General features: G+C 36.1%; 4 protein-coding genes across 9 annotated transcripts; 3 read left to right on the top strand and 1 right to left on the bottom strand.

Moving 5' to 3' along the window:
- Window positions 1–7,166: 7,166 nt before the first annotated feature.
- LOC137966608 (uncharacterized) lies at window positions 7,167–12,523 on the top strand. The gene is made up of 10 exons (XM_068813287.1): window positions 7,167–7,286; window positions 7,380–7,551; window positions 7,679–7,777; window positions 7,953–8,054; window positions 8,281–8,363; window positions 8,444–8,560; window positions 9,514–9,616; window positions 10,961–11,519; window positions 11,744–11,895; window positions 12,023–12,523. The coding sequence occupies exons 1-10, from the start codon at window positions 7,168–7,170 to the stop codon at window positions 12,086–12,088; spliced, it is 1,572 nt and encodes a 523-aa protein (XP_068669388.1). The 5' UTR covers window position 7,167; the 3' UTR covers window positions 12,089–12,523.
- A 20,225-nt stretch (window positions 12,524–32,748) lies between these two features.
- LOC137965772 (uncharacterized) lies at window positions 32,749–39,673 on the top strand. 5 transcript variants are annotated; one of them, XR_011116156.1, is made up of 4 exons: window positions 32,749–32,884; window positions 32,983–37,570; window positions 37,670–37,751; window positions 39,462–39,673. XR_011116156.1 is itself a non-coding variant. In XM_068812114.1 (3 exons), the coding sequence occupies exons 2-3, from the start codon at window positions 32,998–33,000 to the stop codon at window positions 37,693–37,695; spliced, it is 4,599 nt and encodes a 1,532-aa protein (XP_068668215.1). In that variant the 5' UTR covers window positions 32,749–32,864; window positions 32,983–32,997; the 3' UTR covers window positions 37,696–38,040. The 5 variants fall into 5 exon arrangements, 2 of the variants coding, with proteins under 2 accessions (XP_068668215.1, XP_068668214.1); XR_011116157.1 differs by having other exon boundaries at window positions 39,452–39,673; XR_011116155.1 differs by lacking the exon at window positions 39,462–39,673 and adding an exon at window positions 38,718–39,440.
- A 955-nt stretch (window positions 39,674–40,628) lies between these two features.
- Window positions 40,629–43,745, top strand: LOC137965804 (uncharacterized). 2 transcript variants are annotated; one of them, XM_068812154.1, is made up of 8 exons: window positions 40,629–40,771; window positions 40,866–41,265; window positions 41,365–41,482; window positions 41,695–41,807; window positions 42,311–42,396; window positions 43,096–43,205; window positions 43,282–43,311; window positions 43,415–43,745. In XM_068812154.1, the coding sequence occupies exons 1-8, from the start codon at window positions 40,675–40,677 to the stop codon at window positions 43,469–43,471; spliced, it is 1,011 nt and encodes a 336-aa protein (XP_068668255.1). In that variant the 5' UTR covers window positions 40,629–40,674; the 3' UTR covers window positions 43,472–43,745. The 2 variants fall into 2 exon arrangements, with proteins under 2 accessions (XP_068668255.1, XP_068668256.1); XM_068812155.1 differs by lacking the exons at window positions 43,096–43,205; window positions 43,282–43,311; window positions 43,415–43,745 and adding an exon at window positions 42,543–42,641.
- On the bottom strand, window positions 43,696–46,411 carry LOC137965803 (protein NRT1/ PTR FAMILY 2.7-like). The gene is made up of 4 exons (XM_068812153.1): window positions 46,287–46,411; window positions 45,925–46,142; window positions 45,260–45,801; window positions 43,696–44,786 (listed from the first exon to the last, which is right to left on the bottom strand). Exons 1-4 carry the CDS (start codon window positions 46,399–46,401, stop codon window positions 43,949–43,951), a joined length of 1,713 nt encoding a protein of 570 aa, XP_068668254.1. The 5' UTR covers window positions 46,402–46,411; the 3' UTR covers window positions 43,696–43,948.
- Between the last annotated feature and the right edge of the window lie 6,182 nt (window positions 46,412–52,593).

Raw genomic sequence — 52,593 nt, 5'->3', positions numbered from 1 at the left:
AACGGACGGACACAGAGGCGGCCGGCGAGCAGCGGCGACGGCGGTATAGACGCCGGAGAACAGCTACGACGGCGGTAGAGGCGGCGACAACAACCGATGGGAGGGGTCGGCGGTGACGAGGGGGGAGGAAAAAATTTTCCCCCCCTCGCTCTCGCTCCTGCTCCCGCTCCCGCTCCCCCGCTCGCTCGCGATCCCGTACCGATTCATGCCGATCCGACTCATTTCGAGCCGGCTTGCGAGCCAACGAACCGAACCTAGCTTCGGTCGAGCTCGGCTCGTTAATGTAAACGAGCCAATTTCGGTGTTCGAGCTCGGCTCGAGCTCGAAAAATGACGAATCGAACCGAGCCGATACCGAGTCGAACCGAGCCGGTTCGCGAACCGGCTCGGCTCGAAGCCACCCCTACGTTGGACAAGCCTGCTCACTACAGGTATTGAAGAGAAGGATCATATTTGAATCCGGAAGAAATTGCCAGAGAATTTTGTTTTAGTTTCTGCTAATTTCTAGCATTACAGGGAATGAGTAGTTTTCATTGAATGGATTTTAATAAGAGTAGATCCCATCTCATCTCGGTCCGATTCATCTAGTTTAGTTGGTTAAGAGTGAGAAAAAAAAATATATATATATATATATATATATTAGCACATCATCTAGTTTAGTTAATTATTTCTTTTTTTCTTTTTTATCATTTTCTCCCTCTTTCTTTCATTTCCTAGTCTTTTTTCTTCTTTTCTGTTATCCTCCCTTGTCTTTGTGCAAGAAGAGAATTAAATTGGAAAAGTTGGAAAACGATATTTCTCCCTTTGTTAATCTGTTCCTTTTCTTTCTTCTTTCTTCCCAGTCTTCTCTTCCATATTTACATATTTATTCACATCTCATGTGCATAAACCCTTATGTAATTAAATCATTAATTAAGTATTTTAAGTAAAATGAAAGAAAAAATAATTTTCATACTTTCATTAACTATCATACATTTATTTGATTCTTTCAAATAATCCTTCAAAAAAATGCACCAATTTTTTAAATAATCTTTCTTTTAAGTAAAATTTTGTAAATGTAATCATAAGTGTAAAATATTTAACAAAAACCTATCGAAAGCTATAGAAAAGAAAATTTTCTATCTTATTCTTCTCAGTTCTTCTTGACTATAAGAAATGGTTAAGAGACGGTAAAAACAATAAGGAGAAGCACTAAAAGGTTAAAAAGTTACCTCTTATTTTAATTCTTTTATTATTTATAAAAAGAATATTTTTATAACAAAAATAGACCAAAAATAAAGTTTTATCATAATTACCACTATATTATCATAATTTTCATAGTCCTCATTTAATTAATAACGTTTAAATTTAATGGAAATGTTAATTCATCAATGTAATTATGATAAACTTAATAAATAAAAAACCTATTATAATTAGTTTAATTAACTAATTCTTGTATGAACAAACTAAATAATCCATTTAATGTAATACATAAATATTTGATAGTAGCTAAGACAAGTTATTAATTAGAAATTAATATATTAATTAATTAAATGATTACTAATTAGGTAAAAATAACTAATTACATGAAGAATTGTGCTTATTTATAGGCTAACTAAAATATTTAATGCAATAAATAATCAATTATTTAATCAAATAGGTAGTAGGTACTTAATTAACTAATTAATTAAACATATTTAAATTAAAAATTAAAAAATAATTAATTGATTCAATTAATTTGCTTTGTAGGACTAATTATTTTTTCCTTTTATTTATTTTTTACTATTTTAATACATTTTCTCTTTATTTCCATTTTTTCCTATTTTTTTTATCTTTCTGTATTCTTTTTTTTTATTCTTTCCATTTTCCTTATTTTTATTTTGACTTTTTAATTAATTAATTTTCCTTTTATTTTTCCCTATGTTTTTTAATTTTATTTTCTTATTTTTTTCCATTTCTCCTTTCATTTTCCATTTTCTTTTCCAAATGTTTTTTTCTCTGTTTTCTTTTTTCATTTCCCATTTTTACTCTTCTTCTCTTTTATCTATTTTTTTTATTTTCCTTTTTTCCCTCCCTCTTCTTCCTTTTTTTCTCTTTTTTCCCATCCTTTTCTTCTTTTTCTCTACTCAATTTTCCTGGCCTCGTCGATCTTAACCCCCCTCCCCCCCCCTCAATTGTTCTTCCACTTTCTTCCTTATTTCCTTCTCTCCTCTTCCTCTTTCCCACCTCTCCTCTTTGCTCCTTGCTGCACGGTTGACTACTATTTCTGATTGCTACCCTACTTCCAGAGAACTCTTGCCTTGGAATTAAAATATCCAATATGAAAAGCCAAATGATTTCTACAACTGACTGCTACGTGTGGCCAGAGGAGGTGCGTTTAACCACTATTTCTGATTGCTACTCGACTCCTAGGGAGCTCTTGCTTTTGAATTAAAATATCCACTATGAAATGAAAAGCCAAACAACATCTACAGTTTTGAGCCTTAACAATTCATTTACAAAACCTACCCAAAACACTTTGGGACTTATGACAAATAAGTCTAGGTACAAGTACCTAGACCCAAAAGGGATTTACAAAATTATAGTAAGTCAACCAACTCTAATCGACTTAAAAGCAATCAATTCTTGCTTTACAATACCTCTTAATAGATATACAATTGACAGTAATAATAAAGGTACACTAGAGATTTCTAAATGAAACTATCAATTTGATTAGCAACATTAGATATAAAATAAAGATCAATTGATGCTAATCAAAGTAGAAGTTTTGATTTGAAATCTAAAAGCTCAATAGACAAAGTAATCAAAACTTTAGATAATTTTGAGAAAATACTCAAGAGATGTAAAAATAAAGTTCAAAAACACTTAGCTCAAAACTTCAACAAACTCGAAATTCAAATTTCAAGCATAGGCCTCATGGAAACGACTTGAATATGATAAAGAAGTTTTAGAATTTGTGTGGATAAAGTTTTTGTAAAGTCTAGAAATGACTTGGGTATTTATAGGACAAAATCCAAGTTCAAAAAACTAGTTGTTGCAAAAAAATCAGGCTAATTCCTAGTTCGCGTAAAAATTTATTGAAAAATAATCTAAAAATTATTTAAAAATACTAATTAAATTCTTCTAGTGTTCTTTTGTCTTCTAAAAGGTCACTTAAATGAATTGAGAACTATACCCAAAAAGTTATGGCTTTTGAAATATCTTGAATTTCCATTTCTATAGGTTGGGGTTGAATCTTGCATTGAGGATGACTCTTTTATGCTTCAATGGCTCTTTTGAGGGTTGAATCTTTTGTTTGGCTTAAAATTGATATATTTTTTCCTACATGAGTCGAATTGTTATGGTCCTTGACCATAGACCTCGTCACTCGACGAAGTGAAGGATCATCAAGGGGAGCAGGGGACGAACCGGGGCGAACAGACTTGCCTGGTCGACCTATATTGCCGAGAATGGATAGAATGAAGGAATTCGTGGAGAGAAGAAGTCAGGCTCGTCGAAGGGAGACTTGAACCTTGGGTTCGTCAAGGAGAACGTTGATCCTAGGTTCATTAGAAGAGAACATTGATCCTGATTTTGGGTAAATTTCAATTTCCCTTCTTCCCTTCCGTCAGCCCGTGTGCATGAAGGCCCGCGCGCATAAAGGCCCTCGCCTATAGCGCCAAAACACAATAAGCCTAAACTAGGTTTATATCCATTCACAAATAAATAGCCAAAAAATCCAAAAAAATGGAAAAAATATAGAAAAATAGAATTTATCTCTATGATACAAGCAGATGCATAAATCACTTGTAATTGTTAGACTTGATGTCTAATAATAATAAAATAAACATCATAGAAATAGATATTAAATCCTCCTAATTCTCCTTATCACGAGAGTCATATATCATAGAATTGAAATAAGAAGAATACAGAGAGCGTACCTTTCATCTTGAAAAACATAAATAAAACTTGAAGTGCATAAGATAACATTTGATAATTCATTTACAAGCGATAAACTTGCTCCCGTTCAACCAGACTGGGTGTGCAAATAGCATTAGCATCACTTGTAAGACCATGGAGGAATTTATAGATTTCCAAAAGGTGTGGCACTAATGACTATTCATAAGGATACATCATCTTAGGAGAGATACATCCCCTCAAGAGAGATCCATCACCTTATTCCCAAGGGATGTGTCCACTAAGTCAATGCACCCAATTAATCTACCTCTACAGGGGGATGTGTTCGCCATTATTCCTTGTACTGAACATCCAATGACAAAGCATCTAGAAATGGGCCCCACGCCTAAAAAATCATGGTAATTTTATTTCTTAAATAATATATTCGAAACCATAATTCCAACAAGAATTTCTTACCAAATTGAGTTCCATGAATTTGGAACCTCGGTAAATTCAAGAACATTGAGTTCTTCTTCCTCTCGATAAAAGAACCCACAGAAATCAAGTTTCAGGAGGATTATTATGGCAAATAACTCAACAAGACTCAATGTATGCAACACATTGAAGCATTAAAAGATTGAAACCGAATGTTGTTGTTCTTCTCCTTAAAATAGACGAGTATTTCATCAACTCAGGACAAAAATTCATCAAGGATATAACTTAATCTAGGTAGTGTATCAGTCTCTATTTCAGTAGCCACAATCTTACAAACTTAATGACTTAACTCTTGGTCCATGGACAAGAAGAAATCCAACATTCAGTAATTATGCAAACAACTTGTGTACAAATTTAACTTAAGCATAAAAACACTCTGGTATTTTTAACCGTGCATTTTTAACTCCATGCACGTTCTCAAGGCTTCAACCAGTAATTAAAAGAACCATAAAAAGCAAGAGAGAAAGTACTAATATTCTTTGAGAGAAACCTGATATACTTTGGTTTCTTGTTCGTGCATCCTTTGATCAACCAAACAAAAAAGAACAAATCTTAGAATCCTGAAATCACTACTTTGAAACCATGTTGATTTTCAGGATTTCATGGTTGTAACACTAATGATGTACAAGGTTATGTGAGAAAGAAGGGAAGAGAGAAAAAGAGAGAATGCAAGGATGGCAAGAGAAGGGAGAGAGGCGACGTTGGAAAAAGTTGGAGTAAGGATTAGGATGGAGAATCAATACCTAATCCTCCCCCTTAACTATTATTTAGAGATGTTAAAGAGTTATAATTACACTCATGCCCTTCACCCTAATAGGTGAAGATAAAAACCCAAAACATCATAGAATATTTACATCAATGTGGACCCACTCTTTAATTTATTACACATTAAAAGTTTTGTTTAGTTATCAATTTTGGAGTGTGATTATGTGATTGGAATATGAAGTCGAAGTAGCAAAAGAAAGATATCAGATGTTCAACTTTTTTTTTTTTTTTTTTTGTTTAAAGTTTGCTACTTGGGTGGATTGCTCTAGTTTTGGTTGTCCAGAGGGCGGACACAGTTACTGCATATGCTACTTGGCATATAGACCTTACCTTTGAGTTTGAGGACAAACTCTTTTTCCCAAGGGGGTGTAATATTATGCATGTAATAACATTATTATTTTAATTATTTTTATTTAATTTACTTTATTTTATTTCAGTTAAAAAATTAATAGGCCATAGGGGTATTTTTGGAATATTTTATTTATAGGGGTATTTTTGTAATATTTTATCTTAAACCTTGTAAGGGTGAACCCTATTTAAGGGGTAAGAATAATGAGAAAGACAAACATTGATTTAGCATAAACAAGGGTGTGTGCTCTCCTCAAAGAACCTAGGGTTTTCAGGCTTCCCTTCAGCTTGATTTTTCGTCTTTCTTTTCTTCCTCCGTACGAATCCGTGTGTCAGATCTGAGACCGTAACACCCTTTCTCCCTCTTCTTTCAACTTGATAGGTTTTCTCTTTTTTATTTTTTTCTGGAAGTTTATACTTTTTAGGTTTACTATTTCATTCAAAATGATGCTCAAATTCTGGTATCTGCATTCTTATAGTTTATCCTTAATAAAATTCAAATTAAATAATATGTTATATTTAATCATTTATTCAAAATATTTATGGAAATTATATAGATCTTAATTTAAATTAGTGTCTTTATTTAAATAAGTGAAATGTATTTTCTTGTCAAACTAATATACTTGAATTATTTCATAATTATCTTTATTTAAATTAATGTCTCAATTTTAAATAAGTGAAATATATTTTTCCCTCAATATTTTTAAACTAATATATTTACATTATTCCTTTTAAAATTTTAAATAATTAATTTTTTTCATAAAATTCTATATTATTATATTATTCTTAAAATAATAATGCATTTATTATTATTAAAAAATAATACTTATTAAATTAGTATAACTTAAAAATTAAAATATTACTAAATATAATATCAATATAATAATATAATCAAGTATTTTTAATAATTAGACTAATATGTTATAATTATAATTATTAGATTAAATTAAGTTAAATGAGTATGTTAATTTAAATAAAAATGAAATATATTGTTAACTTAACTTTAAACGATATAATTAAATGATTATAGTTATCATAAACAATATGCATCGTCTATTATTAAAAATAATTATTATATATTTATTATAAAACAATATGCATTGTTCATGATTAAAAATAATAATTATAGTTATTATGTTAATAATTTCATATTAATAATATTTTATAGTAATAATTTTAAATAAAAATATATTAGTTTTAATAATTTTAAAAATTAGAACTTAATTATTTTTCATTATATTTAATATTAAAATAACAATTTTTTTATTTTTGAAATCATAGAGGATTGAATTTCATTTTTCTTATTTTTGCTTCCCTTTGTAGCACTTTTTTAAATCTTTGAGAACTAACTTAGAATTTATTTTAAATTATTATACTTACTATTAAAATATTAATTTTTTATTTTAAAACTGTGGTGCATTCAATTTCATTTTTCCTATTTTACTTCAATTTTTGAAATTTTATTTTCGATAGTCTTGAGTTAGAATTAAAATTTAATTCATGCCAAACCGGTGATGGGCCCACTGCAACCAGCCTGCTGGCCTCGTCGAAACCTGGCCGCTTCGAGCACTGCCCTTCGCCAAATTTGAACTCCCGCCACACTTCCTCTTAGATTTGTTCAAATGAAGCCACATGCCCTATAAATTGCTATTCTTCTCGGTCATCGTCCACTTGCCTTCGGCTGCTACCGGAAGTGAGTATGAGGATGGCCGGCGACGACGGCTTCACCAGGACCATCTGTTCAATCTGCTTCGAAGACCTCAAGCCCATCCATGAGGACTTCCAGGTCATCACCATTTGCGGTCACGTCTTTCACGAGCTCTGGTTGTTTACCCGCTCTCGAGTCCTGATCGTTCAGTTCTTTCTCTTTAATCATTTCGCGTCTCATCAAATATGTGTCTTGCTCTCCGTTCTCAGCCTCCAGCAGTGGTTCGATTACTGCCCATCCGGGAAGAAGAAGAGCAGCTGCCCGGTGTGCAAGCAGACTTGCTCAAACAAAAACGTCATTCGGCTTTATTTTCAGTCCATGAACGAGGCATCACAGTCCCTTAGTTCTCAGAGACCCTCCGATTCCAATGTTGACGCCGAGGCAAGTCCAACGCCTTTCCTCTTTGGCATTTTGTTATGTGGTATGCCGTTGCTTACTTTTATTCTATGCGAGTCTGAACTACTTTTTGCTGATGGCTCTTTTCTTTTCTTTCCCACTGTTACTTTAGGAACTTCGAGAAGAGGTGAAGAAATTGGAGGGGAAAATATCTGGAATGAACACTGTTTTTGAGCGGCAACAACTGCACTTGAAGGAACTGAATGAGGAGGTATGCGCTGTTGGTTCAACTGTTCAATATCTATCTATTATGTCTTTATGGCGATTTCTTTTCGTGGGAGTTTTTCACGTTTCATTCTTCTTGTTGAACGGGCAAAAGAGCTTTTTAATGATAATACGATTTATCATAAAAAATAATAATTTGGAGGCTTAGTCTCTGTCTGCAGCTGTCTATCACCAAACAACATATCAAGAGAGAGGAGGAATTGAAGGAACATGCTCAGTTGGAGAAAGCAAGCATTGCGCAAATACTTCAATTGAAAACAGCGGTAAATTTACCATAATTTAAACAATTTTTTTTTTTTATAACTTTTGTTTCATGGCTTTATAGACCTCTGTGCAGAAGTGTAACTAGATCTCAAAGCTGTTTGCTGATATTGAATAGTTTGTCATTAATAGCCCAAGTTTGGGATTCCTGGAAGATATTTTTAACGTGTGTTTTCTTTTGTGGTCTCCAACCTTCTGTGTTTCTCTATAATCCTTTCATATATGCAGGAATTTAATAAGCTATTCAGTGAGAGGTCTCAGCTTCAGGAGAGATGTCTAGCTTTGAGCAAAGTGCTTGCCACACACAAACTGTAAGAAGACCTTAGTATATAGTCTAGTGACTTACCAATTTACTTTTTACTTCTGCTACTAACTCTAGCAAAGGAATCAGGGTATCTGATGTGAACCTGGATGAGGAGCAAATTTCAAAACTTGCATTTCTTGGTGGTGGGTCTAACAAGGATGAGACAGCAGCCATTCTCAAGAAGTCACTTGTCCTCCGTAACCAGTGGGTGTTTAATTTTTGTCTTAATGGATGATTAGTTGTGGGTAATGATCATATATTGTAGATGATTAGTGTGACAGAATCGTTTTAGAATTTTCAATGTGAACTACTCTTCCAGTAGTTTCTACAATGCTAATTCTCTAGATAAATACTGAGGTATGGTTAATGCACAGAAAAGTTGAAACACCAATGAAATAGGACTCAAAAGTCAACTTCTAGGTCTTCTTCCTTTAAAGGATGCAGTTATTTCATTAAAAAAAATTGCAGTTCTTTTGTATAGATGGTGATAAAGCAGAAAGCATGGGACACCATCAGCTTTTCTGCCATATGATTTTGCTTGTTCTCCACTTTTAGTTATTCAGGGCTGGCTGGGGTAATCTACTTCCTAACCTATGGATCTCATTAGCAGTTTCAATAATTTTCTTTTGCAAATGGAAAAAGTAGTGAGAATGTGTCATGAATTTGTGGAGAGGAGAACCCATGAAGGGTGTAGTGAAAAGCTTTAACTGAAACATCCAGAAATACTGGATTTTTAGTCAGTGGTTCCTCAAAGTTTAAAATATTTTCTATTGTCCCTACTTGAGGTTACTAGTATTGGTATTATTTTTTAGCATTGGAAGGATTTATTTTTCTTATAAGTTTAATAGCAGTATATTTGTTGGTTTGTCACTCATGAAATTTTATTGTTGCTAGAAAATCAATTACTAAAATTGGAATCTGAACTTGTAACATATTTTCTCCCTTCATCCATGGTGGAGAGGATGTTTTTAAAATTCTGGGATTTACAAGTAAAACCCCTCTTTAATATGGCTCCATGTTGAGATTGCAATGTGTCGGTGAACTTTGTTGGTTTTACTTATAGAAAATTTTACTTGCTCTCTTTGCTTGTCCAGTTTGCTATCTCACCGCATATTGTTTTTTTTTTTTGGTTTACTTTAATTTGTATCTTTTAAAAGGAAGTATAAAGAATTGATGGCTCAGTGCAACCAGCTTGGAAGGGGGGAGACTCTTTCTTGGAAAAAGCTTGATAAGGCTGGAGAAAAGATAAAGAAACTGAAAGTAAGTTCTTTGAGATGTATTTTCATTTAAAAAACTTGACAGTAGGCACATGCAGCTCAATAGCTTGAAATGTGGATTGTAATTTTGCTATGTCTGTTTGATCATATTGTTAGCAGAAAATTGTACCATAAAATACAACTCAAATAAATTCTAAGAGATTATATCGATAAAGAAAAAGAGATTGTAAATGTTTTGGTTGAACACATATCAATTGGAAAAATAAGAGGAAGTATGTAATTAGGCCCTATGAGTTAGGCATAGATGCCCACAAAGATACTAACTTTTTCTTCTAACCAAGGTATAATGATTCCTCACTTTAGAATTTTAGCCCATTACACCATTAGCCAAGCAGAGATATCAGGGCTCTGTCTAGGCCAATGGTAAACTAAGGAGTCAATTTAAAAAGAACTGCTCAAAAAAAGGGAGAGGGAATCAATTTAAGCATTTATCCAAACTGTTGGATTAGCAATCTGTTTGTGAAAATAGTGTCAGAGACTTCTCATTTATTTTTTAGCAGAAGAGAATGTTATCAAGAGGGGAAAGGTACAGATGCCACTACAGACTATGCAGGCACAATATTATTACAGAGGTACTAAATCAACAATACTATGAGCATTTGCGGTGATAGAAGTTTATAATGCTAATTTGAGTTTGGATTCTCTCCTTGGCAATGAAGACAGCTGCCATGTTGGCTGAGTGGTGAAGCCTCCACTAGATGTTATGCTGCTGCTAAATGTCAAGAATTTTCTCAAAGATGTGGAGAAGCCTCCCCTCCATGGAGGATTTGTCCTCCTATGACACTTAATCATGAGACAAGAGTTGGAGAGTCATCTTTTATAAAAAAAAAAAAAATTTGGAAAAATATCTTGCGAATTTAATAAGTTGCTTGACTTTGGTGGAAGATTGAGATAAAATAAAACATTATGATATTTTCAAAATTAGATCTTGATAATTTATTTATTGTCTTCTCTTGCACTTCTATAACTTTGTTGGACAAACTTGAAGAGAGCCCATATTGACCGGGAAACTAGAGGTTTCTGTTTTTTCAAAAATTGTTCAAAGTTATCTTTTGAAGTTCTTTAGATCAGGTAGCTCTAGATTTGAGGGAAAAAAGAAGAAGAAAAGGAATGATGTATTTATCATAATACAAAATATCATGCACTGGTACTCCCCCAACTGCTTATTATGTTAGTTTATTGATAGACCTGGCAACTATGTTGAGGTCAAGCGGTATTCTGAGCCAGCATGAACATTACTTGCTATGTTTTGGTGTTATGTTTCTGTTTGAACTCCTATGCTATTCTGTGATGCATGTTTAAAAAATTGTTTACTGAATTTTACCAGATGCGGCTGCAAGAACTGGAAAAGGCTCTTGAAGAAAAAGACAATAATGCCTTTAGGGCTGTAAATATGTACAAGAAAACTATCAAGATGGAAGTTGATCCAGCAAAGGAACCTGTACATCCCACAATGCAGTCTGAAGAAATTGCTCAGATGAAACCTTGCATAACAAGTTCAAAATTAACTGAGTATATGGCTGAAGGCCAGATAGAATTGCATGCAAAACCCATTAAGCAAGAGAACATCATAATTGATCTTGATGAAGATGATGATACTGATTTGGTTGATGTGGCTATAACCAAACCTGTCCAAAGTTCAGGTCAGCCTTCATCTGTTTCTGAGGGAGCTGTCCGCTCTAAAGTATCTGCAGAACCCTTTGTGCTTAGAAGCAGAAGTCGTTCTGGATGCGTGAGTTCTGCTGTCACTACTGAAATTTCTGGGGCAAAAAAAATAGAGAATACTGTAGAGGAAGACATGATTATACTTAGTTCTCAAGCTTCAGCTGTGGAGAAGGGACCTCTTCGAAAAAAGATGGAAAATCATGAACCAGTCACTGAGCCAGGTGAATATTTTTTAGGCTATTATAAGATAGCTTAATTTGAATCAAATGGCCTGAGCAGTATATGTGACATCTTTAGGTAGATCATTTCTTCCTTTCCCATGAAAAGTCTCACCTATGTGCTCTAGATTTACGAGTTCAGTTGCAACTTGGTGACATGTTTCTCTGTTTCTTCTTTCCTATTTATGGTTTGTAGGTGAGAATTGTTTTTTCTCCTTCTCTTATAGGCCCTGCAGGTGCTAATAGATACTTGGGAAAGTCGCGCAAGCGTGGCCAGAACAAAGTGTCTTTGTCAGGATCAAGTGGAGATCTTATAGCTGTTGGGGCAGACGGGCGAGGAGGGAAAATCAAAGTTCTGAGGTCTCCAAACCTGCCTTTGGTGGGTCGTTTTATTCGTTCATTAGCCTTGAATTCATGGTTTCAGCAGAACTTGTTACTTTATTAACTGAACAATCATTAAAAGCTGTTTTCTTCTTCTTGTCATTCACAACACATTCCGTTTGCAGGATGGCAACGACTCTTTCTCAGGGCTTCCCAAAAGATGCAAGTATGGCATTAAAGATAACCGGTAAGGGCCGCTTGCTCATACCGCCCGGGATATCACGCTGCTGGCCGGGATGGGTACAAAATTGTTTCGTTGAGATGACTTATACTCGAATATCTCGAAAAATATTGGTATTGGCGGATATTTTTTGCATTTTGGACCCGGTACCGGTACTGAAACCCCTGTTTCAATCGGTCATGTCAATATTTTTTAATCATTGCCGTCGTCTTTTACTCGTAACTGTACTAAATTTTGTATCATACATTGCTGTCGTCTTTTACTCCTAACTGTACTAAATTTTGTAAATCATACATTGCCATCGTCTTTTACTTGTAACTGTACTAGATTTTGTATCATACATTGCTGCTGTCTTTTACTTGTAACTGTACCAAATTTTGTATCATACACTTTTAATTATCTATAGAAAATAGTATCATTTTCATTTTAACAATAACTTTGTAGCATGGTGACTAATGGATTTCTTGTATTCTGATTTTGGTATTTTGATCCATGGTGAACTAGCCTTTGCCTTCCCTTGTCCTCTATCAAAGGATAGTGTGGTAGGTTGGGGATTGTTAACTGAGTGTTGACTTTTTATCCATAAAATTATTTCTAACAAAAATATAGTCGTTACGCATGATTGAATGATCAATCACTTTACAATGATTTATGATTGTCAATCAATTTTTTTTAAATGGGCAAAAAATGGTTTGGATAAATATCATACTTAACGTTCACTTGAGAAGTTAATGAACATTTATTAGTAATCTTATTATCTTACTCAATTCTAAGAATTCATTCTTGAAATTCTATATTGAGTTCATTTTTGAGAAAGAAAACACAATTTTTGTATATGATTAATTCCTCTCGAATCGATTCCTTGCATTCACCTTATATAAACTCCAAATCTTTTCAAAGTGTGCATTAAAGTTGGACGCTTGGATCTTTCAAAGGAGAAGACTGAGTGTGGTCTCACATTCGTATTTTGATGATAGCAACACTTAGTTGCTTTAACAAATTGAAAATTTAGCATTTTAGATGCATATCTTTCAAGAGATTAAAACCAAAGGTTTTATACAAAAGAACTAGCATAGCCAAAAACGGACCACAAACTTCAATTGTCTGTTGTCATCTTGAAGAAGCACCCACAAGAAAAGAAATGAAGTACTGATGGTTAGAGTCCATGTTACTTAGAAATTTTAAAAACTTTATACATGTAAAGTGAACAACCCTAAGACTTCAAAATTATTGTACTACTTGAAAGTTTTAGATCCTTAGGTCGTTTGCATATTCAACATGTTCTATACATGCATATCTATATTGAAAACATGTTAGGATCAATTAGAAATCTTTTTTCTTATAAAATTCAAAGCTGTTAGGGGTTATACTAGTGAAATTTCCCAAGCGCATGTTGTTGAGCAATGAATACTAATAGAGGAACATCGATAACAAAACTTTGGTGTTCAATTGTGGTGTGTTAATAAAGTTAAACACTCTGAAATTTTTCATTTTGTTGTGATCTTTAAAGTTGCAATCTATATGCCTTATCTTTTTGCTTATGAGAAAAATGGAGAGTGAAAACTCAAGTTTACATTTAAAAACTAAAATTGAACATCTAAAATGGTAATGCACAAATGCAGAGAGAGCTAATTCCCAAAGTCTTTGAAATATTAAACTCCATTATTGGGATTGTAAACTCTTTTAGTTTTTATATATTAGATTTTGCAATCATCAAAAAGGGGCAGGGGATTGTTAATTGAATGTTGACTTCCAATCCATAAGTCATTTTTAACAAAAATATAGTCGTTACTCATGTTTGCTCAATCAATCACTTTACAATGATGTATGATTGTCAGGTCAACATTTTGCAAATGGGCAAAAAATGGTTTGATTGGTTTGAGTAAATATCCCACCGAATGTTCACTTAAGAATTTAATTAGTATTTATTAGCAATCATACTCAATTCTAAAAATTCCTTCTTGAAAATTTTCATCAAGTTCATTTTTTAGAAAGAAAAGACAATTTTTGCATATGAGTCATTCCTCTCAAATCAACTCCTAGCATTCACCTTAGACAAGCTCCAAATCTTTTCAAAGTGTACAACACAGTTGGAGGCTTGGATCTTGCAAACGAGAAGATTGTCTCCCTAATCCTCAAAAGGGTGTAAGTTTTTCATTTTGTTGTGATCTTTTGATTTTATTTGATAGGTTCATCTAGAACTTTGAATCTAGCTAGAAAAACTTGCTAGAGCTAGAATCTAACTATATATCTAGGAAAATTGCTTTTAATCATGTATTTGAGTATACGCGTGGCTTGTTGAGCACGGGTTGTTGAGCAGTGAATACCAATATGGGAACATCGATAACAAAAATTTGGTGTTCATATGTGGGGTGTAAATAATTTTATTTACTTGCATTCATCCTGTTTTTTAATTCTTGCATACCTAACTTTTAAATGTCCATTTTGTTGTGATGTTTCAAAGTTGTGATATTTCAAACTTTTGATCCATTTGCCTTATCTTTTTGCCTATAAGAAAAAGGGGGAGAGAAATCTCAAATTTGTATTTAAAAACTAAAATTAAACATCTAAAATAGTAAATGCAGAGAGAGCTAATTCCAAAAATCTCTAAAATTTTGAACTCCATCCATGGGATTGTAAACTCTTTTAGTTTTTACACATTAGGTTATGTCATCATCAAAAAGGGAAGGGGGAGGGGTGGGGGTTGTAATTTGTGTGTTGTCTCCCATTCGTATTTTGATGATAACACACTTAAGTTGCTCTAACAAATGGAAAAATTAGCACTTTAGATGCATATCCTTCAAGAGATAAAAACCAAAGGTTTACGGAAAAGAATTAGCATAGCCAAATCAAGACCGCAAACATCAATTATGTGTCGTCATCTTGAAGAAGTACCCACAAGAAAGAAATGAAGTACTGATGGTTAGAGTCCATGTTACTTAGAAAGTCACATGACTCTTACATGTAAAGTGAACAACCTCAAGACTTTAAAATTGTGGTACTACTTGAAATTTTTGGATCCTTAGGTCATTTGCAACTTCAACATGTTTCATGCATGCATATCCATATTTAAAACATGTTAGGATTAATTATAAATCTTTCTTATAAAATTCCATACTATTAGGGTTATACTAGTGGACTTTTCCAAGCACGAGTTGTGGAGCAATGAATACCAATAGGAGAAGATCGATAACAAAACTTTCGTGTTCAATTGTGGTGTCTGAATAATTTTTTTACTAGTATTTATTATTCTTTTTAATTTTTGCATACCTAACTTTAAATTTTCATTTTGGTGTGATATTTGAAAGTTGTGATCTATCTGCCTTATATTTTTGCTTATGAGAAGGAGGGAGAGTGAAAACTCAAGTTTGCATTTAAAAACTAAAATTGAACATCTAAAATGGTAATGAAAAAATGAAGAGAGAGCATTCTCAAGGTCTCTGTAATTTTAAACTCCATCCTTGGGATTGTAAACTCTTTTTTTTTTTACATATTAGTTGTTTCAATCATAAGAAAGGGTGGGTGGGGGATAGTTAATTGAGTGTTGACTTCATACCCATAAGTCATTTCTAACAACAAATAGCCATTACGCATGATTGATCAATCACTCACTTTACAATGATCTATGATTGTCAGGTCAACTTTTTTGTAAATGGGCAAAAAATGACTTGTTTGGCTTGGGTAAAAATCCCACTGAACGTTCACTTGAGAAGTTACTGAGCACTTTATTAGCAATCCTACTCAATTCTAAGAATTCCATCTTGAAATTCTTTATTGAGTTCATTTTTGAGAAAGAAAAGACATTTTTGCCTATGAGCCACTCCTCTCAAATCAACTCCTAGCATTCACCTTAGACAAGCTCCAAATCTTTTCAAAGTGTGCAACACAGTTGGAGGCTTGGATCTTGCAAAGGAGAAGATTGTCTCCCTAATCCTCAAAAGGGTGTAAGTTTTTCATTTTGTTGTGATCTTTTGATTTTATTTGATAGGTTCATCTAGAACTTTGAATCTAGCTAGAAAAATTTGCTAGAGTTAGAATCTAACTATATATCTAGGAAAATTGCTTTTAATCATGTATTTGAGTATACGCGTGGCTTGAAGGAGAACCGAAATCTCTTCCTTATAAAATTCCAAGCACGGGTTGTTGAGCAGTGAATACCAATATGGGAACATCGATAACAAAAATTTGGTGTTCATTTGTGGGGTGTAAATAATTTTATTTACTTGTAATTCTTGCATACCTAACTTTTAAATGTCCATTTTGTTGTGATGTTTCAAAGTTGTGATATTTCAAACTTTTGATCCATTTGCCTTATCTTTTTGCCTATAAGAAAAAGGGGAGAGAAATCTCAAATTTGTATTTAAAAACTAATATTAAATATCTAAAATAGTAAATGCAGAGAGAGCTAATTCCAAAAATCTCTAAAATTTTAAACTCCATCCATGGGATTGTAAACTCTTTTAGTTTTTACACATTAGGTTATGTCATCATCAAAAAGGGAAGGGGGAGGGGTGGGGGTTGTAATTTGTGTGTTGTCTCCCATTCGTATTTTGATGATAACACACTTAAGTTGCTCTAACAAATGGAAAAATTAGCACTTTAGATGCATATCCTTCAAGAGACAAAAACCAAAGGTTTACGGAAAAGAATTAGCATAGCCAAATCAAGACTGCAAACATTAATTATGTGTCGTCATCTTGAAGAAGTACCCACAAGAAAAGAAATGAAGTACTGATGGTTAGAGTCCATGTTACTTAGAAAGTCACATGACTCTTACATGTATAGTGAACAACCTCAAGACTTTAAAATTGTGGTACTACTTGAAATTTTTGGATCCTTAGGTCATTTGCAACTTCAACATGTTTCATGCATTCATATCCATATTTAAAACATGTTAAGATTAATTAGAAATTTTTCTTATAAAATTCCATGCTATTAGGGTTATACTAGTGGACTTTTCCAAGCACGGGTTGTGGAGCAATGAATACCAATAGGAGAAGATCGATAACAAAACTTTCGTGTTCAATTGTGGTGTTTGAATAATTTTTTTACTAGTATTTATTATTCTTTTTAATTTTTGCATACCTAACTTTAAATTTTCATTTTGGTGTGATCTTTGAAAGTTGTGATCTATCTGCCTTATATTTTTGCTTATGAGAAGGAGGGAGAGTGAAAACTCAAGTTTGCATTTAAAAACTAAAATTGAACATCTAAAATGGTAATGAAAAAATGAAGAGAGAGCATTCTCAAGGTCTCTGAAATTTTAAACTCCATCCTTGGGATTGTAAACTCTTTTTTTTTTTTTACATATTAGTTGTTTCAATCATAAGAAAGGGTGGGTGGGGGATAGTTAATTGAGTGTTGACTTCATACCCATAAGTCATTTCTAACAACAAATAGCCATTACGCATGATTGATCAATCACTCACTTTACAATGATCTATGATTGTCAGGTCAACTTTTTTGTAAATGGGCAAAAAATGACTTGTTTGGCTTGGGTAAAAATCCCACTGAACGTTCACTTGAGAAGTTACTAAGCACTTTATTAGCAATCCTACTCAATTCTAAGAATTCCATCTTGAAATTCTTTATTGAGTTCATTTTTGAGAAAGAAAAGACATTTTTGCCTATGAGCCACTCCTCTCAAATCAACTCCTTGCATTCACCTTAGACAAACTCCAAATCTTTTCAAAGATTGCATCAAAGTTGGACGCTTGGATCTTTCAAAGGAGAAGACTGTCTCCCTAATCCTGAAAAGTGTGTAAGCTTTTCATTTTGTTGTGATCTTTTGATTGTATTTTATAGACACATCTAGAACTTTGAATCTAGATAGAAAAACTTGCTAGAGCTAGAATCTAACTCAATCTCACTGGAGATTGGTTTTAATCATTTATTTGAGTATATGTGTGGCTTAAAGGAGAGCCGAAGTCTCTTTCTTATAAAATTACAAGCACAGGTTCTTGAGTTGTGAATACCAATAGGGGAACATCAATAAAAAAACTTTGGTGTTCATTTGAGGTTTGTGTTGGAAAATGGGCCCAAACCCCACGACCAAGAAAAACCCACAAATTCAAGTGTGTTGGAGGATGGGCTCAAGGTAAATTATGTGGAGGTACTGGAGAAGATGTAGTTATTGGGAAATATCAAAGACTAGTGGGAAGATTCATTTACCTATGTGTAACAAGGTCGGACATATCATATGTAGTAAGTATGGTAAGTCAATACATGCACAAGCCACAACTTAGTCATTGGCAAGCACATGAAAGGATACTACGATATCTAAAAGGAGATCCAGGATGAAGGTTTCTCAATAAAAACCATGGTCACTTCAACATCGAAGGATTCTCAGATGCAGACTGGGTCGAATCCCCAGATGATAGAAAATCTACTTCAGGATTTTGTACAATGGTTGGAGGGAATTTGGTTACATGGAAAAGCAAGAAACAAAATGTAGCAGCACAGTCAAGTGCAGAAGCATAATACAGAGCCATGGCACACACTGTTATTGAACTCCTATGGATAACATCTCTTCTCACTGAATTGGGATTCTACAAAGAAGCTTCGATAGATCTATATTGTGATAATCAAGCAGCAATACACATTACTCTACCATCTACAGCAAACTGGGCATTTATGATGTTTTCTCACCCCTAGCTTGAGGGGGAGTGTTACAGTGTGGGACCCACCATGGTGCACAAGCTGGTGGACCCACCATGAGGATGTGGGACACCAAGAAGAGTCCTCACCCAAGCTAGCACGAGTTAAGAAGATAATAAGCACAAGCTAAAATGAGTTAGAAGACTTGAAGATCAAGTGGGACCCACAAAGATACCACGAGCTGGTAACCTTATCAATATGAGTTGGAAGACCATGTGGGACCCACAAGGATAAGGCCACGAGTTGGCCTTCTCCCTTATATTCACGCTATTGAAGAAGAGTTCTAGTTCAACTCATATTAGATTTTTAGTAGATTGTGTTGATAGACTTATCTTAGAGAGTTAGAGTTGGAATGTAATTAGGATATTGACAGGCTAATTCTATAAGGACTTTATCTCTTCCTCTACTATAAATAGAGGTGTTGTAATTCGGAATTAAAACAAGTTACACATCTCCTTGAGTAAATTTGTCTCTTTGCTTGGCGCACACCTCTCTTTTCTTTTTTCTTTTCTCTACTCGAGAGCTCTTCTTCCCTTTTCTTCTTTTTCTTTCTGCTTGTTCTTGCTCAGAATATTGGAAAAGGGATCCTAAATTCAACATGAGAAAAAGGCAGAGTGAAAACTTAAGTTTGTATTTAAATTCTAAAATTGAACATCTAAAATGGTAATGCATAAATGCATTGAGATCTAATTCCCTACGTCTCTGAAATTTTAAACTCCATCATTTGGATTGTAAACTCTTTTAGTTTTTATATATTAGGTTTTGCAATCATCAAAATAGGGGGGGAGGGGGGTTAACTTTTTGTAAGTAGGCAAAAAATAACTTGGTTGGCTTGGGTAAATATCCAATCAAACATTCACTTGAGTAGTTAATGAACATTTATTAGAAATTCTTTTTGTAAGTAGGCAAAAAATAACTTGGTTGGCTTGGGTAAATATCCAATCAAACATTCACTTGAGTAGTTAATGAACATTTATTAGAAATCCTACTCAATTCTAATAATTCCTTCTTGAAATTTTTTATTAAGTTCATTTTTGAGAAAGAAAAGACAATTTTTGCATATGAGTCATTCCTTTGAAATCAACTCCTTGCATTCACCTTAGACAAAGTCCAATTTTTTTGAAAGTGTGCAAGCTTGGATCTTTCAAAGGAGAAGATTGTCTCCCTAATCCTCAAAAGGGTGCAAGTTTTTCATTTTGTTGGGATCTTTTGATTTCATTGGATAGGCTCATCTAGAACTTTAAATCTAGATAGAATAGCATGCTAGAGCTAGAATCTAACTCAATCACAGGGGAGATTCCTTTTAATCATGTATTTGAGTATACATGTGGCTTGAAGTAGAGCCAAAACTCTTTCTTATAAAATTCCAAGCATGAGTTCTTGAGCAGTGAATACCAATAGGGGAATATCGGTAAAAAAACGTTGGTGTTCATGGTGTGTGTGAATAATTTAGTTTACTTGCATTCATTATTCTTTTTAATTCTTCCATACATAATTTTTCAATTTTCATTTTGTTGTGATCTTTTAAAGTTGTGTCGTCATCTTGAAGAAGCACCCACAAGAAAATAAATGAAGAACTGATGGTTAGAGTCTTTGTTACTTAGAAATTCTGAAGACTCTATACATGTAAAATGAACAACCCCCAGACTTCAAAATTGTTGTACTACTTGAAAGTTTTTTATCTTTAGGTCATATGAATCTTCAACATGTTTCATGCCTATCCATATTTAAAACATGTTAAGATTAATTAGAAATCTCTTTCTTATAAAATTCCAAGCTATTAAGGGTTATATTAGTGAAATTTCCCAAGCACGGGTTCTTGAGCAATGAATACCAATAAGGGAACATCAATAACAAAACTTTGGCATTCATTTGTGGTGTGTGAATAATTTTATTTACTTGCATTCATTATTCTTTTTAATTCTTGCATACCTAACTTTTAAATTTTCATTTCGTTGTAATCTTTCAAAGTTGTGATCTATTTGCCTTATCTTTTTACTTATGAGAAAAAGGGGGAGAGAAATTTCAATTTTTCATTTAAAAACTAAAATTGAACATCTAAAATGGTAAATGCAGAGAGAGCTAAATCCAAAAGTCTCTTAAATTTTAAATTCCATCCATGGGATTGTAAACTCTTTTAATTTTAACACATTAGGTTTTGTCATCATCATAGCAACGCTTAGTTGCTCTAACCAATTGAAAAATTAACATTTTAGATGCATATCCTTCAAGAGACATAAACCAAGGGTTACACAAAAGAAATAGTATAGCCAAATCAAGACTATAAACTTCAATTGTGTGTCATCATCTTGAATAAGCACCCACAAAAAGAGAAATGAAGAACGGTTGGTTAGAGGCCATATTAATTAGAACTTCTCAAGAGTCTATACATGTAAAGTGAACAAATCCAAGACTTCAAAATTGTTGTACTACTTGAAAGTTTTGGATTCTTAGGTCATTTACATCTTCGACATATTTCGTGCATTCATATCCATATTTAAAACAAGTTAAGATGAATTAAAAATATCTTTCTTATAAAATTCCAAGCTATTGGGGGTTATACTAGTGGAATTTCCCAAGCAAGGGTCCTTGGGCAATGAATAGTAATAGGGAAAAATTGCTAACAAAACTTTGGTGTTCATTTGTGGTGTGTGAATAATTTTCTATACTTGCATTTATTATTCTTTTTAATTTTTGCATACTTAACTCTAAAATTTTTATTTTGTTGTAATCTTTAAAAGTTGTGATCTATTTGCCTTATATTTTTGCTTATGAGAAAAATGGAGAGTGAAAACTCAAGTTTTGCATTTATAAACTAAAATTGAACATCTAAATCCATAAGTCATTTCTAACAAAGTTATAATCGTTAAGCATGATGGATCGATTAATCAGTTTACAATGATCTATGATTGCTTGGTCAGCGTTTTGTGAATAGGCGAAAAATGGCTTGTTTGGCTTGGGTAAATTTCACACCAAACGTTCACTTGAGAAGTTATAAGCATTTATTAGCAATTCTACTCAATTCTAAGAATTTCTTCTTGATATTCTTTATTGAGTTATTTTTTTTAGAAAGAAAAGACAAATTTTGCATATAATCCATTCCTTTTAGATCAACTCCTTGCATTCACCTTAAACAAGCTACAAATCTTTTCAAAGTGTGCATCAAAGTTGGAGGCTTGGACCTTTCAAAGGAGAAGATTTTCTCCCTAATCCTCAAAAGGGTGTCAACTTTTCATTTTGTTGTGTTCTTTTGATTTTATTTGGTAGGTTCATCTAGAACTTTGAATCTAGATAGAAAAACTTCCTAGACTTATAATCTAACTCAACCTCAAGGGAGATTGCTTTTAATCATATATTTGAGTACACACGTGGCTTGAAGGAGAGCCGAAATCTCTTTCTTATAAAATTCCAAGCACGGGTTTTTGAGCAGTGAATACCAATAGAATAACATCAATAATAAAAATTTGGCATTCATTTGTGGTGTGTGAATAATTTTCTTTACTTGCATTCATTATTTTTTAATTCTCGAATACCTAATTTTAATTTCATTTTGTTGTGATCTATTTTCCATATCTTTTTGCTTATGAGAAAGAGGGAGAGAAAAAGCTCAAGTTTGCATTTAAAAACTAAAATTGAACATCTAAAATGGTAAATGCAGAGTGATTTTCATCTTCTATATTTGTTTTGTCTAAGCTTGGTCTCTATGTTCTTTTTCGTCCCCAATTTGAGAGAGAAAAGTAAAAGAAGAAGTACAAAAAATAAGTATTTTAATTTATATGATCAAAATAATCAAGGAGGAGAACAAAAGATAAAAATTTTGCATCTATAAATACTTTTTTTAATAAAAGAAGATTGAAGACAAAAATTCTTTTTCTTTACAAGTTGAAATTATAAACTCCAGCATGAGAGGGGGTGTTAAAGAACATGTATGAAAGAGACTAACATAACTCTTGTAAAACAATAATTAACATGACATAATCTTAGAGGAGTCTTATAGGAGGAAGTCTCGCATGAGTGATTTGGTTAGAGGAGTTTTAGTTACATTAGTCTTTTATTCTTGTTCAGTTGTTTAATTACTCTAGGACTCATGTTTAAGTGTTTGACTTTGGGTGTAACTAAGATATGGGTAATTTAATTGTAATATGATTCTACTTGTTTCATCTATTATAAACATATGTGCATTGTACTCAGTTATAATCAAGTCAAATAGTAGAAGAAGGTAGATAGATCCATTATTGGAGATGTAACGACGATGAGTGTCTTGCGGAGGATGATTGTGTCCGACATACCTAGGATATTATTACTAAAAAATTTGCATGGTATGGATTTTCCCTAGTATAAGATACGGTAGGTATTGGGGTCACATGAAAATTGTTTCAGTTTTATTTTCTTTTCACAGCATCGGAAGTTCGCTCGCCGGAAACCGCTAAAAGTTTGGTGGTTTATTTCAAGAATCCGGCCGGTGCTGCATAGAAAAAAACACAAATTCTAGAATAAACTCTTATAGAATTTTAATATGAGAAGCATGTCAGACGCTTCATTATCTATGCTTCTGGCTACATCTGTGTCGCCCTGTTCTACCATTCTTCTCCTTTTTTCATCACCGAGACACGATTGAGTATGGGGGGGTTAGTCCACAATGAAGTGGAATGAATTCCCCCCGCATTACCTAGTTCATCCAATTTATGGTGTTAGTCCAGAATGAATTGACTTGAAGTGAGATAACACCGTTTCATCTCCTCAGGCAAAAACGACGGAATTCTGTTTCCGCCCTTTTTTTCAATTCATCAAATTACCACGAGCGACGGCGTCGCTTCTTCCCCCCCCCCCCGAAACTAAAAAATTACCCTCATTTCCTTTCTCCTCTCCTCTCACTCAGCCTTCGTCTCTGGACGAAAATTTTCGCCCGACTTCGTCTCTGCTCGCTCTGCTCCTCTCCCTCGGCTCTCGTCTGCTCGCTCTGCTCCTCTCGCTCGGCGCTCATCTTCATTCTCTGCTCCCTCTCTCTTGTTATCTCTCGTTTTCGCCCCATCTCCCTCTCTCGTCTCTTTCTCTCTCGACCTTTCTCTTCCCTCTCCCTCTCTCGTCTCCTTCTCTCTTTTCCCTCTCGGCCTCCATCTCTTTTCACTCTCGGCCTCCCTCTTCCTTCTCGTTCTCGCTGTTCTCTTTCCTCCTCCCCCGATTTCCTTTGATTTAACCTATTCCGGTTTCGAATTCCTTCGATTTCCTTCAATCTTCTTCGATTTTCGACGGTTAGGCGTCGATTTCTTCCATTGGGCTTACATTTTCCCATTCGGCGGTGATTTCCCCCAAATTTCAGAAGGTAATCCGAAACCCTAATATTTTTTTCAACTAATTAAGTTTTGTGTTTGAGTTAATTTAAATTTTTGTGCGTAATTTATCTTCATTGTGGCCAAATTAATTCCAATAATATCACATTCATTGAAGCTGAGATACAAAACGTTCATTAATAAATAATACAGATTTGCTCACTTGTTTCCTGTGCATGAGAGTTGATAGCTCAACTGACTGTTTAAGAACTTGACAACCCATCAAGCATGCTGTCAGTTCATGGCATATTTCTGGGACCATGCCCTTGCAGTTTCCTCATAACGGGTTCTTTAGATGCAGTGAGTTCCCCTCCCTACTTTTTCCCCTTGACTAACTCATTTCCATACAGTTTTCAAGAGAGTAAATTCTCTTGCAACTTTTCCTTTACACTAACAATGCTCCTATTAGAGGGTGACACCCAGTTGGCCATACGCTGGGTAAGACCATGAACCCAAAACGAACCATCCAATATTAAGTGGTTCTACCCATTCGCTTGGTAAAATCATGAAACCAAAGCAAAACATCTGCATTTAGCTGTTCCACATTTCCCAATGCAAGTCTTGCCAATTTTCTTGCTAGTTATGAGATCTCCCACCAGCAACTTGCTGCTAGATGCCATTCCTCTACAGTTTGATTCACTGTTGCAGTTTCTGATGTGCTTTCTTTTATTCTCTTTGTTGTTCTCTTTTGTTAGGAAAAGCCTAGTAACTAGAATAACAAAAGGTAATCCGAAACCCTAATTTTTTTTTCAACTAATTTAGTTTTGTGTTTGAGTTAATTTAAATTTTTGTGCGTAATTTGTGTTGATTGTGGCCAAATTAATTCCAACCCTGAAGATTAATTTTGAAATGTGTTAGAATGTTGTTGAATATGTTTGAAGTGCTATGGAATGTTTATGTCATGTGGTGAGGAGATTTTGGAGTTATAAATATCCACCACATGGTCCAATTCAAACAAGGCTGAGTCGCCTACACGGGCGTCCATTAGCCAACGAAACCCGACCCCCATCAATGACGATGTACGGTTCGTAGTGACTGCGAAGTCATATGGGGCTCTACCAGGGGTGTTCGGTGAATTTGGACTTCATGAGTTTGTTTTTGCATTGTTCTAGTCATTTGCAATGAAATTAGTTAGATTAATTTTGAAATGTGTTAGAATGTTGTTGAATATGTTTGAAGTGCTATGGAATGTTTATGTCATGTGGTGAGGAGATTTTGGAGTTATAAATATCCACCACATGGTCCAATTCAAACAAGGCTGAGTCGCCTACACGGGCGTCCATTAGCCAACGAAACCCGACCCCCATCAATGACGATGTACAGTTCGTAGTGACTGCGAAGTCATATGGGGCTCTACCAGGGGTGTTCGGTGAATTTGGACTTCATGAGTTTGTTTTTGCATTGTTCTAGTCATTTGCAATGAAATTAGTTAGATTACTTTTGAAATGTGTTAGAATGTTGTTGAATATGTTTGAAGTGCTATGGAATGTTTATGTCATGTGGTGAGGAGATTTTGAAGTTATAAATATCCACCACATGGTCCAATTCAAACAAGGCTGAGTCGCCTACACGGGCATCCATTAGCCAACGAAACCTGACCCCCATCAATGACGATGTACGGTTTGTAGTGACTGCGAAGTCATATGGGGCTCTACCAGGGGTGTTCGGTGAATTTGGACTTCATGAGTTTGTTTTTGCATTGTTCTAGTCATTTGCAATGAAATTAGTTAGATTACTTTTGAAATGTGTTAGAATGTTGTTGAATATATTTGAAGTGCTATGGAATGTTTATGTCATGTGGTGAGGAGATTTTGGAGTTATAAATATCCACCACATGGTCTAATTCAAACAAGGTTGAGTCGCCTACACGGGCGTCCATTAGCCAACGAAACCCGACCCCCATCAATGACGATGTACGGTTCGTAGTGACTGCGAAGTCATATGGGGCTCTACCAGGGGTGTTCAGTGAATTTGGACTTCATGAGTTTGTTTTTGCATTGTTCTAGTCATTTGCAATGAAATTAGTTAGATTAATTTTGAAATGTGTTAGAATGTTGTTGAATATGTTTGAAGTGCTATGGAATGTTTATGTCATGTGGTGAGGAGATTTTGGAGTTATAAATATCCACCACATGGTCCAATTCAAACAAGGCTGAGTCGCCTACACGGGCGTCCATTAGCCAACGAAACCCGACTCCCATCAATGACGATGTACGGTTCGTAGTGACTGCGAAGTCATATGGGGCTCTACCAGGGGTGTTCGGTGAATTTGGACTTCATGAGTTTGTTTTTGCATTGTTCTAGTCATTTGCAATGAAATTAGTTAGATTACTTTTGAAATATTTTAGAATGTGGTTGAATATGTTTGAAGTGCTATGGAATGTTTATGTCATGTGGTGAGGAGATTTTGGAGTTATAAATATCCACCACATGGTATTTTGTTATTTGTTGGTTGTGTTTCTATGTGTCTCTAGTTACTACGACGAGTAATGGTTGTCTGATAAAAAAAATTTCTATGACGACCATCTCGGATTTAGATTATAAATGGCTGGAAGAAGACAACAAACTCCTCGATCATATGACATTTGGACCTTCGATGATGACAACAAAATGCTCGATCTGTTGGTTGAGCAAGTCAATATGGGGAATAGGATGCCTAATGGGGTTTGGAAGCATGAAGTATATTTGGACTGTGTCAATAGGTTCAATGAAGACACAACTAATAAAAAAACTGTTGAGCAGCTCAAGAATCGAACAAGATCATGGAAGAAAACTTACCAAACAGTAACAAGTTGTCTCAACACTAGTGGGTTCGGTTGGGATGCAACCACACATCGAGTTACTGCATGTCATTCTGTATGGCAAGACTATATCAAGGTCAGTAAATTATAATTGACTGTAAAACATTTTGTATGTTTTCCGCATTACTAGAACTCTATGCCAAGTTGTCTAAATGATGTTTTATCCTTGTAGGAGCATAAAGAAGCTGAAAAGTACAGACAACAAGGCTGCCCTCTTTATGACAAATTGGCTTTGGTAGTGGGAAACTCAATAGCCATGGGGAGAACAAGTCAAACTGACGAAGACATGTGTAATGATGTCCAACATCAGGAAGAAAAAGAGCACGTGGATATGCTCGAGAATGTCGATTTAGGTAGAGAATCTCCTTCGCCATTCTTTACAGAAAATGAGTCGGCACCTGATCAGTCTCCAAGTACTAACCCGTCAAGTTCAAGTCGTCGTAGAAAGAGACCACAAATGGCCACTAATGATAGTATTATGTTCGCTGATACAATGACAAGAATTGCCACCCTATTGCAATCTCTACAAGCTAAAAATGATAAAGCCACCGGAGAAAATTGGTATGAAGCACTCACAGAAATCCCGGACCTATCAGTAGAGATGAAGTTTCGCGCTCCTATATTGTTAGATACACCAATGAAGAAGGACATGTTTATGAAGCTGCCAGTGGAAGAGCGAATTAATTGGCTTAAATATTGTGCTGGTGAAATGGAGTCAATACTTTGAAGTACATTATGTATTTTGGGACGATTGTTTTGAAGTTTAATTATGTTTTTTTAATTATGACTTTGTAAGACGTATCATTGATAGATTATGAATTTTATTATGGTTAAGATTTGGGTTTTCATGATTGTCGTGTTCTTATTGTGTGGATGAATGTTGTGGGTGTGTGATTGGAGATGATTTTATATAGGTGTGATTAAAAATAGGATATGATTGAAGAACATGGTATGTTTTTGTGTTGATGATATTATGAAGAAACAAGAATTATTGTTGAAGTCGTTATTATGGTTGTGGTGATTGTATTTGCAGGTTTCCATGGAAGACGAAAATAGGAATACAATAATGATTTTATTGACATGTCTTATGTACATGATGGGAATATACTATATGAACCATAGGTCTAGACGTACATTACGTCCTCGTGGGATAGGTGGTCCGATTTATTTACAAAAGGCATTAGCGAAATCACCTGTTAAATTTCGAAAAGTTTACAGGATGAATCAAATTGTGTTTAAAAAAATGGCAGAGATACTTTATAGCAAAGGGTTTTTATCACCTACAAAGACCATCTCAGTGGAAGAACAACTTGCATATTTTCTCTTAACTGTTGGTCAAGGACAAGCGTATAGTGTCACACCAGAGATGTTTAATAGATCAAACTGGACTATAAGTAGGTATTTCAATAAGGTGTTGAATGCTATTATCAAACTTCAGCCTGATTACATCAAACGGCCTTCGGAACGGACTCACTCGAAGATTTTAAACAATCCAATGTTTAATCTGTATTTTAAGGTAACATCACTTGACATATAATGAACAATTTTAGATTAATATTTAGAGTTACTTGTATTAATTGAAATGATATAATTAGGATTGTATTGGGGCTATTGATGGAACTCATATCAAAGCAAACATCCAACTTGAAGAACAACAAAGGTTCTGGAACAGAAAAGGCTATCTCTCACAAAATGTGATGGCATCATGTACATTTGATATGCAATTCACTTATGTACTTGTTGGATGGGAGGGATCAGCAGCTGATTCCCATGTATTGAAGGACGCATTGACTCGCCGAAATAGAATTTGTGTACCTGAAGGTAAATAATATATTGTTATTTAATATTTTTTTATTTTTTTCAATTATCTTATGTGAAAAATATTTTGTATTGTAGGTAAATATTATCTAGTCGATGCTGGTTATGCAAATATGTCAGGATTTTTGGCTCCATATCGAGGAACTCGTTATCATCTACAAGAATTTGGAGACAACCTTCCTAGAAATGATAAAGAGTTATTCAACCGAAGGCACTCATCTTTGAGAAATACTATTGAACGAACTTTTGGTGCTTTAAAAGCTCGATTCCAAATGTTGAAAGTTGCTCCTCCCTTTTCTTATAAGATCCAGATGAAAATTGTAATAGCTTGTTGCATATTACACAATTATATACGTAAAGAGGATTACAATGATATGTTTGAATTGGAAGATGATGATTCTGATGATGAGGTAGTGGAGGAGGTGATGAGGTCCGATTAGTTGGTGAAAATTTGGATGGAGATAGCGATGATAGCGATGATCTTGGGGATGAAGGCAACCTATCAACAACAATGCGGAGGTGTCGTGCATTAGAATCCACTAGAGTTGCACAATTTCGAGATGCCATAGCAACTAGCATGTGGAGTGATTATTAGTGGTTGTACTTTATTGCATTTGAACATGTATGTTGTCGTTCGTATCTACTAAACTAGTCAGTTGATGATGTTAAACGCACAAACTCTAATTATATTGGTTGTTGTCATTTTATACCATTTTGTTTTAATTTTATTTATTAAGTATTTTTATACTATATAGTATGTTATTACAAAATAATTTATTTATTAATTATATTCATTTATGTTATTTTTAACTGTTTTATGTAATTTAAATAATTTATTCTACTCACACGTAATTAGTTTAATAATTAATAATAAAATGTAATAATTAATTGGTTTAATTATGCAATTTCTATAATTAATTAAACAATTTGGTTTATTTATTATATTCCCTTATGTTATTTTTTATTTTTTATTAATTTTAAATAATTTATTCTAATCCCACGTAATTAGTATAATAATTTATAATAAAATGTAATCATTAATTGGTTTTATTATGAAATTGCTATAATTAATTAAAAAATTAGGTTTATTTATTATATTCCCTTATGTTATATTTAAATTTTTATTAATTTTAAATAATCTATTCTAATCACACATAATTAGTATAATAATTTATAATAAATTGTAATCATTAATTGGTTTAATTATGCAATTGCTATAATTAATTAAACACCTAGGTTTATTTATTATATTCCCTTATGTTATTTTTAAATTTTTATTAATTTTAAATAATTTATTCTAATCCCACGTAATTAGTATAATAATTTATAATAAAATGTAATCGTTAATTGGTTTAATTATGAATTTGCTATAATTAATTAAACAATTAGGTTTATTTATTATATTCCCTTATGTTATATTTAAATTTTTATTAATTTTAAATAATTTATTCTAATCACACATAATTAGTATAATTATATATAATAAATTGTAATCGTTAATTGGTTTAATTATGCAATTGCTATAATTAATTAAACACCTAGGTTTATTTATTATATTCCCTTATGTTATTTTTAAATTTTTATTAATTTTAAATAATTTATTCTAATCCCACGTAATTAGTATGTTAATTTATATTAAATTTTAATCATTAATTGGTTAATTATCCAATTGCTAAAATTAATTAAACCATTATTTTTATTTATTATATTCCCTTATGCTATTTTGTAATTTTTAATAATTTTATATAATATATTCTAGTCACGTAATTAGTATATTAATTTATAATGAATTATAATCGTTAATTGGTTAATTATCCAATTGCTATAATTAATTAAACCATTAGGTTTATTTATTATATTTTCCTATGTTATTTTTAATTTTTTTATTAATTTTATATAATTTATTGTAGTCACACGTAATTATTGTTTTAATTTATAATAAACTATAATCATTTATCTAGAAAAGGACACTGAAATCTGTTTTCCAAGCACTAACACTGGAATCTGTTTTCCAGCCACTTCAACTGGCCTGGACTAACACCCAAACATGACTTGAAGTGGAAACAATTCATCTCACTTCAATTCAGGGGGGGTTAGTCAACTTGAAGGACAAGATGATCTTCAACCACATAACGCCCTTCTCCACTTGAAGTCGTTAGTGGAGCGCAGATGAAGCTTCATCTCGATGCAGGGGATGAAGGGGCCCTTCATCTCCACGGTTTAATTTCAATCATGTGGAAGAAGGCCCTTTTTGATCTTCTTCGAATTGAAGGACGGGCGACGCCCTCGGCCTCGCTCTCTCTCCTCGCACCCCCCCCCCCCCCCATCGTGCGTCGTTTTTTCTTTTTTCTTCCTCTCTCCCGCACTGCCTTCCCCACCGCCGTTCGCCGGGCCAATAGCTTTCGCCGCGCCACCGTCGTCCACCGCCGTCCACTGCCATCCACCAACCGAGAACAAACCCGAGGAGAGCTCGAGAGAGTCTCCGTCGAGGTGAGTTCGACAGTAGTCGCTCGCCAGGCCGAGAAGAGATCCGAGAGGCCTTCTCCGGTGCAACTTTCGCTTTCCGACCATCCTCCGGCGTCGGTTACGTATTTTCGACTAGTCCCGGAGCTATTCCGACTCCAACCGAGACTCGAGAGAGCTGGTTGGAGAACGTCAGCTCTGTTTCGCTCTTCGTCGGACGTTACCTCCGTCCGTCGGCTTCTAACCGTTGTCGCCGGCGTCGTCTCTACCTCCCGCCACTCACTATTGCTACCAGACGCCACCAATTTCCGGAAATTGCAGCACCCATGAGAACGAGTTGCTGCCCGAGCGAGAGGAGGAAGAAGGGGAGTAATTCGTCATTATTGAATTTAATTTTTCATATAGTTTGAACTTAGGTTTTGAATGTTAATTGAATCTGATTTGATAATTAAGGTTTATTTTCTTGATATTTGATTAAATTAGCTAATTAGGGTAAGATTATAATTGAGGTTGGATTTTGGTATTTTAATCCGATTTCTGTCTTTAACTCTAGGCGCCCGAGAGGGGCTAGACGCAAGGATTGAGAATCCAGATTCGTGGTTACGTGGCGCTCGAGAGAGAGGCACGAATCACGGTAAAATCCAAAGTTGATAATTTTAGCATCATCACAATAGGAAATTGATTCTCTGCATTCTATTGTAATCCGATCTTTGTCATTAACTCTAGGCGCCCGAGAGGGGCTAGACGCAAGGATTGAGAATCCGGATTCGTGGTTACGTGGCGCTCGAGAGAGGCACGAATCACGGTAAAATCCAGAGTTGACATTTCCTGTTGTGCAAGTAGTTAATTAAATTATTGCTTGACAATTTAGGAAGTAGTTAATTAAATTATTGCTTGATAATTTAGGATATAATTAGTGTTTAGTTCAGATTAATTCATCATATTTGGTTAGGCTAGTTGACTGAAGAATACACAAAATTCAATCCTCCCTGGTAAATAAAATATAATTAAAGTATGCATTTGATTAATATATCATCATTAATTATGTCAAAATATATTATTAATTAATACAATACAAATCTATCTTATGTTATTAATATAATATTTTTTATTCATTAATAAGAATTTTTTTATTCACTCTATTGTATTAGTGATTTAATAGTGGTAATTAAAATATTGTTAACTCAGACACTTTGGTTTAATTAGTTCATTTTTATAATTATTAAAATCAATAATTTTAAATTTCTATAAGATGAAGATGAAGATGAAGTTGTCTTGACTAACACCCTATTTCAAAGATTTAGAAGATGAAGTTGTCTTGACTAACACCCATTTCGAAGATGAAGATCATGTAGATACATAAGATGAAGATGAAGATGAAGATCAAATTTTCATTTTATTGACTAACCCCCCCTCAATTTTCCACTTCATTTCCACTTAATTGGGGACTAACCCCCCCTATATGTTTCGTTCGCCTTGTCTCATCGTCTTCTCACTAGATACTCTTTGCGTTGTATTTCATGGGCGAAGGAAAACCGATCATCCATTAAGAGCATCTAAATAAAGTATAAAGAACATAACAAGAAAAGAAAACGAAGGAAACGAGGACCTTCAGCACGGTGCATGATTCTTGAGGGCGAAAGGAGATTGCATTTTCGTCTGTTTGCGGGAGCGCGAGCAACCCAGCCCTGGGCTCTTCTTCCCTCTAGATTTGCTTGTATGTATTGAATTGGAAAGGTACATAAAATTTCCTTTTTGTTCTTCTTCTGAATCTCGTGTCTGAGTATCCATTTTGCTGACCCTAGGGTTTTCTTTTCCTTGTTTTTTTAACCTAGGGTTCGTTGTAATTCATGGCATCCAATTTTACCTTGAAGGAGGCTGTCGATCTTAATACCCAAACCCTCGCCGAGTCGTCTACTATTGATGATGATGTTCCTACCGAAAAGAATGATTCGATGGCTAGCCCTTCGCTGGAACCAGCGGAGTGCGTGGATGGAGGGGAAGATCAACATATGGTGCTAAATGGTGGTATTGAGGTGAAAGAAGAGTGTTTGGATGAGAAGGGCATTGACTGTGTATCGGAGCGCGACGATGAGGCGAAAGCGGAGACATGTAAATTGAAAAAGGATTTAGAAGCGGTGATCAGGACGGACAATAGTGAATTGTGTGAGATAGCATCTAATGTAAATTCTCATATTTTAGGTGATCTGGGCTCGAATAATCCTATACTGGTTGACTCGAGCTCAAAAAGCGAAGCTGTTTCATCGAGTGCTTCAGGGTCTCTTCCTGTAGGTCATGAGAGTCGGGTTATAGAAGCTCAGGACTCCCAAACATCCCACGTCGAAAACATGGGCGCTAGTATTGAAAATCTGGATCGATCTGGTGCCTTGCAAGCTGGACTCGTCTACCCTGTTAGTTCTGATGAAAATGCTGAGGAGAAGATTCCTGGGACTAATCAAGAGAATAACTCGAAAGATGTGATGGTGGATTCCTACTCACTTGTGGAAGTTCCTGTAGAACACTACTCATTGCCAAATGAGGATGCTGGTCCTGCTCATCTTGTTGTATCTTCTCTGGATCCTGCAATCATCGGAGTTCAAGAATCTTCACAAGAGGAGGATGAAAATATGGGTGCCTGTAGTTATAACTCTGATGAATATGCTGAGTTTAACTCTGAAGATAGAGATCCTGCAATGACTGGTATTGAGTACTATAATCATATGTCAGGTGGTTTAGTTGTAGACTTGGGTGCATCTTTTGCTGCCAGGGAAAATTATGGTACTGTAACTGAATATGTTGGAGCTATTGAAGATGAAAACATGGAATCTGAATACTCAGAAACGGAAGAGATGCAAACACTGGAGAATGATATCATGTTTACCGATGAGAACCATGCTAGATACCCTCTACCCCAGTTAAGAGAGTCCAACTTTTCAGTTTCTGATTTGGTATGGGGTAAAGTGAGGAGCCACCCATGGTGGCCTGCTCAGATATTTGACCCTTCTGATGCATCTGAAATAGCAATAAAACACAAAAAGAGAGATAACTACTTGGTGGCATATTTTGGGGATCATACATTTGCTTGGAATGAGGCTTCACGCCTAAGACCTTTCTGCACCCATTTTACACAGATGGAGAAGCAGAGCACCTTGGCTGCTTTTCTTAATGCAGTGGATTGTGCCCTGGAGGAAATTTCTAGAAGAGTGGAGTTTGGTTTGGCTTGTTATTGTATACCAGATGAAGTTTACAATAGAATCAAAGCCCAAGTTATGGATAACACTGGGATAAGGGAAGGTGCAAGTGTTGCAGATAGTGCTTACGGTTCTCTTAATATGACAGCTCTGGAACCTGATAAACTTGTCCAGTATATCAAGGATCTAGCTGTTCTTCCATCTGGAGGAGCTGATAGACTTGAGCTGACAGTTGCTAAAGCTCAGCTGCTTTCTTTTTACCGCTCAAAGGGCTATCCTAAACTGCCGGAATTTAAAATACACCGTATGTTGTTGGAGAATGAAGAAAAAAATTTGCCTCCTGAGAGGAAATCTGGTAATGATGTTACAGTGGATCACATGACCCTGTCATACAAAAAGTCAAAAAACCGAGATGGATCATCTCGCAAACGAAAGAGTCAAATCTTAGAGGATGGGATTGGCAGCAGCAAGAAACAAAGGAGTTTGGCTGATCTGTTGGAAGAGAAGATATCCACATCACTTGAGAATGGTGGAAAGCATTTTAAGACAACTCAACCTGTGTCTACAAAGTCAGGTCGAGGTAGGAAGAGAAAGATATCATCGATGATTGATATCGGCCAGATTGAGTCACCAACTGCTAAGAAATCATTCAATGTTGGTGAGTGCATCCGTAGAGTAGCCAGCCAGCTTACTGGGTCTTCTCCTATCCTTAAAAGTAATCAGGAGAAATATCAAAAGGGTGGGGTTAAGTTAGATAGAGGCAGAGATAAAAGCATAAGCACTCGCAATTTTCCTGAGACTTCTGAGAAGATGCAAAGAAAAAATATTGGTGGCAAAATGGAGTATCCATCTCCAAATGAAATGCTCTCACAATTATGGCTTGCTGCTCGAGACCCAATGAAGGGCTATAGTTTTCTGTCTACAATACTTGGTTACTTTTCTGAATATAGAGATATGCTCTTGCAGGATAATAATCGTTTGAGGAAGCAAAAGAAAAAACCCGGTGTCGGTAAACTTGGTGGACTAAAATCAGAATCGATGGAGACTTTTAAGTTTGATGATGTGAAAGATTCATACTGGACTGACAGGATTGTGCTTAACAATGCGGGGGAATTGTTGAAGCAGTCGGAGTCAGTACTAGTCAAAGAAGGTGATGAGAACACTTCTTTGAATACAAATCATGAGTTGAAGGATGAAAAACTAGAAGAGGAATGTTCCCCAACAGCTCTGATTCTTAATTTCACAGAAGCAGGTTCTCTTCCTACAGAATCAGATTTAAAGAACATATTTAACCGATATGGTCCTTTAAAGGAATCTGAAACTGAAGTTATGAGAAAGTCCAAGCGAGCTAAAGTGGTCTTCAAGCGACAAGCAGATGCTGAGGTTGCCTTCAGTAGTGCAGGAAAATTTAGCATTTTTGGTCCAGCACTTGCTAGTTATCGTCTTAGGTATTTGACTTCCCCCACTAAATCTAATCATGCTTCAACAACGTCAAGCAGAAAAGATGCAACGACTCTGAAGGATTGCATACAAACATCTGAGCTGGCTAAGACCCAAACAGCAGAATGCAGGGATGAGCCTCCTTTATTGGAGGGAAGCAACCCAACATCTCAGTTGTCTGAAAATGATAAGATTGAAATGGAACAGGAAAGCCAACTATCAAGTGAGGAAAATAGCAGCTTGATGCTGAAACAAACTGAAAAACATCCAGCGGAAATAGCATGCAGGGCTGATGTGACTTCCGTTGAGGAGCACAGTACAAAGTGTGAATTTCGTGGAGATAGTGATCTACAAGAAGCAGGTGATTTTCAAACTCCATCCAAGGAGGAAAGTGAGAAGAAGCGCCTACTGTCTGACGATGTAAACCAAGTGGAGCACATAGGTGAACTTCCTTCCACTGATGGTTGCAACCAAATATCTCAATTGCCTGAGAACGATGCCACCTGGCAGGAAGGTGTGGTTGAGCTTTGTTCAATAGAGGGAAGAGGTCCAATGTGTACACCACCTCAAAATGTTGAGGGCCAAATAGAATGCAGGGCTGAGGTTAGTACCAGCAAGATATCCCAATCACCCATGGAGGATGTGAACGTGATTGAATATGGTGAACCTTGTTCCATGGAAGGAAACGACGAACTAACTGAACTACCTAACAACGTGGAGTTGCAAACAGAAAATGTTACTGTGCATATTTGCGGAGAGGAGATTGACAAAGCTCTTGACCTGCATGAGAAGGTAGGGAACCAAATAGAATCTGGGTGTCAACATCATCACTTGGAAGGTACTATTGAGATCTACCAATGTTCTGGGATGGATTTGAACCAGATTGAATTTGGAGGCAAATTCTGCACCGAGGAAGGGGACACTCAATTGATTGATCAAACTAAAAATGTGCAGTTGCAAAAAATAGGTGTCAGTGAACTTCATTGTACAGAGGGTACTCACCTGGTATCCGAGCTGCACAAGAAGGATGGGCCCCAAATAGCAAGTGGACCTGAAGTTTGCTCTAGAGAAGGTAAGAGTGAGGTATCCCACTCACTCAAGAAGGATATAAACCAGATTGAATGTCAGGGTGAGATTTGCTCCCAGGAAGGATGCAATCAATTGACTGACCTGCCTACATGCAGAGACAGTGACAAGCAAGTGTCCGAGCTGCATGATGAGGAGGTGAACCACACAGAATTTATATCTGAATCTCATACTTTAGAAATTGGCTACTCCATGTCTGCAGTGCCCGAAGATGTTGAGATGCATGGAGAATGTGCTGGAGAACTTCCACCAGAGAAGGGGATCGACCAGGTTTTGCATCTACCTGGAGCAGAACAAGCTTCTGTGGAGGACAGCAACCAGATGTCTGAAATACCCCAAAAGTTTCATATGCAAACAGAATCTTTGAGTCAATCTGATTCTGATTCTGTGAAGGCCTGCAGCTTGATGTCTGAACTGCCCAAAAAGGGAGATGTGCAAGCAGAATCTGTGACTAAATTTGTTTCTGAGGGTGGGTGTCAAACATCTGAACCATGCAGAAAGGGTGAATTGCAAAGAAAATCTGTGTCTGAACTTCCTTCCATGGGGGGCGGTCATCAGGTTACCGTAGCGGCTGTGAATGATGTGCAAAGAATGGAATCTGGATCTTCAGTTTCTTCTGTGCAAATCCATTTAGAGGGTAGGGACCAGATGCCACTACTGCTAGGTAAAGATGAAACTTCAACAGATTGTGGATATCAAGTTCCAGGTATTTCATCTTATTTGTTTTTTCACAGATCGTAGTGGGAAAGCTTCCTCTGTTTTATTCTTCTACTTCATACTGTTATATTTTGTTCTATTTTTGCAGAAAGACAAGGCTCAGATACTGTGTAAGGTGAAGAAGGAGCCAGCTGAGTATGCATAGGATGTATGTATCATTGATGAAGAAGGTAAGAAGAATTCCTGTAATTGTTTTACAGACATCAGAAATTTCTTTTCTTTATGTTTTTTGGAGGATTGGAAATACCTTTTGGGTTGCCGTATTTCTTGGTTCTGAAGTGTCATCTGCTTCAGGCAGTGTATAAAGATTATACTTTGTAGTGTAGCATGCTCTGTAAGTTAGGGTATTTGTAATTTCTCTCTGAATCTGGGACTCTATGATTTGTCTTAGCTGCCATGTGCACAATATAGTTTCCCAATTTAATTGCCTCATTTCTAAAATTTTCAAAATTTGTCCAACTCTAATTAGCATCTGTCTAATTCTTCGTTGTGAGTTTATTGAGATTAATTTTTGACATTATTGACTTATGTTTCACTGGTAGAGGATTTGCTAGGGGGTTAAATTTTTATATTTCAAAAAAAAAAATTTATATTTCCCCATTTCGTCATTGATATTGCTCTGATGTTGTATCTCAATCAATATTCCAATAAATACACCTGAAGGAGCGTACAGGGACGAATAAGAATAAATGTTTTTTGACTTCTTTAATAGATTATCCCCCACTTAAGGGGCTTTGATTCCTTTTCTCTCCTAATGAAACTCCGGCATTTTTTAGAAAGCATTTCTTTAAAATATTGAAAAGCATTTTTCAGAGAGAATTTTTTTAAAATATTGAAAAAATGTTTGTTATGTTTTGTTATTTGACTATTCCTTTTTTTTGTTTAATTAGCATAGTGACTTGTTTTATTTCATATCATTTTTGTTGATCTTTATTTGGTTTTTTTATAAATAAAAAAAGTATCTCTGATTTAAATGTGTGAAGGCAAACTTTATTTTGGCTTATTGGTATCAATCTCAATGAAAAGCCTAAGCGACATATTTAAGGGTTATAATGCTTCATGCGCTTGATGTACTGTGGAGCCTTGCTTGCAAATAAATTTAGTCTTACAAAGGTAAACGGGGGCGGTCTGTGCAGGCATTTTTGTACATGGCTTGATAACTGACCATTGTCCATTAGTGCATTCTGGAAAGAGGTTCTATTTTTCTCTTTTTATTTGTTTCTCTTAAATGCAATTTTTTGTACTTTTTGCTGTAAGTTATTAAGTGCAGCTGTGAAGTCACTGCTCTGTTGAAGGGACTTTTCCATAGTTTAAGGGAATGAAGGATTTCTGTATACACAAATTTTTTCTTTGCCAAGTTTCTATGCTGGCCGTTGTGACCAAAAGGTTCTATAACAGTGGAAGGCACAGGAGTGTCTAGCTTAGGTAATTAGAATTTCTCATAAACTGGCTTGTAAATAGAAATAACCTTTTGAAAAAATTAATTAGAAAATAAAATATAACAAGTAACCTAAAGTTTTACATTTAGGATTAGGGTGCTAAATAATTGCAGTAGAATGGCTTAATACTTATTCATGAATATGTGCAGTATTCTGGTGAAGAAATAGATGCAGTTTACTTGTAGCTCTCCTCTCAAGCTAAATCTTTACCTGCTTTTTTGGCCTGTAAGAATGCCACCTGCATTCGAGTTCCTTATCTGTTCAAATTTTTTTATTTGATTTTGATGATGAACGGTCTCCTGCACTGGTCTATATAAGTGCAACAAATGGAATTCTGTGTTTCATAAGCAGTTACTACAGTAGTGTCTACTTCCCACTCTATGTAAATGTGCACCAAATAGAATTCATCCTTGTCTCTGTGTCATAAGCAGTTTTTTGCAGCACATCCTACCTACTATCTTCTGTGAAAAGGCGAGGGAAAAAAGAGACAAGCAAGAGAATTTTAAGACCGAAAGAGTTCGCAACTTCTACCTGACTCCTGTCAAACCAAGTTCCAGATCCTTCAAGCATCTATAGTAAGCTCTATTTTATGGTGCAGATGTGTTTTCCAAGTTGGGAGCAACCTTTTTTTCTCTTGTTGTTAGAGATTTGCTCTTCGGTTCTTTGTATTTCTCTCTGTTAATATATATATATATATATATCTTTTTTTAAAAAAACTCTATTTTATGGACGTTTTTTCGGATAGAAGTGTCCATGAAGCAATATTCAACAAGTCTACTCGTTGAGTGCAATTTAGAAGTCACCATGAGAACGAACTTATAGCATCAACTGGTGCGACTGAAAAAAATTCTCTGACCGTGAATTATAGTGAATGAAACAGAAACTACGAGTGATGGCTATCGGGAAGAGGTCACCATGAGAACGAACCTATAGCATCTACTGGTGCGACTGAAAAAAATTCTCTGACCGTGAATTATAGTGTGAATGAAACAGAAACTACGAGTGATGGCTATCGGGAAGGTGATGGAATGGAGCTACGAGTGGTTAAAGTTTTCATTCGATGCAAATTTTAAAAGAAAAGTTGAGAGAATACATTTCTGGACCTTTTGTTGCATTTGTGCATGCAAAGGAAGCTGTGTTAATGAAATGAAATGTTTGATCCCATGGATTTTGCATCAGAGAGAGGAAATGGAAATTGTAAAAAAATATTTAAATCGCAAAACTGCAAAAGAGAAAGACAAGCAGACGCAGCAAGTAAACTGCGTCACTCGTGAGATTAGGTTGCATTGTCATCTATTTTTGTAAACTACCTGAATTACAAGTGAAGGGAGCTGGCTGTTTTTATTGTTTTTTAAGGGTTAAAGATAAAGGAACTCTCATCCTTGTGAACCATAAGATTGTTCATCGATTGCATGATTTTTATTTTATTTTCAGTGTAACAGAAGTCTACAATTAATTTTTTTCGTGCTTCTGATGTCACAAACACAAGAAATGTGGGCAAAAATATATTTTTCTCCATTTTTTTTTTTCGAATTGATGCACGAACTATCTGTACTTTGTTAAACGTAATTTTTCAATTAATAGCGCAATCAAGCTGACAGCCAGCGTTACAGTCTCCGTTGAGCCTGGTAAGAGAGAACGGAGATATACGAATATGACAAGCAGCCTCAACGTCCTCATCGTCAACGGCGTCGTCTCTCAGCCTCTCTCCGATACTCCTCCTATCTCCCTTTTCCTCCAAAATCACTCTGGTACGTGTACTTTTAACTCCTCAGCAGACCGTTTCTGCTCATCTTTCTTTTCTTTTTTTCTGGGTTTCTTTATTCATCTGGTTCTCGTTCTCAGGTGCTTACACGACTTCCCGAACACACGACGATGCCTCCTCTCTCCTTTTTTGGGACCGTCACATGCTCAGGCTTGCGAATTCGGCAAACATTTTACTGAAAAATAGTCCCAATTTGTTTGGAGCATCAACCAGCACATCGATTTCGGACTCCTTGATTCGTCCTCGGCTTGAAGACTGCTTACGTGAAGGATTTCCTATTGTACTGAAAGACAGGGAGCGCATCGGAATTCGGGAGTTCGTTGTCACGGCTTTCATTTCTGCAAATTTGGGTTCTTCTTGTGGGTTTGACTCTTATATTCATTTAGGATCGTACCAGCCGGCTGCGGAATCGGGTGCCCGTTTGGCTCTTGTCGGTCACGGTAGGGAGTTCGCGGAAGCCAAGCACTCTGAGTGGGTCAGGTAATGACAAGTGAGCTTTTTTTCTAAATTTGATAGAATCCTATCTGGAGAATCAGTTCATCTTTCTCGTTTTCATTATCCAGCTTCTGTTGCCATTAGGCGTAGGAAGTATTTGGAGAAATTAAGGCCTCCTTGGGCGACGGAGCTATTGCTGTCAAATGATGGGGATCAGATACTGGAGGGAAGCGTTACGAATTTCTTTGTGGTTTGCCGCGGGGTAAGTTTTAATATAGACAATACTTGTGGCTCCAGTTCTCTGCTCTGCAGTCTTCAGGTTTTGGTTGAAGTGCACTAGTGCAGTGCCCTGGAATTAATATTTGTACTTTATGCTATTATACTTGCTTTTTGATAATTCTTTTTGTTGCTGTCCTCTAGTTTACCTCATATTGAATTGCTCGAATATTTAGTACATATTGCTCCTTCCTCCAGAGGGAGTATGTAGGCACACCAGATGACTCCAGCAGTGGTTACCCTTTTGAAGTGCAGACAGCCCCTCTTCGAGATGGTATCCTCCCAGGCGTTATACGTCAGCTAATCATCGAGTACTCTTTCTCTCTTTTGCATATAGCACCCTATATCACATGATTCTGAATATCTCAAAAATTGATCCCTGCTTTTTGTTTGTTTTGGTATGAGTTGAAGTTTTTGAATTTACCCTCAGAATGGCTGATAAGGTTTAACCACATTTGCATCCTCCTGACTCTTTGGCCTCTGTTCTTTTGCACATAGTCTCATGTAAAGCCAATAAAATCTTAGTTCCAATTATTTTTCAACTACACGATGACCATGGTACAGACAGCTTTTCTTTTGGTGCTATGTGGTAGGTCATCTTAGTGAATCATCCACTGGTATGATACTGTTGTTACAAAAGAGGGAATCGATCCTCGTAGTGTAAACGACAGGATATACACTTTTCTGGTGATTCTCCTTGTCAAGAATTTTGTCTACGTTATTCTTTAATGCTTGGGACATGTTTTGTTAGCTAAGGCAACTCATAAACAGAGTTGTTTCTCCCTGGTCATAGTCTGCATTTGTTTTTGTGTAGGGTTTGCTCAAGGAAAGGAATTCCATTCCGAGAGGTTGCACCATCATGGTCAGACCGCTCACGATGGCAAGAGGCGTTTATTTCTAGTAAGTTCATGCTCGATGATATGCATGCAGCCACATAAATAATTAATTAATTAATTAATGCATAAACTAATATTTGTGTTTGAGAGACAACTTTCTTGCTTTCCGATGAATATTTGTGTAGAGCTTGAAACTTGGCATATTTTCAGGGTTGTGAATGAACATCAATGTGGTAATCCTGTCATCTGACACTGAGGGGTAACTCGCTCCAAGTTGCGATATTTGTTATCAAGAAATGAGCAGTGAGAATGACAATTTGACACGGTTTTGGCCTTTCTTTAAATGAACATGAAGCTTATTTGGCTCAATACCTTAGCATTGGTCTGAACGATCAATGACACAGCCAATGTCAACTTTATCTGATTTGGTTTTAAAATTTAATAGAGTTTGAATTTTTCTTTACATAAAGTCATTCTTTTGGAAACATCGCAGACTAATTTAAAAATCTTAGTTGTTCCAGCTACCTGCTGACTCTCTTATGTGCCATCCAGTGTGTGGTACATAAAATAAAGTTGTATTGATGAGAATATATATGCATCCATTTTTCATTAATTAAAATTCAGACACACATGTTGCTTAGACTCATGCAATAAGTATGCAAACAAACCTTGATTTCAGGATGTAGCTCCACTGTGTAAGGGCCATATCATTCTCTTGAAATACCATATTTGGGTTAAAGGTAAAATGCTTCATGTCCTGCAGATGGCTTGAGGCTTGTGCAGCCAGTTGAGTTGATTCAAGCCCCTATTTCATGGGAAGGACTGCAGTCCAAAACCTGGAAAGAGTTATCTTGGGAGGAGAAGCGATTTGAGGTGTCTAATCTTCATCTGCATTAGTGATATTATAACTTGTTTTGAATTGTCTTATCTAATAAAAAATATTTGTCAGGGTTCTCAGCTCATTACTAGAGAAATACAGGTAATCTCTTCTCTGAAGAACAACATCTTTTGTGAGTAAAATAGTTGACTAACGTATAATTTTTCCAATTCAGTATTAACACCATACTGAGCTTTCTTTACAGAGGACGATAATGGAATTGGCAAATACGGAAGGGTACCCAATTAGAAACTTCCTTTAAAGTATCAGGTTCTTCTTCAAGTGTTATCTTCTTACACTTTTCGAGGGGTGGTGGCTGAGGGTGTGTCTTTCTTATCACTAAATCTTGATTCATATGTTTTTTAGTGAGTATCAAGCACTGGAATCAAACACTTCTACCAAAATTTGTAATACATATACTTTCAATCCAGTGCTTGTTACCTTTCAGAATTTGAAGCTTTCATATAAACTTTGTATACTGATTGATGGTGTTCATAAATTTACACCAAGTCTTAGCAAATAATCTTACACTGGACAATCGCACACAAGCGTAACCAAGAAGCGCAGAAATTGTACTACTTGCAATTATAAGGCCTCTTCAATGCCAGACCAGTCCATGCAACTTAGGGAACCTGCCTCTACGACTCTGTGGCAACAACACTACTATGCTTCCATAATTTGCCAGAATGTCTTGCCTGACAACTACGATCAATTTTCCCTTTTCTAATGACAATTGTGATTAAATAGAGCAGGAAAGTTCTGTTTCTTCCTTTGGAGCATTCTGGTATTTGTAAAGTTTGGCGCACAGCAGAAAGTAGCCAAAGTTGAAGGCTCCCAACACTGCTAACATCCAGTAGACGTTGTCTAACCTTCCACTGTTAATGTCGTTTGGCAACCAAGCAGTAAGCCTTCGAATAAGATCAGTGATCGCTGCACTCAGGTAAAATCCAATCCCTATTAGCAAAGCGACCATGGCACTTGCAGTGCTGTGGAGAGCAGTTGGAAACTCCTGGTAGTACATAGCCACCTGCCCAGGAAAGTGAAGAGCCTCACCTACACCCACAAGGATTAGTGGGGGAACAAGCCAAAAGGCAGACATGGGCGCCACTGAACTGGGAACGACTTCCAAGTGATGGGAATGGACCACGTCTAGCCGCCTGGATTCAACGACTGCGAACCCCATCATACCTAGGATGTTCACTATATGGCCGAGCCCCACCCGTTGAAGTGGAGTCGGATAATGGCTGGCTAGCTTTTGCCATGATGGGTACAGGAAGAGATCCAGAATGGCAAGTGCAATGGCAGAGGCAAGCAAGACGATGGTGGTAAAGGAGCCTGCAGGGACACTGAAGTGCGGGCTCAGTTGGCGATCCATGGAGAGAGCTTGAAGCACAGTGAGGTTGGATTGAATGGCAATGGGGGTGCTGAGAAAAATGGAGGTGGACCAGACTGGGAAGATTCTAATCAGGGCTTTGAGGTCTTCCACTTGCTCCACAGTGCATAGTCTCCACGGCTTCGCAATTGATCCCGTCTCGTCAATGTCTCCTTCCACCATTGTTGCAGCACGGTTAAAGAAACTGCACCAGAACTTAACCCAGTAAATCCCATGAAAGTCTTTAATGGTTATCAAAGTGGTAGCCGAGATCAAAGACAATAAGGAGCTTCCTTCAGCTGTTTAAGAATATAGTTTTTAATGCAATATTTCTTCTACATGATCAGTTTTTTTTTGTTTAAAAGCCTAAGCAAGTGTACTTTGTAACATATAATTAAAAAAAAAAAAGGAGTCAAACGCCACTCTACATGCTTGTACCAACTTAAAGTAGAAATCTTAGATGTTACGTGATGTTCACTGTTAGTATTAGATTTTGGGAAAATTTCCCAAATGCTCATCCCTTCTCTGGAAAAGATTTCTAGAGTCAAGTACTTGGCTTTGAGGAAAAGATAGCAAGAGTAGCTGAGGCAAGTGAGGTTTTCTTCTATCTTACAATATCTTCTACTGCTTCAACTTCTTGAGTTTTCAAGTCTTGAAAAGATAACTAATAGCTCTTACCTGAAGCTTGAAGTTTGTTGACGATAACGTGACTTAGCCAACTTTCTGTCCCCTTGATAGTAGCCCTCCCCACCAGATGGTACTGTCACTTTCCTCTTCCTAACTGCTGCCAATACCACACAGAGCAGCCTTGTGAAGGGGCTCCCCTCTGCCTCGACGTGCCGGTAGTATCGCCTCCCAGTCAAAAACAGAGCCAGGCTAATAGCATTAGCCACTAAACAGATTCCATAACCCCATCCCCAACTGACATTATCATCAACATACACAATCACAGTTGAACCAGCAATAAACGCAATATACATGGTGAAGAAGAACCAATTGAAGTACATGTTGCGGTCCTTGGCCTTGTGGAACTGGTTGGCTCCCATGGTGGCTGTGTTGAAACGAGTCCCTCCAACTCCTATTGCAAGTAGTGCTAAAGCAGCATACAGGACTGCAAACTGGGTGGCAGATGCAGACTCACACCGAGTGTTTGAGCCGGATTGGCATGATGACGGCTGCAACGACCGGATTGTCGCTAATAATATCAGTAGGAGCATGCCCTGCAAGGCTCAAAAGAAAGTAGTCTCATTGTAAGCTCCATGGATGCATCTGATCAGAGACTCGATCTGCTTCAGTTATAATCTTCTTTCTACATGTTCAGTGAGTCTGAGCTATGAATTTACCAGCATGGACACAGTAGTGGCTATGAAGACTACAGTGAAGCAACCGAAGTAAGAGTCTGCGATGATGGCTCCGGCGACCGGAGCAAGATTGGTGCACCCATTGACTATATTTACAATCTGGGTGGCATCTATGCTTTTGACACTGAACTGTTGGATGAGGTACACGATGAGGTTTGAGTTCACCCCGTTAAAAACAAATCCCAGACCCATCATGTTCCCTGCTATTCACAAAATGGGTGATCAAATTGATAACAACCAGAAGCAAAGAAATCACAGGATCCGCACATATCATTCCTCCATTTACTGCTTAAGCTAACTTGGGCTAATGTAACAGTAACAGAGAGAGAGGGAGAGAGATAGACCTGCAATGAAGGGGAAGGTGATCCAGCCTCCGTGTTTAATCCGACCAAGTTTGAGCTCCTCCACACGGTCTTCATCTGTTAGAGAGGGAGACTGCCGGGACTCACTGCAGGACATTCTTTCCTTCTTAATCTCCTTTTTCGCAAAGAAGCAAGAAGAACAAGGAGCAGACGTTTGATATATAGACATTCTCTGCCATGGTGGGGCTGTCTTCTCTTTCGTTTTGCCTTCTAGCAATCATTGTTTGATGCATATGGGTGCTTAACCCCCTAGCACTGCCGAATCCAGATCAACTTTACTGGTTGGTCAAGGAAATTCCTGGATCAAACCAATCACCTCAAGCCAAGTGACTAGGAATTTCTTCGACAATTGTTACAGATATCCCATCTCAAAGCTGCCCGTACAGCTTCATGAAGAAGGAAGAATGAGATTGATAACCCACCAAATTTATTTAATCTTCATGGCCCTGAGAGATTTTCTTGGGAGACTGAGCTACATGACGACATGATTAATAAATTAATAACCCCTAAAACAAGAATATAAAGCAGATAAGCTACTTCACAGAGAAAAATATCCAATCACAAAGTTTAAAGCAAAACGTGGGCAAAACATATGGAGAACGACTGATACCTGCACGAAACAGACAAGGTCTCCAACAGATCGTATAAGATTACTCACAGAAATATAATCTTATCTTCCAAGTGTGGGCTCAAGTTTAAATAAATAAGAGTAGGTAGGGAGCAGCTACCTCCCCCGACCTTCCATGATTTGTTAGAAACAGGTAAAACTTTTTCAGATTTGTTGTCTAAAACAGGTGATAGGAATAAGAGACGTCATCCCCCCCCCCCCCCCCCCCCCCCCCCCCCACCAAATCCAGAAGCATTTACTGATGTCTATGTGGCCACAGAGCTTATGGAAACTGACCTTCATCAGATTATTAGATCTAATCAAGATTTGTCAGAGAAACACTGCCAGGTGATAAGTCACTCCACTATGGAAAGGTTGTTAACCGACTTAGCTATTCTCAGTAGTATTGAATTGTACTTTTAAAACTGATGGTTTTTTGAATGCTTATGGAACTACTTGCAGTATTTTCTCTATCAGATTCTTCGTGGGCAAAAGTTCTTCACCGGGACTTGAAACCAAGCAACCTTTTACTGAATGCAAACTGTGATTTAAAAATTTCTGATTTTGGTCTTGCTCGTCCAACATCAGAAAATGAATTCTTGACAGAGTATGTTGTTACTAGATGGTATCGGGCTCCAGAATTGCTACTCAACTCTACAGATTATACTGCAGCTATTGATGTGTGGTCAGTGGGCTGTCTATTCATGGAGTTGATGAATAATCTGATGAAGGTCAGTTTCCATAAGCTCTGTGGCCACATAGATATCAGTAAATGCTTCTGGATTTGGTGGGGGGGGATGACATCTCTTATTCCTATCACCTGTTTTAGACAACAAATCTGAAAAAGTTTACTTTACAAGCCAAGGAAGAGACATTAATCTATCTAAGAATAAAACTATATTCCCTAATTTCTTTGTTCCCTACAAATGCTTTTAATAAAGACTCGTCCGAAAGAAAAGGAATTCAAAAGTGTTTCAGATTTCAACAGAATATAATTACAGTGACAATTTTAGCTTCAGATGCCACATTCTATTCCAGATACTTTTGTTGTAAATTGCAAGCCTTTGACAGCCTCAATTATAACAGTCATAAAAGCAAAGGGAAACTCAACTGATATGCATAAATCTCATTAGAGTCAATACAATTGTTTTAGGTCAATCAACATGATAAGGGAAAACCTGTAAGTTTTTTATTCCTAAATCTAATCACAAAATTGCAAGCATAAGCCTGTCTCCAATTTTCCCAAGATCCTTTGGCAGCTAAAACAAGTTAACTTAGATGAGTTGCTGTTTTCAATTGATGAATTTTATCTACTTAGTTGAAGTAGCTTTATGCATTCACATTACTATTGTAGAATTTAAGAATAAAGAATAATATTGTCGTGATTATTATTGATCATGTGTAAACTATTTATAGAATTACACAGAGACTGTAGGTGATTAGGACTCTACAATTTGAGTCTATCTCTAATTCAATCACTAATTATCTTTATCTCCATCATTATCTTTATCTATCTCTAATTCAATCACCATATTTAACTTTATCTCTATCATACTCTTGCAAGATGAAGCTCCGAGAGGAGAGTCCAATCTTCATCTTAAAAAAGAAGAAGCATGTAGCAGTGGCACTGGAGGCTACTAGGGCAAACGAAATTGCATCGTCTAGAGGAAGAGCAGCGGCACTGGAGGCAACTGGGGCGAACGGAATCGCATCGTCTGGTGGAAGAGCAGCAGCACTGGAGGCAACTGTTATGGTCCTAGGTTAAGTACTCGGTTTTCCGCTACCTACCAGGCCGGTCTTTTGGGTAGTATTGGCTAGGTGCTTAACATTTGGTATCAGAGCAGGCACCCACGTTGCAAGTTCGAATCACATGGGGGCGACCTAGCGGTGTCGCTAGAGTGGGCAGGCGTGGTAGTCGGCTCGTGAAGGTGGGATGTGATGTTATGGTCCTGGGTTAAGTACTTGGCTTTTCGCTACCTACCAAGCCAATCTTTTGGGTAGTATTGGCTAGGTGCTTAACAGCGGCTGGTGCGGACAAAATTTCATCGCCTGGTGGGAGATCGTGGCAACGGTGGCGACAGTTTTTTTTTTTTTCAAAAATACCTCCAGCGAGATTGCACGGAGAAGGGGAAGAGAAAAGTACCAGGTATGGGCAGGCTACTTCCAATAAATGATTTCCAGCGATGGCAGACTGGTTCTAATTAATTGATCAAAAGTTCTGATACCATGTAGAATTTAGGAATGAAGAATAATACTGTCATGATTATTATTGATCAGGTATAAACTATTTATAGAATTATACAAAGATTGTAGGTGATTAGAACTCTATAATTTGAATTTATCTCTAACTCAATCACTAGTTATCTTTATCTCTATCATTATCTTTATATATATCACTATATTTATCTATATCTCTATCAAATATTGGGTTTTTATGTTAGAAGAAATTTGTATCTAGCTAACATGACAGTTTGGAGGAGTCAAAAAGTCGAAACATCCAGCAAGTGCAAAAAAAGCATGAAACACAGTAAAGTCTTTTTACTGTTGGATATGGATATCTAGACATAAGTTTTCTCGAAGGGTTCGTTTGGCATCCATGTGCTTATCCAATGCATTTGCTATCTTCTTCATCGCCACCATCTCATTCGTCTTTGAGTTCAACACCGGACTTGAAAAATAAAATAGAATCACCTTAATGGTCTATCATATACTATGATCCAAATTTCACCTTCATAATAAATATCAAGCAACATCTAGCACGAAAATGATAGAAAATAAAATATAACAAGGAAAGAAGCACAAATTCCAACTAAACAAAAGCTTGTAAAAATCAGAAAAAATGAGTACGAGGAAATTAACAGACAATACCATAAGCGCCTCTTCCAATGGGCATGATGGGTGGGTTGTGCTTGGATGTCATCTCGAACTGGTTGCCGAAAATATTGTACTAAAGGAAGCGGCCTCCATGAGTTGGAACAACCAGGGATTCCGGACCGGTGGGATTGCTTTGGGGTGTTAACCGTTTTTTCATGACAAACTGTTTCTCATAATCTTGGTCCTCAACTTCTACCAATTGCAACTACCTATGTAATATGAAGCCATGAAGAACCCTGATGGGAGGTTGGCTAATAAGATCTAAAGTTTTGGCCCCCTATCTCGGTTACTCCCTCACCCCTTCAGTTTTACACCATCGTTGAGAGTGATCAGAGAGCTGAAGTGTCAAACAGAAGCAGAGAACAAAACGCTAGTGATTTCTACACGGAATCTGATCATATGAAGGGAGGTATGATTTCTAAGCTTCCGTTTACATTTTATAAATTTCATGAAGTTATAAATTCATGTTATTCTTACAGTTGGTATCAGAGCAAGACCTTTGATCCTGTGTATCTATTCCATTCTCACTCTTTGTTTCTGTGAGGAGCGTCATTTTTACTATGAAGGCAAACCCAATCATCGAATAGACGTCGGTGTGTGGTCGTTATCACTGCAAGCACCGTCTAGTGATGAAAATGGCCAACGTTGAATTCGACAAAGGCAGACCAGTGGTGCTCGGCCAGAAGGCTCATCTATGCGCTCTCTCTGTACGCTCACCGGGGCGACAGTCGGCGGCTATCGCATCAGTGAAATGCGTCGAAGTTGGAAGTGAGCAAAGCATCTTCTCAGGAGACAAGATGAGCTCACATGTGGAAGCTATAGAAACTTGCTATTTAATTTTAAGTAGTGGTTTTGTTTTAAAGTTAGAAAAAACCTTTTATGTTCCAAGTTTTTCTAGAAACTTGATTTCAGTTTCAAGACTTATTGTACCTTTTGAATATTCCTTTAATTTTTCAGACTCATCTTTCAATTTATTTTATAAGTTAGATTGTGTTGGGAATGGTACTTTGTCTGATGGTCTTTATAGCATTAATTTTCAAAACAATACCACTTATGATTCAATGCATGTTCACACTGGTACTAAAGAATGTGTTATTAATGAGGATTCTTCTACATCGTGACACCAGATATTAGGTCATATCTCCATGGAACGAATTAAAAGATTAGTAAATAAAAAGGTACTTAATACTCTGGATTTTACTGATTTTGAGACTTGTGTAGATTGCATAAAAGGAAAGCTGACTAACAAGTTAAATAGAGGTGCCAATAGGAGTTCAGACATATTAGAGATCATACATATTGATATATGTAGTCTAGACATGGGCTCACATGGTCAGAAATACTTCATCTCTTTTATGGATGATTACTCACAATACATGTATCTCTACATGTTTTATAACAAGAATGAAACATTAGATGCCTATAAGATCTTTAAGGCTAAAGTAGAGACACAATGCGGTAAGCAAATTAAGATCGTGAGATCAGATAGAGGTGGAGAATATTATAGTAGATACACAGAGAATATACAAACACCTGGGCCATTTGCAAAGTTTCCTCAAGAACATGGGATTGTTGTCCAATACACCATGTCTAGTTCACCGGACAAAAATGGTGTAGTGGAAAGAAGAAATCGAACATTATTAGGCATGGTGCGGAGTATGTTTAGTAGCTCCAATCTTCCTAGATCCTTGGGGGCTGAAGCACTTAAGACAGCAGTATATATATTAAACTGAGTTCCAACCAAGGTTGTTCCTAAAACGCCATTTCAATTATGGAAAGGTTGAAAACCGAGTTTGTGTCATATGCCCGTTTGAAGTGAGAATTTATAATCCACAAGAGAAGCTAGACCCAAGGACCATTAGTGGGTATTTTATTGGATATTTTGAAAGGTCCAAAGGTTAAAAAATTTACTGTCCATCTCACAATACTAGGATTGTGAAATCAAAAAATGCAAAGTTTCTTGAAAATAACTTGATCAGTTGGAGCAATCAAACTCGGAATATAGTTTATGAGAAGGATCATTCAAAATCTCAACTTTCCACTTCAAGTGATAGATTGGTTATTGTTTACAAAACCCCTCAAATACCAACTGTTGTTGAACAACCAATCATTGAAGTTCCACAAGCTGCTGACGACATTCCAGTAGATCTAGTAGTTCAAGAGTTGCCAAGAACTTTTGAACCACATACTTCTCATGAATATGATGGTACAATATTAAGAAGATCTACTAGACTAAAGAGATCAGCAATTCCTGATGATTATGTTGTGTATCTGCAAGAATCTGACTACAACAATGGAGCTGAAAATGATCCCAAGTTCTTTTCACAAACCATGAGTTGCAAAGAATCAGAATTATGGTACAATGCCATGAAGGAAGAGATGAATTCTATGAAGAGTAATGAAGTTTGGGATCTTGTTGAGTTGCCTAATGGATTTAAAGTCCTTGGATGTAAATGGGTTTTTAAGACAAAGAAAGACTCATTGGGCAACATTGAGACATACAAGGCAAGACTTGTTGCTAAGGGATTCACACAAAAAGAAAAAATTGATTCCACAAAGACTTTTCTCCTATATCTAAGAAAGATTCTTTGTGTGTTATTTTGGCATTAGTAGCCCATTTTGACTTAGAGTTGTAATAAATGGATGTGAAAATGGTATTTCTCAATGGAGATGAGGAAAAAGTTTATATGAAACAACCTGAAGAAATCCCCTTTAGTGATGGTGAGCAATTGGTTTGCAAGCTCAAGAAATTCATATATGGATTAAAACAAGCATCCCGACAATGGTATTTGAAATTCCATAATATAA

Source organism: Aristolochia californica, unplaced genomic scaffold, assembly GCF_029961685.1.
Source record: "Aristolochia californica isolate CCGP_79_NKW_82.1479 unplaced genomic scaffold, dmAriCali1.0.hap1 SCAF_5, whole genome shotgun sequence".
In the NCBI taxonomy this organism is placed as follows: Eukaryota; Viridiplantae; Streptophyta; class Magnoliopsida; order Piperales; family Aristolochiaceae; genus Aristolochia; species Aristolochia californica.
This window is presented reverse-complemented; position numbering and strand designations above follow the sequence as displayed.

What these genes read in the sequence shown, in the direction of transcription:
- LOC137965803 (XM_068812153.1), bottom strand. Translation starts at nt 46,401, where the DNA reads ATGTCCTGCAGTGAGTCCCGGCAGTCTCCCTCTCTAACAGATGAAGAC. An exon ending in CACCTTCCCCTTCATTGCAG is followed by an intron (nt 46,143 to 46,286) that starts GTCTATCTCTCT and finishes TGTGAATAGCAG; the next exon opens with GGAACATGATGGGTCTGGGA. An exon ending in CAACAAACTTCAAGCTTCAG is followed by an intron (nt 44,787 to 45,259) that starts GTAAGAGCTATT and finishes GTTCTGGTGCAG; the next exon opens with TTTCTTTAACCGTGCTGCAA.
- LOC137965804 (XM_068812154.1), top strand. Translation starts at nt 40,675, where the DNA reads ATGACAAGCAGCCTCAACGTCCTCATCGTCAACGGCGTCGTCTCTCAG. An exon ending in ATACGTCAGCTAATCATCGA is followed by an intron (nt 41,808 to 42,310) that starts GTACTCTTTCTC and finishes GTTTTTGTGTAG; the next exon opens with GGTTTGCTCAAGGAAAGGAA. An exon ending in GCAAGAGGCGTTTATTTCTA is followed by an intron (nt 42,397 to 43,095) that starts GTAAGTTCATGC and finishes CATGTCCTGCAG; the next exon opens with ATGGCTTGAGGCTTGTGCAG.
- LOC137966608 (XM_068813287.1), top strand. Translation starts at nt 7,168, where the DNA reads ATGGCCGGCGACGACGGCTTCACCAGGACCATCTGTTCAATCTGCTTC. An exon ending in AAAAGATAAAGAAACTGAAA is followed by an intron (nt 9,617 to 10,960) that starts GTAAGTTCTTTG and finishes GAATTTTACCAG; the next exon opens with ATGCGGCTGCAAGAACTGGA. An exon ending in TGAACCAGTCACTGAGCCAG is followed by an intron (nt 11,520 to 11,743) that starts GTGAATATTTTT and finishes CTTCTCTTATAG; the next exon opens with GCCCTGCAGGTGCTAATAGA.
- LOC137965772 (XM_068812114.1), top strand. Translation starts at nt 32,998, where the DNA reads ATGGCATCCAATTTTACCTTGAAGGAGGCTGTCGATCTTAATACCCAA. An exon ending in TTGTGGATATCAAGTTCCAG is followed by an intron (nt 37,571 to 37,669) that starts GTATTTCATCTT and finishes CTATTTTTGCAG; the next exon opens with AAAGACAAGGCTCAGATACT.